Source organism: Xiphophorus couchianus, chromosome 1 (genome assembly GCF_001444195.1).
Source record: "Xiphophorus couchianus chromosome 1, X_couchianus-1.0, whole genome shotgun sequence".
Classification (NCBI taxonomy): domain Eukaryota; kingdom Metazoa; phylum Chordata; class Actinopteri; order Cyprinodontiformes; family Poeciliidae; genus Xiphophorus; species Xiphophorus couchianus.
In genome coordinates, this window is record NC_040228.1 from 8,928,118 (window position 1) to 8,989,065 (window position 60,948).

At 39.6% G+C, this 60,948-nt stretch overlaps 3 protein-coding genes across 4 annotated transcripts; all 3 read left to right on the plus strand.

Moving 5' to 3' along the window:
• The first annotated feature begins 18,440 nt into the window (after positions 1 to 18,440).
• On the plus strand, positions 18,441 to 30,361 carry xpc (xeroderma pigmentosum, complementation group C). The gene is made up of 14 exons (XM_028022256.1): positions 18,441 to 18,733; positions 19,756 to 20,061; positions 20,207 to 20,303; positions 21,378 to 21,462; positions 21,553 to 21,710; positions 22,232 to 22,352; positions 22,447 to 22,536; positions 23,071 to 23,937; positions 24,548 to 24,708; positions 25,800 to 25,881; positions 26,033 to 26,164; positions 26,889 to 27,058; positions 27,187 to 27,280; positions 28,497 to 30,361. The coding sequence occupies exons 1-14, from the start codon at positions 18,622 to 18,624 to the stop codon at positions 28,824 to 28,826; spliced, it is 2,805 nt and encodes a 934-aa protein (XP_027878057.1). The 5' UTR covers positions 18,441 to 18,621; the 3' UTR covers positions 28,827 to 30,361.
• Positions 30,362 to 33,596: 3,235 nt separating this feature from the next.
• Positions 33,597 to 48,619, plus strand: arih2 (ariadne homolog 2 (Drosophila)). Of its 2 annotated transcripts, XM_028007397.1 has the most exons (15): positions 33,597 to 33,751; positions 36,561 to 37,084; positions 38,467 to 38,534; positions 39,053 to 39,125; positions 40,003 to 40,144; positions 42,062 to 42,183; positions 43,445 to 43,554; positions 43,690 to 43,807; positions 43,976 to 44,026; positions 44,177 to 44,198; positions 44,313 to 44,464; positions 45,033 to 45,176; positions 45,720 to 45,788; positions 46,113 to 46,238; positions 47,131 to 48,619. In XM_028007397.1, exons 2-15 carry the CDS (start codon positions 36,818 to 36,820, stop codon positions 47,200 to 47,202), a joined length of 1,536 nt encoding a protein of 511 aa, XP_027863198.1. In that variant the 5' UTR covers positions 33,597 to 33,751; positions 36,561 to 36,817; the 3' UTR covers positions 47,203 to 48,619. The 2 variants fall into 2 exon arrangements, with proteins under 2 accessions (XP_027863198.1, XP_027863121.1); XM_028007320.1 differs by having other exon boundaries at positions 44,177 to 44,464.
• Positions 48,620 to 49,310: 691 nt separating this feature from the next.
• On the plus strand, positions 49,311 to 59,641 carry impdh2 (IMP (inosine 5'-monophosphate) dehydrogenase 2). Its single transcript, XM_028007525.1, has 14 exons — positions 49,311 to 50,216; positions 51,507 to 51,555; positions 51,811 to 51,912; positions 52,005 to 52,079; positions 52,427 to 52,633; positions 53,918 to 54,005; positions 54,105 to 54,304; positions 54,945 to 55,035; positions 55,310 to 55,405; positions 56,907 to 57,050; positions 57,367 to 57,511; positions 58,778 to 58,921; positions 59,042 to 59,125; positions 59,301 to 59,641. The coding sequence occupies exons 1-14, from the start codon at positions 50,119 to 50,121 to the stop codon at positions 59,320 to 59,322; spliced, it is 1,545 nt and encodes a 514-aa protein (XP_027863326.1). The 5' UTR covers positions 49,311 to 50,118; the 3' UTR covers positions 59,323 to 59,641.
• The last annotated feature ends 1,307 nt before the right edge of the window (positions 59,642 to 60,948 follow it).

A 60,948-nucleotide genomic window follows, 5' to 3' on the forward strand; every position in this document is an offset into this window, starting at 1 on the left:
TACCGGTCCGTCGTGGTGAAGAGAGAGCTGAGCCAAAAAGCGAAGCTCTCGATTTACCGGTCGATCTACGTTCCCACCCTCATCTATGGTCATGAGCTTTGGGTCATGACCAAAAGAACGAGATCGCGGATACAAGCGGCCGAAATGGGTTTTCTCCGTAGGGTGGCTGGGCTCTCCCTTAGAGATAGGGTGAGAAGCTCAGTCATCCGGGAGGGACTCAGAGTAGAGCCGCTGCTCCTTCACATCGAGAGGAGCCAGTTGAGGTGGCTTGGGCATCTGGTCAGGATGCCTCCTGGACGCCTCCCTGGTGAGGTGTTCCAGGCACGTCCCACCGGGAGGAGGCCCCGGGGAAGACCCAGGACACGCTGGAGGGACTATGTCTCTCGGCTGGCCTGGGAACACCTCGGGATTCCCCCGGAGGAGCTGGAAGAAGTGGCTGGGGAGAGGGAAGTCTGGGCCTCCCTTCTGAAGCTGCTACCCCCGCGACCCGACCTCGGATAAGCGGAAGAAGATGGATGGATGGATGGATGGATGGATGGATGGATGGATGGATGGACAAAGCAGCGCTTTGTTGTACAGTGTAAAGAAAAATTATACGTGATTTTTGACATTTTTACTAATAAAATATGTACATCCTCCAAGACTTTGTAGAACCATCTTTCCATCCTACTGTGTGCTGGGGCTGGTGTGTATGTTTCCCCTCCATGTAAACCATTGTGCATGCAGGACAGAAAGTCGTTTTGATCTCTTTCGACCAGAGCTCCTTCTTTCACACATTTTCTATGCAAGTAAACAGGAGTTTCTATGGTTATCGTTTAATAAATCTACCTGCCAATCAACAATAAAAGCCATACTTAGACAGCGTGCATCAATCTGCTTGATATTCTTGCTGTTTGTTGATAGATGATCCCACTGCGATTCTCTCCGTCTCCTTCGATGTCATCATTGGCCTCTTGACTGCTTGTCCGATTATTGTGCTTCAGTTTAGATTTTCGCAAAGTCTTACACTTCTAATTAAGTAGAAAAGTTGATTTGGTTCCGAATTTTGTGCCACTTTAGTTTCGTTTCAGTAGGGCCTTTCGTTTTAATCAACATCGGTTGGTGATTTTTTTTATATATTGTTGTGTTTTTGTGTTGATTATGTCCATTTATTCTGGGTTTTTTTTTGTTGTTGTTTTGTAGCATTTTCACACCTGCATCCACTAATCACTCACCTACTCCTAATTGAAGCAATCATTCCCTCTGAAGGTATCCACCTCTTGCTCCTGGTCACAGTTTGTTTCCTTTGTGTGCCCTGTACTGCTTGGCATGTCTATTTTTATTTCACAGCTTGCACTTGTCTCTGGAAGCATTTTGGACCTCATTACAAGCTTATTTTACCTCAACCATCAGGCTGTCTAAACCTCCTGCCTGCAGTTTGGGTGCTCCGCCACATCACACAGCTTATCATGATAGAAAAACCAACTAAAAGCAACCATCAGAGCTAGAGCTGTACAATGCATAGAAACACAGTCATCATAATCTCAGATGATGGCTTAGATGCAATATTTAGTATATATGCCTAATACAAGTCATGTAAATAATGATATATTTATCTTACTGGATGAGCTCTTGCTGCCATAGCTGGTCATGTCTGATGAAGATTTCACTGGTTTTGAACTCATGGACAAAAGTTAGCATTGCAAGATTTAGTACACCGTGAGTTAATTATAGTTGATGTAATCACTGCAATATTTATCATTAATATTACAATTGCATGTTTTCCTAGTACCCCGCAGCCCTAATTAAAGCGTCTGCAAATTATGCATGAGGTCACAATGTTTTGCATTGAAAAACAACATTTTTCTTTATAGCAGACAATTCTTTGTAGAAGGTGACCAGGTTCCCGTTCTCCACGAAATCAGACGCTCGTTCTCTCCTGTTGCTCGGCGTCTATGAAGAGATCTACCTGTTTGGATTTTTAGAAACTCCTGGAGCATCTCGCATGTCTCTGCAGCAACGAGTAGCAACGTTTAGTCAAGCGCTGTTTGTAGCTTGAAATCCCGGGTTTAGATAAAATTAGAGAGCCTGCTTAGATCTAGTGTCATATGTGGCAATGTCTTACAGTGCTTTTCACCAGCGCCGGACTCGCATGCATCACTCTGCCTTTAAACACCCACAACTCATCCGAGAGAAGCTCATTAGTGCTGGTTACAGCTGAGACCTGTCTGATGTCTGACACTACATGCTGTTTCAGAAGCTCCTCCATGCTGACGGTTTGGGGAGAGACACTTCAACAATAACAAGATAAAACTGGATTTTGTCTCAACAAAAAAAAAATTATAAATAAATAAATAAATACACTGAATAGGAAAAAGTCGTGACACTCTGGCAGTGAAAATGCCCGGATAGACTGTAACAACCAGCTTGCGCCCTGCAGAAGACGCGTGATACCCCTAAAACCTAAAATCACAGTGCAGAACTGGATCACTCCCCTCCGTCACTCACAGATTATACTATAGCTGGCCGCGGCTGACTGTGCAATGCATTCTGAACAAAGCAGGCGGGGTGGAGGCAGAGACAGAGAGGATAAAAGAGCAGGAGAGAAACTCACAGAGGACGATTATGAAAAAGAAAAAAAAAAAAAGCCTGCTAGTCAAAGGCTCTGTGGAAGTGAAATCCCCTCTCTCAGCTCTCTGGCTGGTGAACAAGCAGGGAGCCACAATGGCTAACAGATTCCCCCGGATTTGAAACACAAAGGGTGGGCAGCCGTCCACCAGATAACCCTTGCAGACCCCCTCCACCCGACTGCATGCGTAGCCTCACTGTACATCCCCAAATAGCCCTTCCACACAATCTGACTTCAGCCTCTTGAATCGCCAGCGAGCTAGCTGACACGGTGAAGGCGAGATAATAGAGTGTGTGTGTGTAGGTGCATGGGCATGTCTGTGTGTGTGTGTGTGTGTGTGTGTGTGTGTGTGTGTGTGTGTGTGTGTGTGTGTGTGCAAACAAGTAATAATTCCTGGAGATTTCAGCCAACCATCACTTTCCTGCCAAACACGGGGCTCCTAGTAGTGCTAATTGGAGTTTTGCTCCAGGCGCACACGTGTACAGTATGCACATCTATCTATTACTGTGGGTCTGAGGTCATTCAGAAAGCCCACTTCCGTCAAACAGTGACTTGAAATATCGCCAACATACTTTTTCAATTTCTGTGACTTGGTACAAAAAGTGAAACCAATACAGCTAGAAGTGTACATACACGAGAGAAGAAGATTCATGTGCCTTTTCTTTGTTTCTCACTGTCTAAACTTAAGTCAGAGCAAGCTTCTCCTGTTTTAGGTCAGTTAGTATTACCAAAACTATTTCTATTTGCTAATTACGACATCAAAGAGAAAAAGAATGTCGGATATGTATTCAGGAATGTTTCTGTAAATGATTTTGGTAATTCCATCTGACCTAAAATAAGAAAACGTTCAGTGTATGTAAACTTTTGGCTTGGTACACAGTGTCACATATTTCTGTTTACTTTTGATGCTTTTGCTTTACAGCAAGTGAAACACAAAAAAATATCAGATCCTTAGTCTCTTAGACTATTACGCACAACCAATAATTTAAATTCTGTTTCTTTTCATGGATTCAAAACAAATGTCGTTCTATCGATAAAACCTTTTCTAATTCACTCCTAGTTACTGTAGTCATGTTTAGTTTATTAAGCCGGTTAGTAAAATGTTTTCTGTCTAATGGAACTCAGCTGATTCTCTCACTTTGCATCAAACCCTCATGCTGCTCATGCATGTTTCTACACAAAGAAAGAAAAACTCCATTTTCAAATGCAAGTAAGGTCTTTTAGCGTACACACTATCTGAGTACTCATTAGGTGCTTTAGTGAAGTTTTAAAGCAGTCAATTTAAGTTCGGCCTGGTCTAAGGCTCATTAGAAATTGACATGTCTCATCACACATGAACCCGGCAGAGGAGAACCAGTGACCCATTTCCAAACCTTCCTCTTCTACTGAAAATATCCTGGCTTCTGGTTGATTGCAGCCAGGTGTTTAGTGAACTTGGGTTTGGCTCAGCCATTAGGTCGGTCTCAGGCTGTTAAACAATGAGACGATTAAGCTCAATTAATGACCAATGTCCGATGCTGCAGCCTCAGGCGCTGTTATATTGCCGCCTGGAGCCGAGGTAGGCTGATGGTAGCAGGTGGCAGTCTGGAGCGCGCCGGCGGAGCGCCCACTTAGCCAAGTTACATACCAACTGTGTGTATGCGGGCGTGTGTTTGTGTGTGTTAGCTGTTATGACCAGAATTGTGCTATTTGGGTTGTGGCGTGACAGTGATAGTAATTGGTGCAACGCTTGGCTTCAGTGCTAATAGAATTGGGATGAGCAGACAGGCAGCCACTGAGACTCATCGACTTTTCTGGAATGGGCATCTGAAGCTCTTCGGTGGAATTCAGAGGCAAATAGAAGAAACAGGAGAAAAATATATTTTCACTGTTTTGGTGTTTGTTTGAGGTTAAGTGTGAAGCAATGGAAGAAGGCAGAAATGTTCCTATATGCTGCAGTGTAGGAAAATGTCATCCTTAGATTAAATGTAGATATTTCTGACCTGTATTCTTACATGGCTTGTTAATTTTGTACACCTACAAGTTATTTAATAAATATTTATAAGGGGATCATATTGAATTAACTGCAGCAAAATACTGCAAATTAATTCATTTTAATGTTTCAATAATAATATATTTTTTCATAGTTCATTAGCTACCTAATAAAATAATATATTTAAATTCTTCAAAAGTGTTTTATCAGTTGTCATTCAGTTTAAATTGTAGTCCTGTTCTGCATCACATTGTGAATTTAAATGCATCTATGGACTTAATGAGGCTGTTGCTGCTGTGTGGCCAAGTCGCTGTGCAGGTTAACCAATCAGATGCCAGAGTTCATATGACAAACTCATCATGAAAGTCTAAACAATTTCCAGGTTAGCACAGGAAATATGAAATAATTAAATAAATGAATAAATACTGAAATAGCTGTAAATAATTTTAACCTAAATTGCACTCATAATGTTAATGCATAATTTTAACATTTTAGCATTTATTTGTATTTCTTTATCTTTTGACCTTGTATAGGAATTTTTTCAATTCCCAGGTTTTGCTCAAAACACATGGACAATCAAATTGAGTTACACAAGTTTAGTTGAAAGTACATAAAATAAAAAATAAAATGAAAATCAATTAACTATTTAAAATGCTAAAAAAAAAAAAAATTTAAAGAAATGATAAAAATGATTTTAATAATGTTTTTTTTTTGTATGCAGGTATGATGGCTATGGATAAATCAATATTTTTGATTAACCATAGTAATTATTTGTAAATTTAGTATACAGGATCACAAATTGGTGTTTGGTCTAGTAAGTATACAAAATCTACTTGACAACCACTAATAAACTCGGTGCTGCTGCAACGGAAAAGGCGTCGTTTCTCGTTGGTGTTTGGGAGACAAAAGGATGTGCTTGGAGAAAAGTGACTGAGAAAAGCCCATGAACATTATTGATTGCGTCTATTCAGGGGAACAATGCTTTTATTGGTTTTCAGCACTGCCAGTGTGAATAAAAAAGTGCTTTTTTGTGTGTGTTTTTTTTTAGCTGATTATAGACTCACCATGAAAAAAACACAGTTTCAAATCCTGTGCTGTAGATAGACCTTTTCCAGACTCTTTGATCCTCCATTCCCCCTGATGGTTTAAAGACTGCATGCACAGCATGCTGTGGTGTTCGACTGAACAGAAATGGGACAAAAAAAATTCTAAGCATTTTTGAAAGTCTTTCTGGATATCTGGAGAACTAAACGTGTGACACCACAATGGCACAGTCATGATGCAGGTCTTCGATGCTTCAATCTGAGACAAATAAAATATGTTTGAATCTCAAGGGTGTCAAATGTAAAATATGTTGGGTTTTTTTCACTGCATACGTTGAATTAGGTTTCATAGGACAATTTTTACTCAAGTATACAAATATCTAAAATAAACAGATAAGTACTTTTTTAAAATTAATTTGTGCATCATTTTCAAACAGTTTCACACATTCAATTAGTCCTAAACCCACAGGATGCCTTAGAAATGTCACACACTTTGTTGTTACTGCAGTGTTATCAATCAAAAAGTTGAAGGATGCAAGCTGTTTATATAGATTTTCTTTTTACAGTCAATCCCAGCTCTGCTTTTTTTTTTTTTTACAGCTGCTCTTTTCAAGGCTGTCTAAGCAGAGCCGAGATGCTCCGGCGTCTCATTCTCTGCTGTTGAGACGACAACAAGAGGATCAGCAGCTCAGCTGACCCACAAAAGGTTAAAAATCTGATTTTTTCTCTCTCTCTCTCTCTCTCCTTCTCTCTTGTAAATGTAACCAGTGACTCATACCAGGCCGCCTTCAAAGCCCGGCTCCTGCTTCCAAACAGTTTCTGGGCAAATGACCAATGCCATCAAAGAAAAAGGCTTTGATTCCCATGGCATGTTTATTGATCATAATGTAGCCTTTTGATATGTGCTGCTGGAAGAGGAGCTCTCCGCTGAATATCAATGAAGTCCTACTGACAGGCAGATAGAGTGGGAATATCATCAAGGGCCTATTCATATTTCATGTTTTTCTATTGCAGGCTGTTCTCCTCTGTTATGTTCAATTCCGCCTCAAACGTTTCATTTTCTGATGTATTTTCGTCTCTCACTTTTTTGACTTCTGCTTTCTTCCTCACTCACCTCTTACCCGACTAATGTTTTTGTATAATCTCATCCAGTCAAGCGGAAGGAGTTTATTCTCCCTACTTTTTTGTTTTGTTTTGGTTTTTTTGCTCTTTTCAAAGGATCAAATGCCAAAAGCAATGATCAGAAGTTAAGTTATTTTATTCTCTCTTGGAGAAGTTATCTTTGAGAAAATAGTCCTAAGCTTTGATATATATATATTTTTTTTACCCTCTTCTTCAATTGAAGTGTTTACATTAGTCAGCTTATCCAAAGCAAACCTGTCCAGGAAAGCAAAACGATGCTTCTTACTTAAGGAGAAAGCTCTACATTGCTTTCTAAAGGGGCATCCATCTTCACAGATGCAGAGAAATTCAAATTCTCCTCCTCAGACTGACTGCGACATGTTTGATTACAGCTGTAAAATCCCAGCTCCGCTTCATTGCTTCCTAATGCATCATCCATATTCACAATACAACACTACCCCTGTAAACATTTTGGACTTTTTATCGCTGCTGTCAGCTTGTTTTCCAGTGTGTAAAAAGATCTGAGGTAAACTTGTGTTTTTTTTTTTTTTTGGTTTTTTATCTGACAAACAGAATTCAGTACAAAATGCCTCCTCTGATTATATGATGCAGGATTTCCCCCAGAAAACTTGGTAAGCACGGTGGTAAGGGCACCAAGACAGTCCAGCAGTGGGTCATTTTTGTGTGTGTGTGGGGGGGGGGGGGGGGGGAATGGGTGTGTGTGTGTGTGTGTGTGTGTGTAAATGGATATCATATTTATCCATTTACACAATTGCCTTAAGGCCAAATAATTTCACAAATTTTTTCGGCTCTCAAAATTTCAAAGCTATATACAGTAGCTTTCATAGTATCCATTTCCCTGTATGTTGTCTTTTCCTTAAATTGAAAAAATGAATTGATCCCATTCTTTTATGCTTTTGGTTTTGTTTAGTTTGGTATGCGACCCAGCTACAGCGGTGGATGTGTTTTTGCATCATGCTGCAGATCTTGACTGAAGCAGACTGAGTATACGGTAAGGTCCCTCAGAGTGTTTGTCGCTCCAAGGTCTCTGGGACGCAGGTGGCCGACCATGTTTCATCAAGATTTTTCAATCTGCACATTTTCGTCCAACTGATTACCACAGTCCAGTTCTTTACCTCCGCTCAATACAGTGCTGCAGCCATCGGCTGGAAAGTGTCACATGGCTGGCCATCCCACTCATTGCTGTGTAGGTTTTTGCAATGTTTTCATTGCAAATGGATTTATTTATTTAGATCATAAGCCTTGTTTTATTCTGCTTCTGTCATACAGCAGAAGGTGTTTGCTAGCATTCTGATAAATAGACGTTACACTTTCTCGTACTTTATGAACAGAGTGTTTTCTGTTGAACCGCTTCTATTTATCCCACTGTGTTTTAGGCCTACATTTGAACTTGGAGGCTAACATCAAAGTTCTTTACATTTAAAAATAAAGCATCTAGATCCTCTACAAAATGGGATTTGATTTAAGCCTCTGAACTGAAAAATCTACTCGTCTCAAAACATATCACAAAGCTCATTTGTGAATTAGGCTGTGATAGTTTCAGCATAAAAATTTTATTAGTTGTTAACATGATAGCTATCCGGTTATCTTATTAGCTTGTGCTGCTAAGCAAAGCAGTCAGTGACACCAAAGCAAGCTAATCATATTGGTTTTCCTGACTGACAGATTTTCAAATACTTGAGATAATATTACAAAATGCTACAACTTAAAATTGGATTCGTAGATCATTATCTCCCTCCCAAAAACAAATAAGGGGTTTAGAGACATTCAAGATGTTCTTCCAACGTGGCAACAAGGTACTTTAAAGAAATACACCTGATTGACCCTTCTGGATCTGTAACAAAGATATGATTATTTCTGAACGATTTCTGTGCTCTAAATGACCACAAAGTATTTTATTTGAATCCTGATATGATTGCAACTTCACAAACACTTCTCTTCTTGTGAAGAAGAGAGGTGTTAGATCTTGTACTTAGATCCATGTTTGTACTTAGATCCATGTTTACACTCATAAGATGGTTGGACATTAGAGATTCAAGGATGGTGGCCAGGATCCATCTCTTCACACAGTTTCACGTCAGAAGCTCTGTCAGCGCATGAAGAGTAAAGCTCAACAATTAACATTTCTTGTTGTTTGTGAGACATTTGAGCAGAATGAATCCCGGTTTCGTAAAGGTAAGCCATTTTTTAAATTAAGACAGCCACATTAATTAAAATGTCCTCTCATCCTTAAACGTTAAACAGATCTCGGTGATGCAGCTCGGCAGGTTTATGCAATTTCTGTCTAAAAATAATTCAGTTGAAGAACTGTTCAAACTTTTTCGATCGGTCTGAATCCCACCTGTCTGTGAGCTCAGGCATTTATGAAGCGATTGCCATGAGCTGTCAAAATATGACTTAGACCATCTGTGATTTGAAAGCAAACCATCCGCTCCGCCTTCCACTTTCGCTGTCTTTTACTCCACTTAATTAAACTTTATTATACCAGGCGTTTCAGAACAAACCCTTCTGACTCTAATGGCCTTAAGAAAAGTAAATGATCCTTAACAGTGATTTTCTTTTAATCGAGAAGGAGGACTGGTGGGAGTGTGCCTGTATTAAGACTTCAATTCTTTTTTTTTATTAGTTTCTTCTCGTTCTTTTGCCTCACTTAATACATTATTCCCTCCTCGCTTTTTATTCACCTTCCTATCTTATAGCTTTCCCCTTTTGGATGTCTCGTTCCTTCTGCCTCCCTTCTCCTCACCTCTTTAACTTCCTCCTTCACACCTCTTTTCTTTTCCTCTTTCACTGCTGACAATTCCTTCATTTCCTCTCTCTCTTTCCCTCCACTTCATCTCTCTTACACCCCTCACCTCCTTCTCTCACTTTCTCAACCATCCCCTGTTCAACCCTGTCCTCCTCCTCCTTCTTCTCCTTCACCTTCACCTCCTCCTTCTCTGCCCTGCATGACGCGGGACCAGATCAAGGAACTGTGTTGCCTGGAGTAACGGGGATTGAGAGCGACGTGCTGGAATGCAACTCCAGCCGAGCCCCTGACAACAAGAGGAAGAGGAGGTGGAGGAAGGGGTGGTTTAAACCAAGAACTTCCATTTTATTCACTTGCAGCGTTGTTCTCACTTTTCTTTTCCTTTATCTTGTCCTTTTCTCCTACTTTTTTTTCTCTCACCTTGTCTGTCTTGTCTGCAGACATTTTGATGTCTGTTTTTCGGCTTCTGAAAACATTTTTCCTGTTGTTCCTCTCTTCCTCTGCCCTGTCTCTCCTTGTTCACCTGTCTCTCATCTTTTTTTTTTCAAGCTTGATTTTGTTATTTTCCTTCTTTTCTGATCCTTTCAGAGTTGGCCCAAGGCAGAAGCGAACTAGCAGCTACTTAGACCAATGGGAGGGCCAGAAGAGCACAAGAGTGGTCAACTCCTGCTTTACAAATGCGATACATTGACTGCATTTAAGTTATTTATCAGCAGTAATCATGCAAAGCAAGACATGGGAGCATTAATCCTGTGCCGTGCAAAAATAGTCACACTGTTGAACTTTTTCTCGTATTTTGTCACGTTGCAGCCATCCGTGTAAGTAAGGGTGCCTTCACTGTTTAGTCTGCTTTAATCAAATTCTAGTTTGCTTGCCTAAAGTCTGGTTCTTTTGGGGATGTGTGAATGTGCAACTATATTCTGATCAAACTCTGGTTGCCTAAAACCTACAGTAGGTCTCAGTTTGGTTCAAGTGAACTCTGGCGCGGTTTGAATTCAAAGACGGATCCAAGCGAACCAGAGACCGCTCCAGAAGCAGGGATCTGACAATTTAGCAGGGCATTCTGGGTAAATATAACCGAAACAAATGAGAGTCAGATGCTCTTGGTCTTTTACAAAAGACAAAAGAGTAATCCTTTAACGCTCAAATTAGACACTGCTCCATTTTTGATTACATTTCATGAAGAGCGGAGTTGTCCTCTGTGTCTTCTTCGTAGGTTTTTATGCCGTTTCCTTCAGTAGTTCTTGAAGCAGCGCCGCCACAGGCGAGGGAGGTGAACAATTAGTTTGGTTTGTCTGACGCAGTGCAGTGTGAAGGCGAATCGCAGCAACTGAAAATAGAGCAAATGTTGAAATTTTGGTCAACGAATCGAACCTAGTCTACGAGACGATCGGGTGTGAAAACACCCTTGGTTTTAAATAACTATGAATTGCAAAGAGCAGTATGACTGTTTTCAAAGTTTTTTACAAGTTGAAATTTGAAAAAGTCTGGTAAGTATTTGTATTTAGTCCACTTTACTCTGATGTGCAATTCTTTAGAAGTCCTCTGATTTGAACAGATTTGACTCAGCGCCCTGTTCAATCCATCATCTGAGAACAGAAAGAGCGTGGCCAACCTGTGAACCTAAAAAAACATGGCCGTTCACGTGAGCTGCAAGGGAAGTCGGTGACTCTGGAGGAGCTGACCAGATCTACAACTCAGGTGGGAGAATCCGTTGACTGTACATCTCTCACAAATCTGAACTTCGTGGAAGTGGCATGATGACACCAAATTGTTATGTTTCCCTTCCATGCAATGGCATCATGTGGCGACGATACTTTCGTAAAGAAAGACTTCTGTTGAATCTAAAGGGGCTTTCAGGGGGGTTGTGGCGGTCTGTCATAAACTCCCAATGAAATAAACTGAATTTTGACGTAAAATGAACAAAACTGAAATGTTATACTTTGGCAACCCTGTGTGTTCTGGTAGTCTGGGCCGACAACGAGGCTGCGCAGCCTCTCCTCTGCTTGTCTGCTCGTTCAGGGTGTAAATGCCAGAGAAAGAGACAGAGTGGGAGACACACGGGGAGGTGGAGGACAAACACATGGAGATGCTCATGGAATACACACACACAGAGAGAGAGAGAGGTTTTGCCGCTCCAGCGTGCCACCATACACACTCTGCCTCTACTTTATCAGCAGAATGAAAGTGCTTTCTGGCGGTATTTGAATGAGAGAAAAGAGCCCTATTCAGCCCTTGTGCCCAGCTTTTATTAACACTGAGCGTCACTGAGGCGGCGACATAAGCCCCCCCACCTCCAACCCCTCCTCTCAAACCCCCTCTGTCTGTCCCCCCACCCCTGCATACACACACTTTTCACATTGCATCACACGCATATACACAGATGGAGTTCTCCTGTTCAGGTATGTTCCTGCTTTTACCATTTTTTTATTTCATCATTTCTAAGTTGACTCCTCCTCATTTGTGGGCTGCTGTTGCCTCACATACCCCCCTCCCCACCCACCCACTCACCCCCTATTCCCCTCCACCCCTCCTCCTCTTTTTTCCCCCTCCTGTCCTTTTCCACCACACCTCCCTCCCTGCTCTCACTTTCTCCGCTTCTCCCTCTATGTCTGTGTGCCTCCGCGCCGCTGAATGGGAATACGCACAGATGCGTAAAGGGGCGGTCAGACTCTCCAGCACAACCACCGGTGGCAGCGGCGACCATCCACCTGTCTGATCCCGCTCGTTTTTTTGTGTGGGTTTTTTTTTTGTTGTTGTTTTTTTGTTTGTTTGTTTTTCCCCCCGGACAAGATCACCACGCAAAAAGGGAAGGTGGGAGGGAAGCTATACTGTTTTGAAACAAAAAAAAATGGGGAGGGGGGGGGAGGTATTTCTAACTGAGACCAACCGGACCTCCGTTTGTTCGGATCAGCCTCAGAGGTTCCAGAAGAACCGGACGGAGGACGCAGATGGAACAGTAGAGGAGGAGGAGAGACACCGGTAAATGAGTCAGAGGAAGCATGGATGCACGTCTCCCTCCTGCTCCAGCTGCTGCTGCTGCTGCTGCTGCTCCTCGATCCAGAAATAGCTGCAGCTCGTCAGGAGGTGGTGTGAGGAAGCGTCTGTAATGACGAGGTTTTATTCGCAGAATAATCCGCCAGCTTTTGTGTTGTTGTTTTTGTTTTTGCTTATTTATTTATTAGATCTCCCTCGTCGCCTCTATTTTGAGCTTCCAGCTTTGATGTCGCTCAGTCTGCTTGGGGTCGCACTAATTAAGGGCCTGATTGACAGCTCGGTAATTGGATTTATTTCATATCCGCTCCTTGAAGTTGTGAAACCTCTTAAGGCGAGACAAGAAAGAGAGAGGGGTTTTCAACCTCTGTTTTATGAGAAGGAGGGAGGGGGGAAAAATCCCCAACTTACCTGCTCTTGACTCTCAGAGGTTTGTGTTTTAAACGTTTTGCTCTCGTTTTATTGCAGTTTCTTGACTCGTTATTTTTTTTGGTGGTGGTGGTGGTGGGGGCGGGGGGTAGGGGGGGGTCAAATAGTGCTGGAATTTCAAAGGCCAAAGAGGTCAAGAAAGAACATTTTGCTGTAGACAGAAGATGCTGTTTCAGTCCTGCAGCTGAAGCACTAAACTACAGAACCGTGATTTACAATAAGAGTCTTATTCACTTTTAAATCTCGCTTATGTTAAGAGCCTGCAAAAAAATCAGAGTGAGACGGATCTCCACACAACTTCCACATTTGAGGACATCACTACATAAACATAGTGTACTTTGATTCGTAAACTTGCAATGCAATAAACTTTCTGCTAATTTGCATTTAACACTAACAATACAAATCTAATTTTCTGTTGTCTAAGTCCTCAGACTTGATTTCTTTGCAGCAGATTGCTCCTGAGGAAGAGGACAACAGGTGCCACCGTTCTGCACTGGCGGGAAAAGCATTTACATTTTGAGCTTTTAGCTGCATTCGCTGCCACAAAACCTCCAAGTGAAAAAGGAAATCGACTTATAAAAACGCAAGTCTTTAATTTCAGAATAAGACTAATGCCAATGATTTTACCGACTGGAAATGTTTACTGGTAAACAGTTTTGCATGACTGCACCAGTTTAGAAATATTTAAAGAAGTTTTGTATTCTGTTCTTTGTTCTTGCACATCATTTGAGGACTTGAGGATCATCTTGAAATTTAAAACCTGAAGTAATATTCTGAAATAAATTAGCTTAGTGTCCAAAAGTGGACTTTGTGCAACTCTGTGACCTGTAATCTGACTGTCTGTGACGGTTAGCAGATGACTAATGTTCCCTTTCACAGGAGAGATCACAAGACGTTGTTCAGTGTGATCCTAAGGAAATGTGTCTCTACTGGGGATTTTTAACCTGTTACCCAATCCTCTGACTCCCTAACATCTCTCCTGTTTGATGATTCGTCATGTGTTTCTCATTTAACCTGCACATTTTTAAAAAAACAACATTATCTTCTCATCAGCCCCGGGTTTATTCTGTATTTTCCGCTCATCTATTAGAGGGCAGAGCATCAGCCTGTCTTCCTCTGGAGGTATCCATGTCCTTCACCTGCTGTCTGTTTTCCACTTCTGTTAGCCTGAGGTGGTTTTTGTTTGAAGCCGTTTCCTTCTATCATCACAGTTTCTGTCATCTTGTTGTTGTTTTTTTTTTTTTTAAAAAAAGGCAGTCTTCCCTATTCCCAGTTCACTGTATGGCTTTTTATTCCTATCTGACTGTGCTAATGGCTCATATAGGGATGGAAGCCATGCACTGCGCAGGGAGCAAAGCACACTGGGCCACAAACTCATCTCTGACACCACACACACACACACACACACCCCTACGACATTCACACACCCCTACTCACTGACGGCAACAAATGCACAGACACGTTCAGATGCCTGTCTCAGAAGAAAAATATCCTTGCACATGCACTTCACAAATAAACATTTATGCATTTGTTTATGCGTATGCATGTTGTAGTTATGCATATGTATGCTGAGCGCCATTACAAACACTCCGAATGGAAATACCCTGCTCTCCCCCTCCCTCCCTGCCTCCTCGTCCCATCAGGCCCCTGCTGCAGCGAGCCAGTCTGAAGCTGTCAACTGTATCGGCTGACAGACGGTTCTCTGAAGTGAAGCACGCACATCTGCCACAGCATCCCAACATGTTCGATCCAGATCACAACAGAGATGGATGGAAATGATACTGAGAGGAAGCGGACTGGATTGATTCAGAACAGAGAGGGAGAGACGCGCTTTCAGGGGAACGACGCAGGCTTGTCACCAAAGAATTCATTCTGTCATGCTCCTTTCCAGTTCAAACCGCTTTTTTTGTTTGTTTGTTTTCTTTTCTTTTTGTATTTGGAGATCTCTTGGGGATGAAACAATGTTTCAGGTGGGAGAACTTCAGGAGGTGTTTGGTGTGGAGATTTCTTTTTTGTTTTTTATTTTTGCAGCTGTATTACAGCCAGATGTCTTCCTGACAGAAACATGCATAGTAACGATGATTTATGCCGCGCAATGAAAATGAAGACATATTTATAATATATTCATGATACGGTTAGGTGTAAAACAGATGCATACTCGGAAACTGAGATGAATATTTATATCAAAGAACAACTGATGAAGATGATTCGTTTTCTCACAAGAAACAGAAACAATATGAAATCTGGCTCATCTGCTTACCGTGTACACTGGCTTGATTAACATGTCTTCTCTTGACAGGTGATTCTTATTGACACTTGTGCATATTAAAGTTAAATCTTCAGTAAATGTGACGTATTAGTCCTTTTTGATGTATCTGTTTCATCTCAAACGTTTGCACTGTCGTAATGATTGTTTTGTGCAAAAGGTTTAGGACAAGATTCACATTAAAGGAGAGATTTCTCCTAAATTCATAACATTGTGCTAAATTTTGACTGAACGCTTCACAAAGAATTGTATCAATATTTTAATTACAGATTTTATTTTGGTTTTACTTGAAGTTTTGAACTCCTGATTCAGATGTTTTTATCATGATTATTTTGGGGAGGTGGAACATAAAGCAAAGGGGGGAAAAGATTATTTGGTCAGAGATCAGGATGGGCAATTTTTTCCTTGGTCAGCTTTGATCCGGCATCTCCTCCAACGAAAACTAAAGTCTGAAATCATTTTCCCATCCAAGAACATATGAAATCAAGAACAGTGAGAGCATGTGGTATTTTTCAATATCTAAAAATAAGTTATTGGGGAAACGTTACAGGCAGAAATGGACCGATTCAGTTTTTATGGGGCCAATATTGATTTTCAGCTTTATTTGGGGTCAGACTTACTGATTTTGATTTTGATCAGTTGAGCTTTTCTTTTCAGAAAAAAAACAACAACAGATAGCAAATAATTAGCTTAAAAAAAAAAGTAAAAAGTGGTTTTGGATCCAACAGAAAATGACAAAATTTAAAAGACTGTCCAAATTCAGTCTACATTTTAGCATAAGAGCATATGTCCTCAACACATATGTACATATGTTTTTTAACTTTATTAAACTGAAGGAAGGACATCAATTCTTGTTGGAAAGAGTGTGCTTGACCTCAAAGACAAAATGTTTTGTTATTGGAGATGCACTGATTAATAGGCTAGAGATCAGCTCTGATCTCTGATATCAAATGCTAAAAAAAATTTCTCCCTAGCCAGAAACAATCTCGATTCCATTTTTTTAAATCTTAAAAATATGATACATAAAACAAAATGTGCTACAAGTGGGTTGATAGAGATAGTAGTTTTGAATCAGATTTTTTTAAAATGGAGGAATATCAAAGTAGCATGTAGCTTGTTCTGCCATGTGATTTTTGTTCAGCTCAAAAAAATAATTGCACAGAAGTGTATGCTGTCTGTGATGTTTTCTGTTTGCATGCATTTCATGGATAATGTAAAAAGAAAAGAAACACTTAAAATCTTCAGTATTTGAATTGCAAATCAGTGATTAAAAAAACAGGCCAACTGAAGGATTGATAAGCACCTCTATAAAAGTTATCAACTAAGATTACACTATCACATTTAGTTCAAGCCATTTTTATAGATGCCACTTTGTACTAGATTCATGTTATTATAATTTAATCTAGTTTTTAAAAAAACAGTGGTAGCGTTCAGCTCAATAGGTAATAGCTAAATTTCATAGCTGACAGCTGATTTTAATTGGCTTTAATTTGTCTCTCAGCAGGGAAGCTTTTCTGCAGCTGTGCTCATGAAACACTTCTTTATAGTTAAATGCCATAAATGTAAAAATGAACTCCTTGCCCCTTGCAGAATCCTATCATGAGGCTCACTTTTTATAGAATTCAATGACTGCTCTCAATATGTCACTGAGGGAAATAAATTGAAGATAACACTTAAATATCAAGAGTAGGAGGACTCAGTTTAAGCTCTTCAAAGGTCTTCATGCATGGCAAGCTGATTTATTATGTATTAGACAGGATCCTATGAGCAGATATATATAATTTAGTTTCTTCTTGTCAAAATGAACATTTCAGATCAACTGAAAGTGAAATGTGTTGTCAACAATCTACGTTCCTAACGTTTCAGATTTCATTGTGTGTAGGAATGCTGTTTTCCATGTAGGTAAATAACATTTATATCAGAATGAACATTAAGGATGTCTGGAAAAGAGCTCCAGAGAAAACTCACATTGTTACCATAGTGATAAGTTTTACTATTTGTATCCACAATGAGGGAAATAACTGCTCCAGATTTCTAAATCCGTTATTTTAAGTCTCCGTTTGATTTAGTTAAAATATATAGAGATGCAAACATTGTTTGTACAATGATTAGATGAATTAACTTGTCAAAAGAATTTGGTAGCTTTATTCTCTATTTTCTAAATCAGTCATTCGTGCAGCAACAATTAAGTTTAATTGTGTCATTTCCTTTAGAAATATATACATACAAGTTTCAATTAAACTTTTGTCATATAAAACAGATGTGTGAAAACCATTGAATATAGTGGTATGGATGTCTGAAATTATTTTAATTCCATGTATGAAGACCGTGAATAAATGGAACTTGAAGCTTGGTAAACATCAATGGGAATATTGACAATTTTGATTCTAGGCAGAATTAAAATACTTCCTAGAACCTGGAATCGTCAATCAATGGATTGACCTGGAGGAAATGTACCTTTCTGCAATGCATATCTAGTCTTTTAGAGTAAAACCAGTTGGTTAAACTTTTTAAAGCATGTTGCCTCCAGGCAGAGGCAGATTGTGGCTGCTAATGAAGTTGGGATTTCACACGTTAACCAAAAGCAACAGAATCGCAGATGTTATGCCTCTGTGGAAAACATAAAATGTAGTTCCTGTTTCCAAGCACCTGTATACTAAGGATTGGCTGATTCTATAGTACAAAGTTTTCCTGATTAAATTTAATTGTTTTTGAGAATACTGTAAAATCGCACATGCTCTGGAGTGAGTGAGTGAAAGACATTCATTAAGGAACAAAATGAAGGACAATTAAAGAAAGCATGCATTTCAATAATTAAGTAACAAATGAATCTTTGTTGCAGACTTTGAAAAAAAATAAGATGTCTAAAACTGAATTTTAGACATCTTTTTATTTCAGTTATTGTTAGTAAGAATCCCATTTTTGAGTGCGAGACTTGTCAATAGCATGCTGATTATATTGAACAATAGCCTTCCATAAGGAAGAAGTTTTTCGTGATAGTTTTTTGTAAAATGAGGTACAACACTGCCGCCTGGTGTTTAAATGAGGCATTACAGTAGATTACAGAAGCTTGACTGTATTTAAGATACTTGGTACACATTTATGCTAGAATTTAAGGATTAAAATAGGCTGGTTCACATAGAGCTCCTGTGGTTTAGAAGAAGCAAATTCATCTCTTTCTGGAATTTATTTCCAGCGGAACCAAATGCCGACTCCAGCGGAAGTGATGTCACGGCCCTGCCCCCTAAACAGCAGCCTGATGTTATGAAAACTCCTCAATGAGATGTTGAGTAACTGCCTGCTTCTTCGGCGTTACACAAGACCATGTGGAGAGGTTAATATCAGCTACTCCAATAGTTGGCCAAATAAAAACTCCAGGAAGTAGTCTGGACTGGGAGACGACACCAGGCAGGCGGCATGGCCAAGCGGAGGAAGTGTGCAGAGACCGAGGCCGATACAAAGAAGCCGAAGCAGGTCCTGAACGCAGAAGGCAGGGGAGCAAAGACGAGGAGCAGGAAGAAAGCTCCAGGTATTAAAAGTCAAGGATGCAAATCTGACGTGCTTTTTTACCAGCAGTAGCTGTGGCTTTGCAAGGGTTGCTGCTGGCATCCTGAGAACTGTCATAGATATGTAAATCTGTATCTGAGATCATTGTTTCAGCAGCAGAGCGAGTGAATATTATAAGTTAATTTACCTCTAATTGACATCCAAAGATATTTCCAGTTGTGCAGAACATTGTAACTTTCACATTAATTTTTGCAGGACATAAAGAAAACATTGAGTTTGTTATTGCGATTTGATTGTTTGTTTGTTTTAAATCAAGCCCCGTACTTGAATGGAAATTATCATTGAACTCCTCTTTATTGTGCACATGTGTATATATTTTTATGCTGGCATAAGCAGACAGTTTGAGCTTTCAGTGCAGGTGCATGGATGAATGGTGTGCATGGTTACTGGAGTGGAGCTGCTGTCCTACATGCACATCTGTGCTCCACTTCATCAAAACACGATGCACAACACTTTACTTCAGTACAAAACATGAAAGATTTGAGTTTTGTAGTCTTGCTGGTCTGTCCATTAGTTTTAGTTTTGTTTTTCTCCCTGGTTTTATAGTTTCACACCAACTACGTTGATCAGATGTTCACACACACTCATCGTACACATGGATTTTGTATTCATTTTATTTTTTTCATAAGTAATTTAAACTCAATTCCATACAGCAAATAATTTTGATACATTTGGAATACAAGTTTTGATCTGTTGCAATATTTTTTGAAGCCACAGAGGTTCAATATCACACATACATATAGCCACTCTTATTGGGTAAAATATCTCATAGCATTTTGGTTAAAGTTCAGCAATAACCTCCTCACTCCTGAATCATACTTTTTGTTACCGTGTCTGCATAATCTTTGTCTCCTCTATAAAATAGTTCTCTGGAAGGGGTCAGACAATCAAATTTAATGAGCTTATTTGACAATAAATTCAAACGTATTTATTCTGATTAACACTGTACTTTATTTTTTATTGTCAATTTTTTTGTGGGGCTAGAAAACGATCCCGCAGAAAAAGAGGAGCGGCTCGAGAGGAAGGTCAACCCCAAACCACGTTTGTCTTCAAAACGTGCAGCACAGAATAAATCCTCTTCGACCACCATCATCACTGCTGACAGTAAAACAAGTAAGTACTTCCAGTCTCTGCCCAAGGAGGAGGTTAACAGTGAAGACGACTTTGAGATGCCGACCGCTGCGCCAGCCGCAGTTAAGAAGAGCACCAAAAAACCAGAGGAGGACGAAGAAAAAGAGGAGGAGGAAGAGGATGATAGCGAGGATGAGGATGACTGGGAGGAAGTGGAAGGTAAGCCTGGAAAATCAAAGATTTAATGGTGTGAGCAGACAGGTGGAAAGGAATCTGAAAACACTGGGTTTGTTGTATGTGTGTGTGTGTGTGTGTGTGTGTGTGTGTGTGTGTGTGTGTGTGTGTGTGTGTGTGTGGGGATCAGAGCTGGCAGAGCCGCTGGATCCGGCTGAAACACCAGAACCCGTCCTGTCGCCTCAGCCTGTAGAGATCGAGATTGAGACCGCAGAAGTCAGAAAGCAGTGAGTAGATATGTGCAGGAACAATTAGAAATACTCCAAATATTTTAGCTTTAGTGTTATTTTTCATTATAATAAAAAAATGATTACAGAGTTGAAATAATAGTAGTTTATACCCCTTGCCTCTCATCCCATAAACACTTCAAACCTCCTGTGCATGCAAGTCAATGGGTTCATGAGGACACCGCTGTCCTCATGCCAGTTAAGGGGCTTCAAAGATGGATGATTTCATGAACTTTGGGTTTTATAGCAGACATACAAATAATTGCACAAATATTCTCACCCCTTGATCTTTTTCACATTTTGTCATGTTAAAATATGGCCTGTAATAGACCGAATTAGTGAAATGAAATGTTTATGGAAAATGATTCATGGTTTTCTGAAGCTTTCATAAGCAAAAATCTGAAAAGTGTGGTGGTGTATTTAACTCACCACCTCCAAATCAACAATTCTCTGAACCAGTTGGATTTGAGTCTTGACTTTGACTAGGACATTATAGTACATAAATGAGCTTTGATGTGAAACTTAATCATAAGCGTAGCTCTGACTGTATGTGTAGACACCTTTTCCTACTGAAAGGTGAACATGCACAACCTAATCAGTCCAGGGGCCACAAATGGAACAAAACGTCCAGAAAACTGCAAAACATTCGAAACACTGAGTTTCTTTAAATCTGGGCTAAAAACCCACCTGTTTAGAGTAGTAAACAGAACATGGATCAATATGTTTGATGTGTATTGACTTGATGATTTTGATGATGGCATTTGACAAAATGAAATGCTTGTTTCATAAATAGTGACACAGATTTTTTTTTTTTATGATGTAACAGACTTTGAACTGCCTTGCTGCTGAAATGTGCTGTACCAATAAACTTGGCTTGATTGGACAAATGTCCTCTGGGCTGCGCTTTGTACGGCCCTACTCTAAACATTCTGAAGTCTCATACATTTTTAATTTAAACACAGGTGGTAATAGTTTTAGGTTTTGTAACCTTTATGACAGATATACAAACTGCAATATCTCCCTTTTATATGACTAGGAGTTAAAAGCAAGTATTTGTTTCTGACGTTCTGCCAGGAAGAAGAGGCAGGCGGAGTTTGAGACGTACCTCAGGCGAATGATGAAGCGGTACAAGAAGGACCTGCTGATAGACACACACAAGGTGAAAACACCGTGCACACCTCCTCTCCTTTGGCCTCATTTTTGTCGGCGCAGCGGGGTTTCCGATCTTCACTGACCTCTGGTGTTTCAGGTCCACCTGCTGTGCCTTCTAGCTAACGGGATGTTCCGCAACAGGCTGTGCAGCGAACCAGACCTGCTGGCGGTCGCTCTGTCTCTGCTGCCCTCGCACTTCTGCACGGTGGCCAGGGAATGCATTGACCAGAACTACCTCTCAGGACTTCTCAAGTGGTGTGTGTGAATGTCTGCAATGTGCTGAACTTTGAACTTTTTTTTTTTTGAAAACTCTAAATGTCCTCAAACTCTGCCAACCATGTGAATTGGACATTGGAATCCTTTTTATACCTTTCAATTAGAGTAGAAGCTTGTTGTGTATTTTTTTATATATTTTTTTTTTTTATTAGAGCCAAAGGGAAAAAAAACATGTAATATACATCTCACTATGCACACATACTAATCAATACACTCAACAATACAATACTGACAAAACATTGGGCAAAAAGAAAATTAGAAAATTTTAAGGCACCAGTTTCAGCGGATTTTTTTTCCAACAGAAAAAAAGAAAAATTAAACAATAAAACTAGAAAACAGTAAATATTGTGGGACATTTATCAGACTTCCAGTGTAACAATAAAGTACATCTGTCCATTAAAGATGGAAAAGCAACAATATCCATTTGAGCAGAACTTGGCATTAAGTAGGGTTGAGGATTACATTTTTTTTATCATATTCTACCTTTTTGCCCCTTTTAGGTTTAGAGCGACCTTCACCCTCGACCCCAGTCTTCCCACTGAGGAGCGTCCGGACCCTCAGGCTCTCCTGCAGAGGCGACAGGGAAGCCTCTCAGCCAGAGACCGCCAGGAGATGACTCATGTTGGTTTTTAATAAATAATAAATTAATAATAAATAAATTAATAATAAATAATAGTTTTAGCATTAATTCCATGTATTTTGTTTTTTCCTGCAGCTTTTTCTGTTGTTCCTGAGGTCTCTGCAGCTCTTCTGCCGACTGGTTCTCTCTCTGCACCCAGTTCCTTTCAAGCCTCCATCCTCAAAGGTGATAGATAGCCTTTCACTAACTTCATGTTGATGGACATATTCTGTTTAGATGATTTCTTGATTCTGCAGGTCAGGCAGTGATCAGACCTGAGTGTAGCTACTGAGATTACCTTCCGTCTTTCAAAAGAATGCTTGAATAATTGCTTTATTATAGGTTCACTATAGACAGAGCTACGTCTCAGTGCAACGCTGGTAAAAACTTAGTTAAAGGGTTAAAAGAGGAGCCATGTTATGATGACTTTCTGAAGGCAAGGTTTCAGAAAAAGCAGGAGTTTTTAAAGAGACAGAGCCCCAACTTCAAGGTGCTAAATTATGAAATCTGTCATATGTGATAGAGCATTTTTATAAGAAATGACTGAAAATAGTTGATTGTGCGATTTATTTATTCTGTGTGGCTTGAAAACACATAATACTGCTTCTTTAATGTCAACATTAGCTTGATATGAAACATTTAGGTGTGACAAAATGACAAAAGCCTGGAGAAAGCTTTAGAGGCACAACTGTAATAACCATAAATAGCTATTTTTTCCAGACCAAAGGGGCTAAAACATCAACTGGCGCTGCAGAACGTTGCCAGACAAGCCAGGAAAGCTCCAAGAGCAACTCTCCTGAGACAAAAGTTTCTCCAGGCACCAAGAGACGAGCTCAAGGTGAGAAAGTCAAAGGGAGCAGCAGAGGCAAGAAAGCAAAGAGGAAAGAAATGAAGGAGGAGGAAGAGGAGAAGCCCGTGTTATCTGGAGGCCAGAGACCAAAAAACTCCAAACGCCGCAGCGTCGCCTCAAAGGTCAACTACAAAGAAGAGAGCAACAGTGAGGCAGACGAGGAAGAAAAAGAGGAAGCTAGCGATGCCGAGGAATATCAGGAATCCAGCGAGGACGATTTTGAAACCAGCACCAAACTTGCAAGAAAGAGGACGGGGAACGGAAAGAGCTCTGAGAAGACCTCAAGTACCCAAGGCGCTCTAAAGAGAAGAAGAACCGGTGGGAAACAGCAGGAGAAAAACGAGGACGGTGAGTGGGAGGAGGGTAAAGAAGAAGAGGATGATGAAGACGAAGGCACGACGAGCAACAGAGCGAAGGGACGGAGCAGGCAGAGGAAAGACGGACCCGGAGCGGATGAGTGGATAGAGGTCTACCTAGACAAATCGTCTTTGTGGGTGTGCGTGGACGTGGAGCACGGAGTCGGAGTTCCCCACCTCTGCTCACAGAACGCCACCGCGCCGCTGACCTACGTGGTGGCGGTGGACGGAGACGGCTTCCTGAAGGACCTGGGAAGGAAGTACGACCCTACCTGGATGACGGCGTCCCGGAAGAGGCGGGTGGACGACGAGTGGTGGGAGGACACCCTGGAGCCATTCATGGGCCCAGAGGATGAGCGGGACAAAAGGGAGGAGAAAGAGGTATGTCCAAGCAATCGACTCCAAATGCTTCATGAATTATTTTCTTAACCCTTTTGATTTTGTTGCTTTTGTAAATTCTTTTTAATTATTTGCTTTTTTGTAGTAAATCCAGTGCTTGTAAAACCATTTATTTCTCTTGCACTCCTGCACTTTGGCTCAAACTGTGATGAGTATTATTGGGATTTCATGTGATAGATCAATACAGATGTGAATAATTGTGAACTGGAATGAAAATGATCCATAGTTTTCCAAAGGTTTCTACCAATAGAAATCTGAAGTGTATTTGGTATTTCTGTTAAGCCTTTTTATGTTTGATACCCCTTAAATAAACTTCAGCGCAACCAATCACCATCAGAAGTCACCTTATTAGTAAATGGAGTCTGCCAATGTGTCATGTAATCCAATTTTAAATCCAGCTGTTCTTTAAAGACCAACACTTCAAGTAGTGTGGTGTTACTGCAAACATTTGGCTAAATTATGTACAATGTGACAAACCAGGTTAATTACGAATGATCTGAAAGGTTGTGTCAAGGAAAATAAAATGCACACTTTATGCGTTTACTCATAAATAAACTCTATGTATTTTTGATCATTTCACCTCCCTTCCCAGCTCCAGAGCAAGCTGCTGAACAAACCTATGCCAACCTCCATAGCGGAGTATAAAAGCCATCCTCTGTACGCCTTAAAGAGACACCTGCTGAAGTACGAAGCCCTCTATCCTTCAACAGCCGCTGTGCTCGGATACTGCAGAGGAGAACCAGTGTACTCCAGGTCAGTTCTACCCCTGTCCTTATTGACCGAGTACGCAGATGTTGCACATATTTATACATTTACACCTTTAATGCTTTAATGATCAGCTGTACTGAGCCAGGAGATGGATATGAGTATTTAAAATGTTTGGTAGCCTGCAGAATCTGAGTTTTATGCAGTCGTTGGTAGTTTGGAGTTTATTTCAGCTTCCTTTTTTGCATAAAACCAAAAAACTAGATCATTTCTAAACAGAAACAAGCTGGTCGACTAGGGTTCTACTGTAAATATTGCCCTAAAGATGGAAACTGTTGAGTCCATGTTTTTCTGTGTCCACCTGATGGTGCTGTATTGTTCTTAAAGCTGTTCTTCTCCACTTCTCAGTCCAAAGTTAATGTCATTTTAATATTACACCTTTATTAGAAATACACCTAAAAGTTTTTAGTAAGGTGCTTTATAGAGCAAATACCCCAAATAGTCATAAAGAGGATATGATTGTATTCAGATGGAGTATATATTTAAAAGAAAACCGTAGGATACACTTTTAAAGACAAATTAGGGTAAAAGAGAAAAATAAAAGCATCTTAGATTTGTTTTGGAAACGCTCATTTTATTTGCATATCTAAAGTCTGATAAAACACGATTCCATGTATTTCTCCTTTATTTTTTTCATTCTGATTAGAAGGCCAGACCACAAAGAGTCCAGGGACTCAAATGGCTTCTTAGATATCGCGGTGCTCTCCCATTTAAAATGCTTTAAATTTACAGTCAGTCTTAAAAGCTGAATGGTAACCAATGAACAGAAAGAAGCCTGACAAGCCATGTTTGACTGAAGCAATTTTTCCCCCTTTCTTTTACAGAGATATCTTGCTGTTAACTAAAACCTAACAATAAAAATAACAGTCTAAATGCAATTTTTGTTTTCTTCCTCCAACACAACATTTTGCTCATTTTAGTACCAATAATAAAATTTCAAACAGGAATAATGCAATGCCTTTTCATTTTCTGTCATCGTCAATCATGAGTGACTGCATCTGGTGGTTTCACTTTGCCAGCATGAAAAGAATTTTAAAAATGGGGTGGGAAAATAATATTTCTGTCTTCACCTTTGTTAGGGATTGTGTGCACACCCTCCACTCCAGAGAAACCTGGCTGAAGGAAGCTAGAACTGTTCGACTTGGAGAGGAGCCGTACAAGGTGACACCCTAGCTGGATCCTGTTAGCCTCTGAAGTTCGAGGAAGCCTTTACATGAAAACACGGTTCTACTCTTACGGTTTAGATATGTCCGATCGACATCCACTTACAACCTCTTTTAAATACTTCTGTTAATTATTCCATCCTTATCAGATGGTGAAAGGCTTCTCCAACCGCTCCAGAAAGGCCAGGATGATGTCCGAGATGAAGGACGAGAATGATCTTCCTCTGTTTGGAGAATGGCAGACTGAAGAATACCAGCCACCCATAGCTGTGGATGGGAAGGTACCTGCCTCAAGAAGAAACACAGTTGTGCTCATGTGTTTGCAAACCCTGATAGAATTTCTGGGGGGATGGAGGAGGGTTTGGCAATCTTTTAGAGAACATGAAATTGCAACAAGTGGGAAATTATTGGAAACAACAAAATTTTCATTAGAACTGCAAAGACGATTATTCAAGTTGCAAAGAAAAACCCTTAAAAGTTTGCCGCCTGTTTGCAATACGCACAATAAAGAGGCACTTGAAGAAATTTGATCTCTGTGGCCCAGTTTCCAGAAGAAAGCCAATACTACTCTATAATTCACAGAGACACGTTTATGGGCGAATTTTACTGCCATAAGTCAAGAGCACACATTTTCAATTTGAAAGCTGTTTCATTTCTTTGCACTCAAAACTTCTGCTCTCTTTCAGATGTTCTCTGTGCGCTCTCAGATCTTTGTACTCACACTCAGACTTTATCCTTACGCGCAAAACTTCTCTCCACACGGATTAACTCTCCGCTCGCAAACCTCTCTGCTTGCTTGTGAATTATTTTCTGTTCTCTCTCAAAACAAAAAAAAACTCATCGCCCTGGCAACGTTTCAGCCAATACAATGAAAGTGTTATTCTGTAAATCTGTAAAATTCTGTCAACAGTGTGTCCTATCCCATTTAAAAAGGGCAAATTAAAAGAGAAACATGCAACATTTTCGGCATAATTCTCTTATTTACTCCCTCTGTGTCCCGTTCAGGTCCCCCGTAATGATTACGGCAACGTCTACCTGTTTAAAGCCTGTATGATCCCGGTGGGCTGCGTTCACCTGAGGCTGCCCAACCTGCACCGCGTGGCAAGGAAGCTGGACCTGGATGCTGCGCCTGCAGTCACAGGATTCGACTACCACGGAGGATACTCCCACGCTGTGTAAGACCCGACAGCGGGCTGACACACACTGCCACAGCACCTTTACTCGCACCTACAAGCTCCAGCTTTCCCTTTTTGAATTTCCTCATCGTGTATTTGATCAATTAGTAAATTCCTCTGTGTTATAGGACTGATGGTTACATCGTGTGTGAAGAGAACGAGGAGGTCCTCCGAGCTGCCTGGGTGGAAGAGCAGGAGATTCAGAAACAGAAAGAAAAAGAGGTGTGGATCTTTCTGGGGTTCGTTTTTACTGAGTGGACGTTTTGAACTTCAGGTTTCCCACGAGGTCAGAACGACTCTGGAAAAGTCTGGATGTTCGTTATTCTTCTATGCAAATGTTTGATCCGACTGTCCATTTGTACATCCATCATTACATTTAGACGTCCATCTATCTATCCATCCATCCATCTATTTGTGAGTCCATCTGACCATTTGTACATCCATCCATCTATATCTCCATTCATTCATCCTTTTGAATCTCCATCCATCTAGCTGTCCATTTATCTTTCCATCCATCCATACGTCTATCCATCCAATCCATCTATTCATCCATCCATCCACTGATAACTAAGGAGTTAAATATAAAAAAGTAAACAAAAAGTAAAAAAAAGTAAAGTTAAATCAAGTTTTTATCACCTGCGGATTTTAACAAAAGTTAAATCTTATTTTTGTTTTAAGGACTTTGAAGGACTTATCCATGTCTTCATTACATCTTGTTTGGATTATTGCAATTCATTATATAAAGGCCTGGATAAATCACAGATGCAGCGACTTCAAATCATCCAGAACGCAGCAGCACGACTTCTTACAGGAACCAGGAAGCGTGACCATATAAGGCCCATACTGGCCCCTTTACACTGGCTACCTGTTTTTTATCGAATAGATTTTAAGATTCTTTTATTAACTTATAAAGTTTTAAATGGATTAGCTCCCCCTTGTCTTCGGGACCTTTTAAAATTTCAGTCTGTGTCCAGAACCCTACGATCAAATAATTAGCTATTACTGACAGTTCCTCGGACCCGACTTAAGAGGAAAGGAGATCGGGCTTTTTCTGTTGTTGCTCCTCTTCTATGGAACAATTTACCTTTCCAAATTAGATCTGCCCACAGCCTGGATCATTTTAAATCGCTTCTTAAAACTCATTTTTATTCCTTAGCATTTAATTAAACTAGTGTTTTGATACTCTGTTTTTATTCATTTGTGTTATTGTCATTCTTGTACAGCACTTTGGTGCAGTTTTATGCCTGTTTTTAAAGTGCTATATAAATAAATTTGACATTGACATTGACAAACAGTTCTGACCATCCATGTAGTATTTTAGTTAGAAGTGATTAGACTTTTTTTTTCCAAGTTAAACACAAAGCAGCCATTTAAACTCCAATTACCTGGAAAACTCAGCTTGAGCTTGTTTTCTTCTTTCTATCTTTCTGCTTCCCAGAAAAAAGAGAAGAGAGCGATCGCCAGCTGGACTCTGCTGGTGAAGGGACTCCTGATCAGAGAGAGGCTGAAGCAGCGTTACAGCCAGAAGAGCCCGGGCCTGGGGAGCCTCGCTCCTGGAGAGGAAGCTGGAGGTTTCTCCTCCGATGAGGACGGGGTCGAAGTTGATCTTCCCGGAGCCAAAACGGCATCTGAGACTCTGGCGCTGTCCTGGCCCCAAAGCAGACAAGCAGAGGAGGACGCAGATCCAGGCAAACAGAAGAAGAAGAAGACGACAAAGCGAGAGAAGAAGGGTCAAGAAAAACATTTATTTCCTTTTGAGAAAGTTTAAATCTAGAAACCAAACATCAACGGTTTTCCTTTTTGGCTAAAAAAAAAAAAGTGATTCAAAATGTGAATCGACAAAGCACTAAACTGAACACTTCTAGCATTTTCTTGCTTTGGCAGCAGGATGTAATGCTTCTCAGGAGCTGATGCCACAAATTTTAGCAAGACTAAACAAAAAGAGGAGGTGAGGAAAGGAGAGAAATGTTTCTTCTTCCAGCTGTGATGCTTTTTGTATTTGCGTGTTCACTATACAATAGTCTTACGTTTGGAGCCAGCAGGAATGCTCTTGTTAACAACCTTTCTGTAGAGAAAACAAACACAGTATGAATGTTAAAAAAAGTGTCCTTCAGGTTAAGGTGTGCAAATCATTACACTGCTGCTGGTTAGAGGTGGCTGCTGTCTAGTAGGTTTAGCATTTACAGTCTCCATTGGTGAAGATGTGTGCAATTATATTTTATTGCATTATATTTTATTGCAGCAGTATAATCTCACACTAAAATATTTTCAGCACTTATAGAGATCTTTTACCTCCCACATTGTTTTTCTTCACTGTGCACAACATCAAGATAAACCTGTGTCCTCCACCACGTTGTTGTTTTAAACTTTTTAATCACATCTCTGTAGATATTGAAAAGTTCCAATAAGAAATTATTTTCGTGCATCTGTTTTCTGACTTGTTGATCAACAGATATCTACCTTACTTGAAAGAGAAGAAAAGAAACGGAGAAAATGGATGGATGGATGACTATGAACGGCCCTCTGTGTCGCATCATATTTATACTCCAGGGAAACAGGTTGTCATGGATTGCTTATGCTTTTGAATAATATTATTTTAAATGAATTGTTAGAGATGTTAATAAATGTTGGATTGTATGCCCACTCTGAATCAGCTAAAAGGTTGTATTTCTTTAATTTTTTAGTGTGAGATTATACTGCTGTGGCAATAAAGGAATTTATTTCATGACTTTTTAATGCAATTTTCCCAATAATTGTAGAATTTGCAGCCTATGATAATGTGTTGAAGGTAATTACAGTGGTTGGTTGAATTGGCTGATACACCAGTTGTTTTTTTCACGCTCTATAAAAAAGAATCTGCAACAAAAACATGACAATAGAAATTCAGGAAGGACCAAAAGTCCTGCTGTGTTTATTTAACCTCCGATTGTACAGATTTGTCCATTTTAACGCAATCACAGTGACGTTTAGCATTGATGTGAATCTGTTTTGGTTTGTGAGGTGGAAAGCACTTGATGATCAAAGAGCAGGCTGAGTCCTAAAGTTCAGGGTGTCCTTCCTCTTTGAAAATGTTCTCTTGCTTATGTGCTCCATTCTTTCACAGTATTTCTTTTTCATACAGATTCCATTGTACAACTTTCCACATTTGTCTTTGTATCTTTTGTCACTCTTTATCAACTTTAATTTCTGCAATATTCTTGTACACGAGGTGACGGTAGCAGTAATAAAACTAGTAATGTGTTTTTCTATGAAAAGTATTTTTGTAAGAAATGTTATGAGTAAAAAGCAAAATAACCAAAAGAATTGATGAAGTCTTGTCTTTTTTGTTTTCAAGCATTTACAAGACAAACAGAGTTAACAAGTTTTAAACCACTAAGCAAAGGGCATATCTGAGATAATTTGACTTGAAGCAAAACCCTCTTGTGCAAACTGTACAACACATTGATTAGATTAGGCATCATAGTTGTTGGAACATTTTCACTCTTTACATCTTTTCACTCAACACAAAGTCCTCTTTTATTGTATTACTTTATTCTTAATGCATTGATATAATAGTTGCCTAGTTGCAATTAATATATTAACATTAAAATTCTCCTAGATAGATGCTAATTGACTGAATAATCTTTATGATCTTAAAGATAAACAGAAGGATTACAAATATTAATCAATCAATCAATCAGCTTTATTGTCAATTCCTCTTACATGTCCAGACATACAAGGGAATTGAAATGACGTTTCTCACTATCCCACGGTGATACAAGACAGGGCGTTACTAACATTGAGTAACAATAAAAGACACAGTCTAACTAAAATTATCCTAAACAATTAATAAATAGATGTACAATAACTAGACATATAGCGTAAAAAGTTTTACAACTGAGAATGTATATGTATATATAAGTATATGGAGATATACAGACAAAAAAAAAGTGGCAGAAGTGCAGAGTTTAAATGCCGAATTTGCCCTCTATATTAGGAGGAAGGGCAGTTGTGCAAGGTTCTGGGTTTCTTCTTCTTCATCTTCTTGGCCGCTTTGATGCTGAGGGGAGGGAATTCAGCATCCTCACAGCCTGGTGGATGAAACTGTTGGAGAGTCTGGTGGTGCGGGAGCAGAGGCTTCTGTATCTTTTCCCGGAGGGCAGGACACTGAACAGTTTGTGGGCAGGATGATTTACATCTCCCACAATCGTGACCGCTTTCTGGGTGAGTCGGGTGGTGTACAGGTCTTGCAGGGCAGGGAGTGGGGCACCAATGATCTTGGAGGCTGTTTACACAATGCGCTGCAGGGCTTTTCTGTTCTGTTCTGTGCAGCTTCCGCCCCACACTGTGATGCAGCTAGTCAGGGTGCTTTCTAAATAATAATCTGCAAATAGTATCCTGAAATCTGTTATTGCTTACTGATTCTCACACTTTTCTCGATGTCCATATGTTGTGGTTTTATCTGTGTGACCAGCTTTTCCAAAGTTTCTTTATCAGGGGAGACTGATTGGGAGGCATTTGTGTACAGTGAACTGACAGCTCCAGTACTTTCTGATGAATTTTGCAGCTGATTCATTATTAAAATAAATTAATTAATTAATTACTCATCTTCTGAATGTGAATATGAGGAACTTTAAATCTACACTTTAAACTTAAAATTGAAACTTCAATGTCTGGCATAAATTTTTCACTTTTTTTTACCCATTTATCAAGTTACAACCAAAACACAATGTATTATAGTAGCATTGAAAAGTGGAAGGAAAACTATTCTTGTTCTCCGTTGTTTACTATTTAAAAACTGAAAAGTGTGGTGTACATTTGTTTGCAGAAACATGTAATCTAACACATCTACATAGAATGTAATGCAACTAGCTACATTCAGAATTTAAGATCTTTTTGGCCTATGCTCAAAACTAAAATTAGATACAACACATAATTACAGTAAAACATGGTTCGGGTGTCATTGTCATACAACCACAGGGACAGGGAAGGTGGTCAGAGATGATGACCGCCTTCCCTGAGGATAGATGAAGCAAAACTACAGGGGAATATTGAAAGAAAATAAGTTAGATGCCCTACCAGACTTGAGAATAGGACAGTATAAGAACAACCATAAACACAGTCACTATCTTGAAAAATTCAGGACCAGAAGATTTGCTTTCTACTGCTTGAACAATAAAACTGAACTCTGGCTAATGTAAGCAAAAGCTCCAGAGACATAAAAGCCACTGCACACTTTTCTTTTATTGAACTTTCCTTTAAAACCCCGGCTGCTTTGAAACCTGAATACAAAGGAAACGTACCACTCTTATCAAATGTAAAATATAAACAGTTGCAGCATTAAGCACATTAGACCTACCTCCTCAGCAGTTCCGGACCTATTATCTCTGCATTTACTCCTGCTCCTCAACCCCCTCGTTCTCATTTGCAACACAGAAGCACATTAGAGGATAATGCATAAAAAATGTAGACCTTTACTCCGATACCTTTACTGCCACAAGTGCATTATCTCATCTAACAGAAGAGATGCATTAATGTTTCACAGTTTCACTTTAACCTATGGAACTTGTGAAAAACGCAGTGGGCATGTTCTGGGTCTGTCAGATGACGGATTTATGGGTCATTAGTGGACAGGGATGTTCTTTATGGTATGACATCAGGACATTGGACACTGAGGACACCATCCATGTTCACTCAAGAGCATCTCATGTACTCTGAAGTTTTATGATGTTGTTTTTGTTGCTGACACAAGTGTGGGATGTGAAACCGAGAGCAGCAGAGCGTGCACTTAAAGCAGGAGAATGAATGCTTATACGGACTAGAGTGGTTATTATTACTGTGTTAAATTGACATGGCTTCTCTTTGCATCTGCACACTCCATTTTCAGTCCAGCGTGTGAAATTGTCAATAAATAATTCTAAGTAATTTGAAGTAAACAAAGGACTTATTTTTGCTAAGGCAGATTTAAATGTACATATTTGACTAATTATTTTTTAATATGTTTTTACTGAAATCTTTTAACAAATCATTTACTGTTTTATTACAGTCCCTAAAGAGGACAGTGGGAGGAGCTAACTCCTAATTGGTCTTAACTTGGGTTGCTGTGCAGGTCAACCAATCAAATTTTAAGGTCAATAGTGAGAAAGTGATAGTCTCACACACGACGTAAGCAACATTTACAGGTAATATCAAAATAGTTTTAATAATGATTTTTTTTCTTCTCCAAGCAAGGAATAACACTTTTCACTTTTCTTACGCAAATTCTATGTTTTTGTTGTTATTTTCATAATGTTATGTCGATAATGTTATGTATGTTGATAATGTTATGTCGCTTCTATTACAATTCAGATAGTTACTTTACTAAAAACTACTGATTTAAAAAAAAAAAAAAGTAAAATCAGTATGTTTTAATTTCTCAAAACATTGAGTAATTAATGTTTTGGCTGGAATTTATTATTGGGTTATTTTGGGATGAAATTATGAATAATAATTTAAAAAAAACTCGGTTCTAAAGAGCATTTTAGTGCTGATAAGGCGCTTTAATGCGACCACAGAGATCCGTCCTGCAGCGCAGAGAGAAGCGGAAGTTACGTCGCCGATAAGCGCCTCGCCACCTTCCGCCAAGCGAAAGAGTGGAAATCGCTCTTTAGGTTTCCCCCACACAGAGGCCGTTGTCCGCTGTTACAGCAGGTCCAGCCAGCTCTACTCTGACAGGTAACTGTCGCCTGGTTTTTGCTCTGGAAATGAACGCAGCAGTTGTTTAAATGGACGTGTTTACTCCGGAGCTGCACCGGGCCTTGTTTACATCTCAGTCCCCGGAGTAGAGTAGGTGAGAGGCGGAGGCTGAGGGGAGTGATAAGGAAGGGTGGCTACTTCTTGGTGTGCTTTTTTTTTTATTCTTAACTGAGTAAATATAACTTGTCGTATAACACTTTTGCAAGCTCCCTCTAGTTGCGCTCATTGGTGTAACTCGTCGTATTTTGGGGGTTTACGCATATCGCTGCTTAAACTGCTAAACACAACTACAGCACGCTAGCCTGGAAGCTAACCCTGCTAACGACAGAGGCAGCCACTCTGGGGATTTAACTTCAGCCGTTCTTCTGGCTCTGGTCGGACTAAAATGCCAGTGCCCACACTTTATTAACCAGTTTTCCCACTTTCAGTTCCCCTTCCGAACACGCCAGCAGAGTTCAGTTAAACCTGTTATCTAACCTGTACGGTCGCTGTGTTGCATTAGCCTAGCGGGATGTGTGTCACCCACTTTGCTGACTATTTTTAACTTGGATCGGACGGAATGTGAACGCTGGTCCAAAGCTAGGCTGGCACCGGGACCCGCTGGCTGGCTCCCCCCGTGTTTTCTTTCCAGATTAACATTTGCAAAGTCACATCTGAAGTCCGTTACCAGTTGACCTCTTTAATATTTTTTTTAAACTGTAATAAATAATCGTGTATCGAATTTAACTAGGCCACCTGGGCCTTGTTGTCCCTTATAATTCCCATAGTTTTTATTGGGTATGCCTATAAAGAATTCAGTATTAAAGATGGTAGTCATACTTTTCTCTAAACTCATATAAGATACTTTATCTTAGATTTAAAAAATCAATTGGTCAAGTTTTCTATTTAGTTCGATATTTCTTGTGTAAAACAATAATTATACAACGTATATTGTGTGCATATATATATACAGTACAGACCAAAAGTTTGGACACACCTTCTAATTCAATGGGTTTTCTTTATTTTCATGACTATTTATAAGGCAAGAAATCCCACTTATTAACCTGACAGGGCAGGTTGACCTATGAAGTGAAAACCATTTCAGGTGACGACCTCTTGAAGCTCATCAAGAAAATGCAGAGTGTGTGCAAAGCAGTAATCACAGCAAAAGGTTGCTACTTTGAAGAAACTAGAATATAAGGGGTATTTTCAGTTGTTTTACACTTTTTTGTTTAGTGCATATTTCCACATGTTATTCATAGTTTTGATGCCTTCAGTGTGAATCTACAATGTCAATAGTCATTGAATTAAAAGGTGTGTCCAAACTTTTGGTCTGTACTGTATATATATATATATATATATATATATCAAAACAAGCAGCTAGCCCACATGCCTCTAGTGATGTTACAAAACAACTGCTCATTTTTAAGTATGTCCATTTGTATTTCTTGTTTTTTCTGTTTTACTTAGTAAAATTCTTCTTTAAGGGGCATTACTTGTATTTCTGTAACAAATTTACCGTACTTGAGATGGAAAATGTGATAACAAAATGCATGAGGCTTTTCTTGAAGAGAGTCAGACAAGTCGTGTCAAAAGAAAAAAAAAAATTGCTTAGCGTTTGTCGTTTTCCAGATCATTATTTCTTGTCCCTTTTGTGATGTCACCGACCAAAATACACATTGAGCAAAATGTTCAGTTTTCAACTTTTGTGTGCTTTAAAAAAAATAATTTTTTGTGAAATCCTGCAGTGAAAATCAATATTGTATTATTCCGCTGCCAGTTGTTGTTGGTGTAAAGTTTGTACTGTAAAAATATACTACTGAGTAGACTCTTTAAGGATCTCTTTTTAGTTTAGTATGATCTAGTCCAGGCTGTTTAAAGCCTAGTTAGAGTGCATCAACAGGGTCAAACTTCTCTTTGAATTAAGACCATCTAGTCATCTGGAATCCATAAAAACTAATAAATCAAATTTACAAAGCGGTAGTTATAATTGAGACCTATTCTAGATCATTTTATGGATATAATATCTGAAAGATCAACTGTTTAGAGGAGAAATGGTTGATTTAAGGACACTTTGGATTTTAGCACAATCTTGTTTGACTTGTTTGATTCTATGCAGTTCAGGTCTAACCTCGTCTTCTATGACTAGCTTAGGGGGATCAGTTGTCATGCATAGCAAAAGTATTTTCTCTGCGATTTTTTTTTTTAACTTATTTTATCCACTGCAGCATGTCTACAGAGGATAGTGTTCATATTTGTGGAATAGCCAAAACAATTATGGACTGTGTCTAGCACTCACAAGTTTTGCTTAGTTTTTTAAATACTTTAGTCACTTGTTGTTTGGTGCCAATTTTTTTTGCGAACAGCTCAAAAACAACTGAAGGATTTGGAGTGTCCTTGTCAAAGACTTGTATAATAATTAGTTTCATCTAAAACATCGGAGTATGACCGAAAGCACTGTCCAACCACATGAATTATTGTTTAAACTATATTTTCACAAATGTACTTTTTTTTCATGTAATCAGTTTGCCATTAAAAAAAAAATCAGAACATTTTTATAAAAATGTTGCATTTTTGGCAGTACAGAAACTCTATGACATCAGTTTACAGCCATTTTTAACTTGAAAGAAATATCACAGTACTCCTGAAATGTGTTGGTTCACCATCTGTGTCTTATATAACCTCTAAACTAGTAACAAGATGTTTGAATATGGAATTAAACTTCATGGAACTCATTGACAGGTCACTTTTCCATTATTTTTGTTACTGTTTTTACTCTTCCTTTGTCTGTTTTTTCCTCTTCCTCCAGATTGCGCCTGGAACCCGTTTTCCAAATGAGTGACGGGGAGTGCGACTTCTTCTGCTTTTTCCGCTGCTGCTGAGTGCGCTCCGTTGCGCCTCAGTCAGAAAGGAGGGGAGGGTTTCTCTCTCTCTACACACTGACTCGAAGTGGAAAAGAGGAGGGAGCGGAGCTTCAGTCAAACCATTTCAGCTAGGGCTGGACCTCTGAAATCCGACAGGTAGGCGACTCGTCTACCTGTCCGGGTGATTGGCACAATCGACTGAATGTCTGTGGACATGAACAGCCAGGCATCGGACAGCAATGAGGAAGACTTTGGGGTGAACTCTGAGGAAGAGCAGGAGGAAGACGATGGAGGAGAGGAAGAGGATCCGGGCGATATCGCAGACTATTACGATGGGGTGGCCAGTGACGTTGAGCAGCAGGGGGCGGATTCCTCCGACCCAGAGGAGTACCAGTTTACCTGTCTGACCTACAAAGAGAGCCAGCGAGTGTTGACGGACGAAGTGAACACCGTGGCTGCTGCTCTGAAGGTACGTTTATCCCATAACTGGACTAAATCGTTGGGAAAATCTCACTTTCTGCACCAGAGCGAGAACATAAAGTACTTCTACAACATAAAATGTTTTCCAGCATTTCCTCTGTGAGCAGTTATTGATTGTAGTAGTTGAGGTGACAGTGTCAGAGAGCAGACATTTTAAATTGACATTTGAAACACTCTTGTTAGTGGGTTGCTAGGTTTCTAAAACAACAAGTTTTCTATCTACTTCTTTAAAAAAAGCAAAAACACCTGTAGATCTTAAATCAGAAACTTCCTAAAGGCTGCCGACGATTCCCAATCCAGATTGTTCCATGTCAGAGCACGGTTGAAATCTCAAAAGGACAAAACATCAACCTTGCTGTACTCCAGTCCACTCAGCCTTCCTGTTTACTATTTAAAGTGTTGCTCTCTTGCAACAATGTCCTTGAAAATAGTTTAATCTCTGCTCTTTCTTTGAATTCATTTTATGGCGCATTGCTGATTCTAAAATCAAACTAACTGAATCTTCACTCAGTTACAGAGTAACGGCCGCATGTTTAGGTTTGATGATGGAGTTTGTCTCTCCGGGGTGTGTTTAGTTTGTTTCTGGAGCAGTGATAGAATATGTTTTACATACATGGTGTATGTAAAACATAATTAAGCAAAGTGTGTTTGGATTTCTATTGTTTTATATTATTTAGAATAAATAGTTTACTTGGACATACGACTAATATTATTGTTTTACACTGCAGTAATGAGACCTACAGAGAAATTTAAATTTAATTGTGGCAATGCAATATGTGACTGCATGGCCTCTTGATATATAGTTGCCCTCTAAATGTTGCATCCAAGCAGTCTTCTGTGATTGCAGAGTTGCACACACTGGTATTGCAGTGACCTTTGCAATTCTGTAAATTGTGCAGCTCTATGTAGTTTAGCATCACTAATCAGCATTGATCAAAATCAGACAGTTCTTTTGACTGTTGTTTGACTCAAATCACTGATCGGCAGACTAGAAAATGAAAATAATGTTTTGTTTTCATTATGCGTTGGAACATTACATGCATTAACACTGAACACTTTACTCTGTTCATAAAAACATCAGCAAACGGCATATTTAGTGATGCATTTGTTTCGAGTTTAGTAGAAGTCATATAAAGGTTAGGACTGATCCTTTATTGCAATGAAAGGCAAGTTCTTTTATTTTAAACGTCTGCACTTATCAAGGAAGTTGTAGAATATGTTTTCTAATCCAATATATCTAGCTTTTATTTTTGTAATTTTACACAGACTACTTTTGCAAGAAAATCCTCAGAATCCTTTTTTCTTAATCAAAATCACGTGACTTTAAATTAAAAATAACTTTAAACCATGTCTTGTTTTTTTCCCTTGCAGGTTTCACCGTCGGTAGCAAAACTGATCCTGGTGCATTTTCACTGGCAGGTTTCACAAATACTGGACAGGTATGTCTCTTCTTATGTGTCACAATTCATAGATTCTTTTACTTTTTTTTATAACTGGTTGTTAACTGGCTCATCTTCCTCAGTCACAAGGTTCTCTGAAACTTTTTGTTAGTTTTTTTCTTTTCTCTTAGATCCCTCTGATTTCTCTAGAATATCATTTTGATTTACATAATGTCTCTTATGACTCTGTTACGTTGATTTTATTGGTTTTACTGCAGTTAGTGCCAAAGTCCAGCTCTTAAGGACTTTCTAAGATGATATCTATATTAATATATAATGCTGATAAACTCCTTCACAATACTTTTGACATTTAAAGCTATCACAAAAATGATATTTCCCAATCCCAGCTCTACACTGAGAGATCGACTTTATAGTGGTGACGCTGCTTTTCAAGCATTTGTTCTTTAATATTGAGCTGTTACATGAACTAATCTGTGAACAGAAAGCTCTGTTTTGTTTTATTTATGTTTTTTCCTCTTTCCCTTTCAACCTTTTTTTTCTGCCCATCTTTCTGACAGATGTAAGTCCAGCTCTTCTCAGCTTTTGTCAGATGCTCTGGTCCAGTCCAGCAGCGCAGGCAGATTAGCCACTGTGAGTACAACTTCTTTCTCTTGGCCAGTGATTGACTGTAGGGTTGCAATATTTTTGGTGCTATTGTGATAACGTTAAAAATTAGGTTAACTGTATGGCTGTGATTACATGGCACAGCATTTATAATGCCACAAACACAAATACTATTGAAAAGAATTCCCATTTAAAATGGGTTTGTTTAGGATGCCACTTACTAAGAAGTGTTATGTCACACAAAGTATCTTCATTCAATCATGTTTTCAAATGTACTGGTATTTATTGATGCTGTCATGAAGCAAACAGTGGAGAAAATGGTAAAAATGATATTTCCAATAATACAATAAGTTGGTTTTTTTTAAGTTGTCATTAATTGAAATTTATCAAGACAAAAATGAATCAAAATTCTTAAGTTATTCTCAATAAATAATGCAATAAATGCCCATTTTTGGGTCATCATTACAATCCCTTTCTTGTATCATCAAATTTACAATATATTCTAACAGCTGAAAAATTGGCTGTTACTCATATTTGTCAACTTCAGCTAGATTGACCCTGACTTGGTTGTAGAAATAATAGTAGTAGTAAAGTAGCTCAGAGCTACCAGGTTATAAAGCTGTAACGACAAGAAGAACACTCTAGATTAGAGGTTTCAGAATCTCTAGGTGTTTAATGATCCAATAATTGATATAAAAGGAGCATCTATTTTCATTGATATATCCATAAATGTCAGAGGTCCATTGTGGCTGTGAGAGGACGAGCGAGAGCACTACTTTCAACAGGCAGGCTAAATGGAGCGGATTAATTTGCCATTCATGAAATAATTACTAAAAAAATTAAATATATTAGGCGAGCGGTACTGCGACTACTGTGCTTACTTATCTTCCCGTGTGTGTTTCAGGCCGCCCAGTCCCTCCAGTGCGGTGTGTGTCTACAGGTTGTACGGAGAGACTCCCTGCTGGCTCTGCCCTGTCAGCACTCCTTCTGCAAAGCATGCTGGGAGCAGCACTGCACCGTGCTAGTCAAAGACGGCATGGGAGTGGGTGAGTGCTGTGCTCTGATCATGTGTGCTTGTGTCTCTGCAATCATCCCATCTGGTGTTACAGTGGCCGAGTCATTCTGGTTGTGTTCCTGGTCAGAGGTTGGGTTATTCAGAGCACGCACAGTTTTAGTTTTAATATCTATCCAGTAGCAGTTTGTTTTTTTGGGGGGGTTATTGGCTGAAGGCTTTGCAGGTCCTAGATGTGTCTCTACAGGTTTCTTCATAAATATGGAGTCAAAATGTCTTAAAGATTTTAAGCTTTTAGAGGAGATTTGATGAGGCCCATCTGGATTGCAGTTTACAAATAAAGCATGCGGTTGCAGCAGGCTCATGAAAATCAGCAAGTGTGTGAAAGTGTGCTTGTGTCAGCAACAAAACAAATTAGTGTGTAGGCGTGTATATGGATTGGTTTAAAGTTGCTCTGTGTTTGTGTGTGTAATGGAAGAAAAAAAAAAGCCTAGTTTATCAGAGTCACTTTCCTGAAGTTGTGACTCCACTAGTTCTATTTATGATCCTGTTTGTATGAAAAATGTTCCTGTGCTTCTTTTTAATGACCTCTGTGATAAATTCAGCCTGTAAAGGTCAGATGACTCTGTGCTGGCTGCAACAAGGACAGATTTAAAATGACCTCCAACCCCAGTCCAGTGTAACAGTAGAAACCAGTTTGTTTTCAAACCAAATACAACAGCAGGGATTTTCCAAGTTATTAATCAGTTCTATTTGGTGTTGCTTTTACACAGCGTTGTGTCCAATCAGTGCTCTCTACAGTAGCAATTCACTTTGCTGGTCTATTGTTTTTATCTTGGAGCTGACTCGGTCTGTTTTACATATGCAGTAAGCGCCTTGCAACCTTTTCATATTTTATGACATTGTAACTGCAAACTCTCATACTCAGTCTGGTTGGATTGAGACCATTTGTGAGCATCCATTTTTACATTTTGTAACACCTCTCAATTCACCATCCCTTCATGAGACTGTCTTGGGAAAACAGAGTGTCTTCAGTCAGAGGCCTATTCAGATTCGCTGTAAAACAGACTGCTACAAGAGATCTTTCTTGCGAACAGCCATCACTTTCTACAATAACTCTTTGAAAAATTTGAATTAATGAGTTACAACAATATTTTATTTCCCTTTGGGGAACAATACAGTATTTTTGAATTGAATTGAATTTGATCTGTACTTTGACTGGGCCATTCTAACTCATGATATTCTTTGATTTGCACCATTCCATTGTAGCTCAGGCTGCAGGTTTGGGGTTGCTCCTCGGTTTGAAGGTGAACCTCAGCTCCCAGTCTCAACCTTTTAAGGGTGATGTGAAACCCTTAAAAGCAAATTTTTGTAATAGCAAATGTTATGTTTGGTATAGCAATAGAAAAGTTTACATTGTTTTTTTTTTTCTGAAGACAACTGACACTCTATTTTACCAAGAGTAATGGAGTAAAATGAACTGATTAGAAATGCATATCACATAATGTTATTTAGCTCGGTTTCAATTTCTCTACTACTTCATAATTATAAATCACTTTGTGTTGGCCAGTCATTTACAAATCCTAATAAAATACACTGCATTGGTTCTTGCTTCATTGCCTGTTTATTTTTAATTAAAAATATCCTGACTTTTTCTGTAGGAGAGGACTTGTAAAGGTTGTCCCTTGTGGATGCTAGTTTAGCCACGTATGCTTATTCTGACCTGATGAGTATCTGAGTTACCTGAGTAATAAACAGCTGGACTGCCGGTATCAATATGTTATTGTTTGGACCTTCAGTTTTCCTGTTATTAACCGGGAAAAAATTGCCTGACCTGTTTTTTATTCTTTCCCTAAAAGCTTCAAAAAGATTGAGGGTCTGTGGAAAGCGCTGCTCCATGTTTTGTCACCGAGAGCCTCGACATTTCATCAAACGACGTTTGTGCTTTCAGGAATCTCATGTATGGCTCAGGACTGTTCCCTGCGGATGCCAGAAGACTTTGTTCTCCCGTTGCTGCCAGGAGAGGAGCTAAAGGACAAATACAAACGCTACCTCTTCAGAGACTATGTTGAGGTGTGTTCGTCCACCGTCTGACGAAGCATCAACCAAACACATCAGTTTAGCAACATTTGTGCGAATGTCAAAATTCAGCGAGCTTCAACATTCACACAAATGATGGCATCTCACGAGAGAGGTTTGTGTTGAATTGAGTAGAATAAAATGTTCACTCACGCCGAAATCACTTACTGTTTAATGCCAACAACAATTATTGATTTCATTGCAACAAACAATCAGATGAACATCTAAGGCTATGTTCACGTAGCAGGCAAATGTGACCCATATTTGGCTTTTTAACCGCAGCCTGAATGGGCCAATTCCAACCTTTTCATAAAAAAAAATGAAAGAAATGGGATCTGTGCCACTCCCATATGTGGTACTAATTCAGAAACCCTCTATTTGTTTTTAACGTGTCTGCAATCTGAACGGTCATGTCACATTTTATCCTCCTTCTATGTCATTCATGTGAGACATGCGGCAAAATTCTGCTCCAGAAAAAAACAGACGTGGTAAAGCCAGACGTAAACACTGGCTGAAAATTATAATTATGAACTTATAAAAGAAGTTTGTTCCACTGAAGCGAAAGATCACAATCCCACCACTCTTCCCTCTGCCTACACATCCAGACAGACTTCTTTACAGAAGCTGCAGTCAATGCTCTACAAAAGGCCATTATTAGTTCTGTTTTTTTTTTTTATCATCTTCCTTCTTATGATTTTGATGAGACTGTCAACTCCCAATTCTAAAAAAACTTTAACCTCCATCCATAAATATCTCCATATACTATTAATTCTGTAAAAAAAGAAGTGTTGCTGTGACATCAACGTTCTTCTTCTGTGCATGCGAGGCACTTCAGGGTCATAAACCGTTCACACAGAAGCCTCACTGCGGTTTAATTAGTAGTAAGAACGACCAAGCAAAAAAAAATCAATAAAACAAATCAAGAGTTTTGGCAAAAAAGAAAAAAAAAAAAAATTAAACATTAAGACCTGATGTGTAAAGGTAGCCTAAATATTAAGAAGAAGAAGAAGAAGAAGAAGAATTACTTTATTCATCCCAGCAGGGAAATTATTTCGCAGTTACAGCAAGAATTTTCTATACACAGATTAACACACACACGACAGGAGCTGCGTCTGCAGGCAGCCAGCTGAGCCGGCGCCATAAAAACGTCCTGCTAGAAATGTTCCCTTCTTAGACCTGGATAAACTGTGAAATCAGTTTTATTAAAACATTTTCTCTTGACTTGCATACATTCTTTGTGTTTTATTTTTTTCAGAGTCACTTCCAGTTGCAGTTGTGTCCAGGTGCAGACTGTCCCATCGTCATCAAGGTGCAGGAGCCCAGGCCGCGCAGAGTGCAGTGCAGCCGCTGCAGTGAAGTCTTCTGGTATGACGCAGAGAATGCAATATGTCGATTGAAATTTGTGAATCTTTTATTTAAAAAAAAAAATAAAGTTTTTGAAAATCCTGGAATCCAAGTTGCTTGTTGACACATTTCAGCTAAAATGCAACTTTCTTCCAGTTTCAAATGCCGCCAGATGTACCACGCGCCGACAGACTGCGCAACAATTCGGAAATGGCTGACTAAATGCGCAGATGACTCAGAGACGGCAAACTACATCAGCGCACATACTAAAGATGTACGGTCGCCACACACAAAGCTTTGTGACCGCTGTTTACTTTGACATGCAGCAGATACTTACTGTGCGCTCAGAGTTTAGAATAACAACAGAGGACTTAGGTGTTTCTCTGTGATCTTCGGATCAGATTTGAGATAAAGAGCCTTTTTTTTTTTTTTTGTCTTCCAGTGTCCGAAGTGCAATATCTGCATCGAAAAGAACGGAGGGTGCAATCACATGGTGAGAATCCCACTTTGTCAGAGTACAGAAAATACTTCTGACTCCAGCTAATCACTTTATCAGCATATAGTTGCTGTTACCTCTGTTGAGTCTGACTAATAGAAGTAGCTGCTTTTTGGTTAATTTCTTCCTTTTCTTAATGTCTTTTAGCAATGCTCCAAATGCAAACATGGTAAGTTTTGCTTCCCAGACTTTCTCATCATTAAGAAGCTATTATCCATCACTCATACTCCCAATCATTTTGGATGCATTTGGAGTCCGTTAAGGGTTATTTTTCTGCTAAAAGATTTCTGCTGGATGTGTCTTGGGGACTGGAAGACTCATGGCAGTGAATACTATGAGTGCAGCAGATACAAAGAAAACCCTGATATAGTCAACCAGAGCCAGCAAGCTCAGGCCAGGGAGGCACTCAAGAAATACCTCTTCTATTTTGAGAGGGTAAGATGCTTTTCTTTTTTCTATTTGATCTTTTATTGCTCTGGATGATCCATCTCAGCTAAATACAGGGGCTTAAAAGAATTCTAGATTTAAACCTTCCAAATTTTTTAAATGTATAATTTAGATTTTTTTAAATTTTATTTAGCTCCTCAAATAGGTTTATGATTCATTTTATCATTTGTATGGAGACGAATAAAAGATTTTAAAGAGTTTCAGAAAATGGTTCAGCCTTGTTGGATTCAGGATTCAGGAGTATCCAGATTAGACAGAATCATCTTTAACTTTACATTTTGCTGATGCTGCTTTGTTCATACCCAGTTCTGGTTCTGCCTGTGATGCTTCAGCAACTTACAGTCCTGGAGCAATTTTAGCTTTTTATAGTCACTTTTTGACTTTAAAAGACACTTCTCAATAAAATAAGGTGGAAGGAAATGTACGCTGGAAAAGCTTCGAGGGCCTGATCTACTGTTTAGTTTTTTTAACCTTAACTACAGATATATTTCATAAGTGAGAGATGCCTTGTTTTATATTCCCGTTTATTTATGTTGGCTGTTTTTCGTGTAACAAGTGGGAGAACCACAATAAGTCCCTGCAGTTAGAGGCTCAGACGTACCAGAGGATCCAGGAGAAAATCCAGGAGAGAGTAATGAACAATCTGGGAACTTGGATCGACTGGCAGTACCTGCATAATGCTGCAAAGCTACTGGCTAAGGTATGAATTAAACAAATTATCTGATTGGATGGTTGGATAAACTGCCAGTATACAAGGTTGTTACAAAGACTTTTAGTCTGGAATTTAATTTTAGTGTTTTCCATGCCTGGATAAGTATGGATAAATGAAAATAAGGGGTGGAAAAATATTTTTATTTGTTTTCTTCCCTTTCCTCCTCTTCATTATTTCTTTCTTTTTGCTTTATGTCCTTTTCTTCCCTGCTTTTCTTTTTTCCTTCCTTCGTCTAGCATTTATTAAGCATTTATTTCAAACATAAATGTGTTAAACAGCTGACACCTTTATTTGAATTAAACTCAGTTGTTTTATTCTGCTGTTCTGTATATAAACATAACAATCAGCAGAGAAGAGAATGTTCTTCGGGTTGCTACACTTTGTTCCTTCATTTGTTATTCTATTCCTACTGGAGGCTTTATTTAGAACAAAGCATATGCACTATCAAAGCTTATGTCAGTAAATTTAACTGTATTGGCTCATTTTTAGCTTTTGTTGAAATGACTAGGATGAGTTTTCCTTTGTTTCCAGTGTCGCTACACGCTGCAGTACACCTACCCTTACGCCTATTACATGGAGTCTGGGCCGCGCAAAAAACTGGTGAGAAACAAACTTCTACACAGTCAATTTTACAGGTTTTCATTGTTCAAATGTTTTGGTTTTTAAATTATGTGAGCTGACCTTTACGTGCACAAAAACATGCCAGATTCCGTCGTGTTGTTGATGAAGCCAAAATGGGAATTTGTACAGAACAAATGAAGATCTAGAAATGATCAAAAATTTTATTTTCCTTTTTACTTTACTTTATATCAGCTGCGATTCAACTTTGTTACCATTTTGGCTCAATCTTATCTTACGTGAACTTTGTATCGGTTAGAAATGGAGCCCTGCTTTGAAGCGGAGATCTGTCTCTTTCCTCTGCAGTTTGAATACCAACAGGCGCAGCTGGAAGCAGAGATAGAAAACCTGTCATGGAAGGTGGAGCGGGCCGACAGCTACGAGAGAGGAGTGGTGGGAGGAGAGGTGGAGCTCAGCGCCAGCGACAGAGGGGTGAGCATGTTATAAATCTATGTTTATGTTGCATCTTAACCCCCCTCCATTCATAAAATCTATGATTTCACCTATCATGGTCTAACTTTCTTAATCTGAAAAAGTATTGAAATATTTGAATTTCCATATTTCTGCCATGTTTTCTTATCTAAGAAATAGCAGTTGAATTTTCTACCTTAGATTTCTCATGTCGGTGATGAAGTGTTTGTGCAACGTTGGAGTTACTGATAAATCCACTCTTATTGAAAAATCTACTCTTTTTCCTGTTTGGACGTAGACACAGAATCCAGCTCCAGCATTGTGTTGTGATTTATGTAACATGCGGATAAAAAAACTCAACTTCGTAAAGGGTTTCTACTCAGACTTAAAGAATGTTGGAAGAAACCATCAGAGAAATGTAGAACTTTGAGTCTGTATGGAGTTTTGTTGGAAGAAATTTTGTAGGAACCCCGTACGTTCAGACCCCTTCTCTCTGATGCCTCTAAATATGCAAGACCAAATATTCTCTTTCACAATACACCTAAAAAGCTGACATTTCATACAAATGCAGGCCATGTACCATTTTTGTAGTTCTCGTGTAAAAATGTGAAAAGTTAAGGATACATAAAAATCTACTGGTCGTTATAGCATGCTGATGACACAAGCATAGTTGTGGATAAGCGCTTACCATCTGGTTTGAGTCTACACACGTTGTGTCTGATAAGTTGATTAACACAACTTTTTATTGTGTGTTTACATTTGTTCTTCTCTTTGCTGGATATTTAGTAGACTTATTAAACTCTCCAAATAATTTTGACCCGGCCCCCGGCTCGGGCTATAAACCAAAACACCGTGCATACAAATGGACGGTGTATGCCAGTGTTGCTCAGACCGTTTTTTTGTTTTTTTTCAGGATCTGGAGAATCAGATGCACATTGCTGAGCAGAGGCGACGCACGCTGCTGAAGGATTTCCATAAAACCTGAAGCTCCATTCCCGACTGCAAAGCACCAGCGTCCTCCCTCCTTTTCTTTGTTCCTCGCCCTCCTACCTTTGCTTCCTTCCCCGATCAGCCGTTGTTGCAGTCACACTTTCCCTCCCTTCCTCCCTCACTCTGCCTCCCCACACTGACTCATTCGCTTCCTTCGCTCCGCCTTTCCCTCCTCTCACCGCCATAATGCTGCAGGGTCACAGAATGTCACACTTGCTTCACTCCCTTCCTTCTCATTTCATTCCCATCTCCTTAGATATATTTGACACAACATCCGTTGTGGTCACACTCGTTTCAACACATCCGGTCTGATCTCGTGGGTCACCGTTTGAGGTTTCGTGTCTGAAAACAGAGTAAAATTGCTTTGACATAAGCAACTACAAGCAACGTGTTGCCTGCTGGAGATTAGGAATCTTCCTGAGTAGTTTTTCCTCTTATGGTGGGATTATCATTTGAGAAGAGCAACTGAAGTAGAAGCCTGGGCTATTGAGTAGAGGAGGAATTGGTGGCAGAATGATCGTATTGGTTTTTTTTAAGGCAGCAGTGCAACCAGTGGATCTGTATTTTGTGTTTTTTTTATATAAACCTGACTGATATACAGGCACCTGTTAAGTCTTGCACCTGTGATAGTAATTTGATTTGGAAATTTTAAGAATGGATATCGTCTCATGTGCTGCAAAATAAGTCATGGAAATGATTAAAATAATTCCTAAAAATGTATTTTCCTGGTTTACATCAACTCGTACAACTGCTAAGTTGTATAAGAAAGATGCTTCCTACTTTTGTCTTTCTTTTTTTTGTTGTTTTTTTTTACAAACTGTTCTCAGCACCCTACTTAATATGCGTAACTTCAAACCAAATTTAAAAGTAGTAATATTAAGGTCCAAAAGAGTTGAATAAAATGTAGGGATTTAGACGGCAGCTACCTTGAGTTTTTGCCACCGATGTTTACCTTTATTAGGTGTTGCACCATGACCTGACAGCAACACACGAGGTAAAACCGAGATTTGACCTCCTTCCTTAATGTCCAACATTTAAATGTAATCTCATTCGCATTCGTCATTCACAAGCGCTACAGCGCCTCACGCCAACGCTCCCATGTGCAAACACTCCACTAAAGAAACAGTAGCAGTTAATTTGTCCCCCCTGTTCTCCCCCCGCCGCTCCGTCTCATGCTCTCTCTTCTTACTTTGTCATCCCAATGTTTTATTTTGCCGTTTTTTTTGTTTTCCTTCAGCTCATGTTGCTCACCTCTGGAAAAATGGCTGTTGATAGTTAGATCATTTAAAAAAAAGAAATGGGTAAAAAAAAAAAAAAAAAGAAGAAAAAAAATACACAAAAAAATTTGCTGTAATTTTCAACGGTTGTACATTAATACAGAAATAGAGTTACTGAAAGTTTTTAAAACCGGACAATGTCTCGTGTGTTCATTGCACATGCAAACACTGAATAAGCACGCAGCACACAAACTACACACATTTCAGAAAAAAATCTTAGGTTTGAGAAAATTATTCATAGGTGGAATCTCACTGTAAAATAAGAAAGCCAGGTTCTTTTGTTGATTTTTTTTTTTTTTGCAAGATCCATTTTTATTTTTATTTTACCTGTAGTAAAAAAAAAAAGTCCACTTCTAACGTAACCATGCTGGCCCCTCATCACCTGCATCAGAGTCTTCCACAGAGTTTTCTAGTTGAATGCTACTGTGTGCCAAGAAGTATCTTAAGTGTTGCCACTGTTTGGCCGTATGTTTGTGTCTCATATGTTCACAGATGAGTCTGTGAATGATTACTCCCTCAAGTGGTTACGTCAAAAAACACCTCTATTCTATACCAGCTCCATGTCCACCAAGGGCCAATCTGATGGCCCTTGGAGCTCTTGGCCCATTTTGCTGGTCGTGAGAAATGTTTTGTGCATCAGAAGGGGAAAAAAAAATTGGTTTGGTAAATAACTTAAACTCAGACAAAGGCTAATTTGTATTTTTGCTTTTCTCTTTGTTTAGAATGTTTTATTCCATGAAAAGTCAACCTGCTATCGGATTGGCCTTTTTGTTCACTGCCCCATGTATTAAAATGATCCAATGCACAGTGGTGCAGTTGATGTCTCTGTTGCCTTACAGTCCAAAAACGTGCTTGGTTATCTACTGTCCTGTCTTTAACTCCATTGAACCCATTTGAACCTATACAAAATTTTTCATTGACATGGTAAGATGAACTAAACTTGTTGTGTTCGGCCCTCTGTTGCGGTACAGTCGTATTCTCTGAGAACAGCTAAAAGACCATGTAAACCTGTTTTTCAACCTCAAATGTCAGGACAGGACAAATTAATGTGTGCAGGAGCAACAGAGCCCCCTAGAGTCATTAAGCGGGACGCAGCGAAAAGGTTCATTCCGAAATAAAAAATAACAATAATAAAAAAAACTGGCAAAAAATGCTAACATTTATGTCCAAAAGTCATAAATGTATAATAATGAAAATATTTTTGGTGATTCTTAAGGGGGGGAAAAAACCGGCGAATTACCCGGATGTGAACGTCAGCGTCGGAAACTGTCAGGAGCAGGTTGCACGTGCGGACTGAACATGAGCAGCAGGCCAGCGGAGACGCAGAGGCCTGATGAAGGGCGAAATCATTTTTACACACTCCACGTGTGTGCTTGGTTTTAGCAGCTAAGCACACCCAGACAGCAGGACCCACAGCAGCTGCTGGAGGAAAGGTTGGGCCGGTAGCTAAACGGACGGAGCTCAACTCACGGCGAGAGGGAGGAAAGTTCTGGATCCGCGCTGTTGACCAGCCGCTGTGTCCGTCCGGTTTCAGATTCTGCGCCCCCCCCCAAATACCTGGGTTTTTTTTTTTTTTTTTTTTTTTTTTTTGTAAAGGTGGTTTCTTAGTTTGGTTCTGTTTGGAGAGTTTGACCATGGCGGACTACCTGATCAGCGGGGAGACCAGTTACGTACCGGAGGACGGGCTGACGGGACAGCAGCTGTTCAACTGTGGAGACGGCCTCACATACAAGTAAACACTAGATAAACACCAATAACTTGGGTTTAAATGTTGACGTTGCTCGTATTTGAATCATGGGGATTTCTTAAGAAAACGTCATAGTTTAATACTAAAGAAGGATTACTTTGTTAAAAATGCTTTATGCCTCCTGTGTTACAGGTCATGTATGAATGTCACCCCTTGTAAATTATTATTAGAAAGACCTTTAAACGATGTCAGGGTGATCCTAACAGCGTTTTGAAATGCGACTATTTTAGTGTTTTTACAACTGGAGCGCATATTTAATATCGTTTCTCTGCCACTATAGCAATTTGTTGTTGCTCAGACCACCCTGTGATGTAAAGACCCCCTGGGTGCAGAGCCATATTGCCCATGTGAAAAACCACCACTGCTTGGCTCACCGGCTGACGCTCACTCTGTTTTTAGCCTTATTTCTTGTTTAACTGGTCCTCTTCTGAAATATCATACCTCTGAGGTGCTTAAATAATTCATGTCATAACTTGAACTTGCTCAAGGAAGTTTGTTTTATTATGTTTTCCAGTCAAATAGATTGGCTTAGACTTTGAACTGAAGGTTTCTGGAAATTGTAAAGCTCTGTGGAAGTGTTTTCCAGGTCTGGATAACATGGAAAAATAAACTTAGATTTACTTTATTGTCATTGCACAAAGACACAAGAATTTGGCTACGAAATGTCGTTGCTTGGTTACCAGTGGACACAGAAAAAATACTGAGAACTATATGTGTGACTATATTTACACACATGCACTTATAATACTACTATTTCTAAACTTTATTCTCTATCCCATTATTCCTCCATCTTGCCAGTCTGCTAACTATCCTTTCTTGTCATCCATTCTTCCATCCATCTGGTTTAGATTCATATTTGAAGCCTGATTGTTTAAGGAGGGGAAAAACAAAGGCATAAATTCAGAATAAACTAGTGTAAGTCTGAAAATATAGAGATTTCGATGTGAAAAATGTATTGTAGCTCTGTGAACTTGGAACAGCACAAGCAGATCAGTGTCATATAAAACTTTAGTTTTAATTCTATTCGATTTGTATCTCAATCTCGTAATCTGTTGATGACAATGACAAATAAATCTTATCTTATCTCCTATTTGTGTAGAGAAGATGGGTTCGTTTAAGCAGCTAGTGTTAGCTAACGTAAGTTTGGACGTTTTTAACTAACCTCGGTGTGTAAATGCTTAGTTTCTAAATCAGTTATCTCCAGTTTATGAAGACGACTTTATGAAGCTCCTAGGATGGATAAATGTGTAACCAGCTATTCTTTCTCTTCTTCAGTGACTTCCTGATTTTACCTGGCTACATCGACTTTACGGCTGAACAAGTGGTGAGTAAATATGCACAAACATGCCGTAGCCTCTCCATTATGCTTTGACTGGAAGTGATTGGATTGCATAAAGTCTGTATAATTTCAGATTAATTCTTGGTGGTTTTTCACAGTGTGACATTAAAAGAATGAACAGGTGTGTGAGCCATGTTTCAGCGCAGTGAGACTTAAACTGAAGGGGCTAAGTTTAGCCCTGTTATCTGACACAGATTTGCAGGCTAACCTGATGTATTTTAACGTGCGTCTCTCATTCAGGACTTGACATCAGCGCTCACCAAACGGATCACCATGAAGACACCGTTCGTCTCGTCCCCGATGGACACAGTAACAGAGGCCAACATGGCCATCGCCATGGCGGTGAGCGATCGCAGAGACCCGGGGTTTCTTTAGGACGCAGTGATGCAGTGATGTTCATTCACTCACTCACTCGTGTGTTATTTCCGTCTCAGTTAACGGGGGGCATCGGCTTCATCCACCACAACTGTACTCCAGAGTTCCAGGCTAATGAAGTTCGCAAAGTCAAGGTACTGTTTCAAAGCTTCACTGTGCTCTTTCTTCTTCTGCTGTTTCGATGTAATGACTTTGTTTGATCTAAGATATTTTCTTTGTTTTTATTCATCCAACCCCATTTTCATCATCTCACTGTCTTGATTTTGCATGTTTGTCCCACTTCCTGGGGGGGCAGTAATGTTGTCTGTTGATCCTTTTACAGCAATTTTTTTTTCTCCGTGTTGCTCGTCTCCCGGCTGTAGAACGTAGTCAGTGATTGCTTTATGTTCCCTGTGTTGCTCTCTCTCTGCTGCGGCCTCCAACTCCCCAATCCTTCCACATCCCAATTCCCGGTCTTCCCACGCTTCCTCCCTCCCTCCAGCGGTACGAGCAGGGCTTCATCACAGACCCTGTGGTGATGAGCCCCCAAGAGCGAGTGCGAGACGTCTTCCAAGCCAAGGCGCGCCACGGCTTCTGTGGCATCCCCATTACAGACAACGGCAAGATGGGCGGCAAGCTGGTGGGAATCATCTCGTCCAGAGATATCGATTTCCTGAAAGAGGACGACCACAACCTGCCACTAAGTGAGGTGAGGAATATTCATAAACTTAAAACAGGTGTCAGGTTTCAACAAAGTTAAGTAGCTTTTGTGGTTTTAATCAAGTACTCAAGATGCGGTGGGGGTTTTTATGTATACCTTCTGTTGGGCTCAGTAGCTATTTTAGGCACTTTTGGGTTTAATCATTTAACTGTGACTTGTTTGTTACAGCGCCTTGCTAAAGTATTCAGTGTGCTTTTGTCCACTTACAAAAACTTTATTGAAATGGATGTGATTAGGGTTATAGCTAATGATCATTTTAGTAATCGGTTAATCTATAGATTATTCTGATGATTCACATTTAAATCGAGAAAAGATATGGCACATTCTACAGATTTTTTTTATTTAACCACTTAATTCTGTTTGGGACTATATTAGAAAAATATTAAATATGCAAATAGACAAACAATTTAGCTCCTTTTTTAAATAGAAAAGAGTAACATTTTATTGCCTAAAATGCAGTAACAGAATTCCTTTAGTAAATCTGAACCGGGTGAAATTTTGGCTAGAAGCTATTTACAGACTAAGGTATTATTATCTGAAATGCAAAATGTATATATTTTTGCACAGTTTTTGCTTAATTACTGCTCTGAATATGTTGTTTTCTTTCAGCAAATTGCTTTGCTTTGAGTCTATATTCTCCAGTTAATAATTAATCGATTCCTAAATTAGTTGAGAATTATTTCAATAATCGATTAATCTGATTTATCGTTTCAGCCCCTAGATGTGACAAACACTTTCTACCACAGTTGAGATGTGGGAGGGAAATAATGCAGTTTTCTAAAAGTGACAAGTGTAGCTTCAGTTTGTAAGAAATAGGAAAAGTTTGGCTCTTCTACATCAGGTCAATATCTCAGAATCTATTGACAACAATTAGTGTCTCACTCCACAAGCCCTTTTTTTACTTTCATTTTTTTAATAGAAGACTGGCAAGAAGAAATTCATTGAAATAAGATTTGCCGCTTTTCATATTCAATCAAAATTTTTGGCCAGATTTATAAATTGTTGCTTACAGAAATTTTCCAATCTGACAAGATTTGTACTTCTCTGTGTAGATTTGGGAAAATATTTCAGTCTCTATATTTGTGTAAAAGGTAGAGATGAGTTCTACAAAAAGCCGTCTGAATATAAATGTAGAACACATTGTTTCTGATTTGTCTCTCTGACTTGCTTATGTACTTAATATCACAAAAAGTACTTTAGAGTTGGTGAAGTAAAAGATTATTATGAGTTGAATGAATAATAATGAGTGTGCTGTTCTTACCAATATGGCAGGTGATGACTAGGGAGGAGGATTTAGTAGTTGCTCCAGCTGGAGTGACGTTGAAAGAAGCCAATGAAATCCTCCAGAGGAGCAAGAAAGGTGGAGGGAAAAAAACACATTTTGCACAACTTGCTGCTTTTAAATGTAGCCAAAGTGGAACTATGCAAACTCAGTGTGTTTACCTGGTTCCTCCTGCAGGTAAACTTCCCATCGTGAATAAGGAGGGCTCCCTGGTGGCCATCATTGCGCGTACAGACTTGAAGAAGAACCGGGACTTCCCTCTGGCCTCCAAAGACTCCCGGAAGCAGCTGCTGTGTGGCGCCGCCATCGGAACCCACAATGACGACAAGTACAGACTGGACCTGCTGGTGCAGAGCGGCGTGGACGTGGTTGTACTGGTGAGCACTTCTGCTTCTACTGGTCTGCTGGGACGAGGAGGACGACTGTGTTTAGAGAGTTTTTGTTGGACCAGTCTGGAGAGCTATGGAGTTTGATTTCAGCATCCGACAGTCCTTCTGTTTGTCTGTCCTCCCTCCTTTCCTTTCTGGTGTCCTTTCTTCATCGTGGCAAATCTCCAGTTCTTGATTATTTTCCTATCCATCCTACCTTTCTTCCTCATTTCCCATTTGCTACTTCCTTTTCTTCCTTGTATCCAACTTTCCTGGCTTTCTTTGTTGTATTATACCTTTATTCCCTCTGTCCTCTTTCTTCCATGTTTTCTACTTTGCTTTCATTTGTTCTTAACTTGCATCTTTCCTTCTTTCTTCTGTCCCTCTCTAGTTTTTCATACTTCAACTTATTCATTGTGTAAATCCTTGTGCCTCCTACCTCTTTTCTGTCTTTCCTTTTCTTCTTCCTTCTTTGTCATCCATTCCCTTCTTCCTCTTTTTTGTCTTCCCTCCCTTGCTTCCCTCTTCTTTGTGTCCCCCCAACTTTCCTCCTTACTTCGTCGTGTCCTGCCATTCATCAATTACATCTGTACCCACAGATATCTACAATAACGTCACAGTGATGATGATGACGTGTTTCTGTCAACAGGACTCGTCTCAGGGCAACTCCGTCTTCCAGATCAACATGATCAAATACATTAAAGAAAAGTACCCCAGCTTACAAGTTATTGGAGGCAATGGTAACCACACAGATTAATTTCTACGTCTGAAATGTAAAAGTGTCCTTGACTAATTCTACTGATCTCTGCTTCCCAAATGAACGTTTGGAAATATTGTTCTGGAGGCCATTTATTCTCCAAAAGCAGATCATTGTGATAGAAGAAGCATATATTGTATTTTTGTCATTATCTTTGACGGGGAATGTATCAAAAATGTAAAAATTTTAAATTCTCTTGAGTTCTGAGGTTCTGGTTGAGTTCTTACTGGTCCTCTGTCTCCCCCTGTCTGTGGCAGTGGTGACTGCGGCTCAGGCCAAGAACCTCATTGATGCAGGCGTGGATGCCCTGAGAGTGGGGATGGGCAGCGGCTCCATCTGCATCACACAGGAAGGTGAGGAACACAGAAACATGGCCAAACTCAGGAAATAACACAGCTCCACTCCTTCTGCTCTCATCTTTCTGTTTGATCCTGATGTCTCAGTTCAGTTTGTTTGGAAAAATAGTGTTGTTAGAATCTGTAAGTTTGTAACAAGAACAATAATGCTACATCCCAGATGGATGTGAAATACCTTCTTTTTTATTTCTTTTTACATCTTTTCATTTTTCTGAGATGTGGTTCTTATTGTTTGTAATACAGGTGATAGATAGAAGAAAACAAGTGGCATCCATTTGACATCAGTTTGTATTCTGAAAGTGTCTTATTGATGCCTTATTCCTCCTTTTCACATGTACAGTTAATATAAATAAAGCACTAAAATTGTGGTAATTGATAATATTATATGATAAAGGCAGTTAAAAAGGTCAATCTTTTCCAAACATGACCTGTAAATTAGTTCCTCAAACCAGGTGTGACACAAAATAAAGTGATTGGTCAGAACCGGTTCAAGGCTCCTCTACAGTCACATCTTTTATTTAAAATGTCAATCCCTGATTTAAGTATTTCTGGTAACAGCTTTGCATTTGTGGGTGTAGGTTTTAGTGGCTGGAGTTTTGGGGTTTGCTTGCTCTTGCGTCCATTGATCTATTAACCATCCATGGTCTTCCTCCACCAACTTTTCTGACCTGCTGCTCTCTAGACATGCAGTAGGATACCAAAAGTTGAAAGAATGTTGAGGACAGCTCAAACTAAAGCTTCATCCTTTTATTTCTGATTTTTTTTTTGTTTTGTAAACATGTAAATAAAGACTTTTTTACTAAACTTTTGAGCAGCAGTTTGATCACTTTCATGAATGCAGACAGGGAGAGCAAAGATGTTCCTCTTAACAATGATTTGCTGGACTTTTTCAATCAAATATTTCATGGTGAATAAATGAAAGGAGGAGCCCTTTTTAGCATTTTTTTGCTAATGCCTTTCATACACACTGGAGGAAGTTTCAATGAGTGAAAACTCTGTCATCCTGACATTACGCACCTTAAAATCAGTGAATAACTTTACTACTGATCGTCCTTGTTCCTCTTTCTTAACACTGATTGGTCGGTTTAAGAAACCTATCAGCTGGCCGTACTGAGTTTAATGCTGGCAGATGAGTAATATGGAGAGTTTTGGACATGGTTTGATATTTTTTGTGCTGATGTGGCAACTTTAACTTCCTCATTTTCACGTAGCAAACACGAAGAGGCACATTATCAGCTTGTGTTTTTACTCATGTATTCTTTTATCACTTCCTGTATTTAAAACGCGACATGCACTTCATTTAAAAAAAAAATCAAATTAGCTTATGTGAATTCTGTATTTTTTACTTTGGTAGATCTGTAAAAGCAGAAAAGAACAAAAATCCGACTTTAAACAGATCATGTGAAGAGCGCAGGTCTAAAGCCAGTCATCAGACTAGAATTAAACTGGTACTCTTCCTTGGCCGTCCATGGTAACTCCTTTGACTCTGTTTTCTCAGTGCTGGCGTGCGGCAGACCCCAGGCCACAGCCGTTTATAAAGTTTCCGAGTACGCCAGACGTTTCTGTGTGCCCGTCATTGCTGACGGTGGCATTCAGACTGTTGGGCACATCGCCAAAGCCCTGGCTCTGGGAGCATCAACAGGTGAGGATGACGGAGGAAATACGCTTAGAAATAAAAGTTTTATGATGCGATGTATGTCAATTTAAGTGTGTGTATGTACCTGTAGCAATAGACGGAAATGTAAATAATTTGCAGTTAGAAGGTGTGCACCTTATGTTTCAAGATTTTTTAGAAGTTGGTTCATAGAGTTACAGTATGTAGTAGTTTTCAGATGGTGAACCATGGTCACTCAACACACAATTGTATCTTGTTGTAGATTCTAAATAGATTTGCATCAGAAACTGCTTTGTGTGAAACATTTTTATATATATATATGCGTGTGGGCGTGTGTGCGCAGTGATGATGGGTTCTCTGCTGGCTGCCACCAGCGAAGCTCCTGGTGAATATTTCTTTTCCGACGGGATTCGGTTGAAGAAATACCGCGGCATGGGCTCCCTGGACGCCATGGACAAAAACCTCGGCTCCCAAAACAGATACTTCAGGTACGCAATCCACACAACGTCCTGCTGCCACAGTATTCTGCTTTTTTTCACCCCCAGCTTTCATCACGTCTTCCTCATTTCATTCTCAGTGGTATCTAGACAGCATCTTGTGGCACAGACTGATGAGCCTGCTAGAAAAGAGTGGCAGAGATTTCAGGAAATGTCTGAAATGTCTTCATGCAGTGATTTTTTTTTTTCCCCCCACAGGAACTTCATAAAAACCGAAGTGTGCCGCAAGGAGGGGTTTTGCACTTGATCTTAATACAGTCATGACTACATGAAAGCACATCCTCTTTCAATTAGGAGGCTTTACAGACAAGAAAAAAGCTGTTCTAGAGTCTAAAAAGCTTTAGCATCTCAAATGTACAAAACCAAAACGGAAAAGATGTGCATGAAAAGTTTAACTCCACCTTTCCAAGCAATCAGTGGTGCCCATTAATCTGGGAGGGGTTTTAAGGGTATTCCCAACTATCATTCTACAGTCCCACTGTAAAGAATTTCTGAAGGCCTTTTAAAAAATAGATTTACAGTCAAAAGAAGTAGTTGAAGAGTATAAACATTTGAACTGCAGCCAGTTTTCTGACGATGTGAAGCAGTGCTATGCTCAGGGAATTTGCAAAAAGACACGATAAATTTGAAATTTAAGACCAACGAAAAGATTTTTGGATATAACACATGTCAGATTTCTTTCTGTACCAGCTGTATGCATGGTGGTGGAGTGTTGATGAATTGGGCTTGTGTTGTATCCAAAGGACCTAAACCTCTTGCTGTCATTGAATCAACCATGAACACAACCAAAACACAAATATGACACCATTTGTCCAACAGAATGGCTGACAAAGAAAGGAGTCAAGGTGTTGCAATGGCCTAGTTCAAGTCCAAACTTCAACCTGACTTTAAATGCTGAGGCGGCAACGTAAAGCTGTGTAGAAAGAAATGAAAGCAAATCTCCTATTGACGCAACTTTGTGTTGTTGCTGTTAAATGTGGTTCATAATTTATTGGCTCAAATATGTTTTGTGTTGTGAACATGATATGGTGACGTGCTACTGGAGGTCAGGTCCGTTTTATTGTTCTTGTCATGGGAAGCCCTTTAAGTGGGTGTACTGTCTTATCAGTACTTCAGGTTAGTCCGGTGTGTCCTGACTAATCTGAAATCAGATTTAAGAAATGAATGAAGATTACTGACATTTACCCAAGTTAAGCAGGTCTGACCCCACCAGACTCACCTAACCGACACTCCACTTTTCCATCTCTTCCTTCACAGCGAGAGCGACAAGATTAAAGTTGCTCAAGGCGTTTCTGGAGCTGTGCAGGACAAAGGCTCCATCCACAAGTTTGTCCCCTACATACTGGCTGGCACTCAGCACTCCTGTCAAGACATCGGCGCCAAAAGCCTCACCCAGCTCAGGTAAGGCTGCGCCGACACCATCAAAGTGTCGCAGTCCCCAGTTCAGTGATACAAGAGATACAGATGAGCTTAGAGGCAGTTACTGTCCCGTCAACATCTGGTTCGTTTTTGTCCGTTTAGAGCCCTGATGTACTCTGGAGAGCTGAAATTTGAAAAGAGAACATCATCAGCTCAGATAGAGGGCGGAGTCCACAGTCTGCACAGGTATATAAAACACACACAAATTGGTACTTTCCACTCGGTTTCACATTCCATTGTCCTAATCTGCTAGTTTCGTGTCTTCACCACAATCACACAAGCCTTCGGTTCGACTTCCTCTTGGAGCCTCAGTTTGGACGCTGAGCGAGTCGTGTGATCTCTCCTTCTGACTTTCCCACAGTTACGAAAAACGTCTGTTTTGAGAGGAGCGGCACGTTCAAGTGGAGAATCAGTCCGGCGGATGACACTACAACCTCTTCCAAGACCTGCTTAGAATCCTGCAGCTGACTTCAGATTACACTAAATCACTACTCTTCCAGAGATCCATTAGTCTTCCTTTCAGTGTCATCTATGCATTGTAGGGTGTGTGTGTGTGTGTAATGGAGAATGTTGCGAAATTAGCTTTTATTAATAGGTGCATGCATGAGTTGAATGAGGAGGGAAGTTCACTCCTATTGTGATATCTCCATGTTTGTCCATTTTAAAGCAAAAAAAAATTATTAAAGGCCTCATTGTTTTTCACACTTGTCTGTTTTTCTTGTCTAGAAGATTAAAGTCAAAATTCAGGAAGTACTTTTATTCCTTAACTAGTAGCAACTTACATGCAAGTCAGTCTGCATATAATTAAATAACTAAACAAGCTTAAGAAGAAGCAGTTTGCGTCTAAGAATATACCTAACCTGCCTTTGCAGTGTTTAAGGGTGAAGAGGCAGGTAGGGTTACCAGGGTCTCATTACCTGGAGGGGGGCTCGTATCCCAGGAGGACTTGCTACAGCTTGTAGTGAGAATCTGAGTCTGCAAGGGACAAAAGGATTCAGCTGAGGGCATGTGGTGAACTGTTGGGTTTAACTTTGCTTGTAATGAGAGGTTTTTGCTACCAGTTTATAATAAAGTCAGACAGGAAGTGAGGATATATTTTAATCTAAGAAGGGAAGAAACAACTTAATATCACCTAAACCATAACTGCAACCTTTACAGTCCAAAGAGCCATTTTTATCCTCAATGTTGCCAAAAATCTTCATTTAGAGACATACATTTTATTTTAAATACCTACTGTAGGAAATTTGTCATTTTTTAAAGGGGCAACTTTTTAATTAATATTAAATTTTAATTTAAAAAAACACATTGGGCAGAAAATGGATACATTGTTGTCCTATAGGAAGTTACTCGTAGAAAATGTAAAACAAAAAGACGAGAACAATGTTTTAGCAAATGCGAAACCTCCATCTTGTTTTTGCATATATTTAAAAACAGTTCTTTTTATCTTAGCCTTAGACTACAGATGCTCTTTACTGCAAATCATCCAAACTACATGGAATAAACCTTCAGTACCTTTCAGAAAAGTAAAGATGTCATTTATTATCCATCATGGTTTTCATGGGATCAACATAAAGTTCCCTTCATGTCGATCCTTTTACTCTGATACGTCTAACAAATTGCCTTCTGGGGTCACATAAATAGGGTCTGGCTGTGTGTGTTTTAATGTCTCCTCTCTGATTCAGCTGTTCCGTTAAGGCCTCATGTTTGTTCATAAACAGCATCATGAAGACCAAGGAAAATGTCAGACAGAACAAGGACAAAGATGTGGAGAAGGTTACTTCATGGTTGGGTAAGAAAACTGTACTCCAAGCTTCAAGATCTCTTCATTTCTTCAGCATGGACAGTAAAGCTGCGTGGTCAGAATGGGTGGAGGTTCTGCTAGATGCTGTAGAAAGTTGGGTGGAGGTTCAGGAACACTTGATGTACAACCAGCGGTACAATGCAGTGGTTTAGAACAAAGCATTATGTGTTGGAAAATCTGAACAAAGACCAGACCTAAAACACATCGA

Bases quoted from the DNA above. Each gene is read 5' to 3' on its own strand.
- xpc (XM_028022256.1), top strand. From the start codon at position 18,622: ATGGCCAAGCGGAGGAAGTGTGCAGAGACCGAGGCCGATACAAAGAAG. The intron at 18,734-19,755 runs GTATTAAAAGTC...TTGTGGGGCTAG, and splicing joins GAGCAGGAAGAAAGCTCCAG to AAAACGATCCCGCAGAAAAA. The intron at 25,882-26,032 runs GTGACACCCTAG...CATCCTTATCAG, and splicing joins TTGGAGAGGAGCCGTACAAG to ATGGTGAAAGGCTTCTCCAA.
- impdh2 (XM_028007525.1), top strand. From the start codon at position 50,119: ATGGCGGACTACCTGATCAGCGGGGAGACCAGTTACGTACCGGAGGAC. The intron at 50,217-51,506 runs GTAAACACTAGA...TCTCTTCTTCAG, and splicing joins GGAGACGGCCTCACATACAA to TGACTTCCTGATTTTACCTG. The intron at 57,512-58,777 runs GTACGCAATCCA...CTTCCTTCACAG, and splicing joins TCCCAAAACAGATACTTCAG to CGAGAGCGACAAGATTAAAG.
- arih2 (XM_028007320.1), top strand. From the start codon at position 36,818: ATGTCTGTGGACATGAACAGCCAGGCATCGGACAGCAATGAGGAAGAC. The intron at 37,085-38,466 runs GTACGTTTATCC...TTTCCCTTGCAG, and splicing joins CCGTGGCTGCTGCTCTGAAG to GTTTCACCGTCGGTAGCAAA. The intron at 46,239-47,130 runs GTGAGCATGTTA...GTTTTTTTTCAG, and splicing joins TCAGCGCCAGCGACAGAGGG to GATCTGGAGAATCAGATGCA.